The sequence below is a fragment of the Herpailurus yagouaroundi genome, unplaced genomic scaffold (assembly GCF_014898765.1).
Source record: "Herpailurus yagouaroundi ecotype Mexico unplaced genomic scaffold, PumYag 165, whole genome shotgun sequence".
In the NCBI taxonomy this organism is placed as follows: Eukaryota; Metazoa; Chordata; class Mammalia; order Carnivora; family Felidae; genus Herpailurus; species Herpailurus yagouaroundi.
In genome coordinates this window covers 21412763-21484851 of record NW_024412406.1, presented here as the reverse complement: position 1 = coordinate 21484851, position 72089 = coordinate 21412763, and the positions used below count along the sequence as shown (strand labels likewise).

Genomic DNA, 72089 nt, shown 5'->3' with positions numbered 1-72089 from the left:
ATTCATGAGAATATATTCATATTATTATTTTCATTTCATCTTGTTTATTATTTGGTTTTATTTTGAAATGAATTTGTCCATTTCATCAAACTTACTGTATTCATTGTCATAAAAGTTATAGTATATGCAGCATACACATGGTCTATAATTTATAGTTTCTATTTTGTGTAGAGTTAGCCTGATAGGCGCAAATGCTGGAAGCCAATATTGATTTGATTTGATTGTAGCAATCATATGTAAGTCCCTACATTCCTACATTTTAAAGAATTAAAAATGTCAATAATAACTGTCAAGAATACTAAAAAGATATCTTTTTTGATTTACTGAGAAGGTAACACTGTATTCACTCTCTTTAGAATTCTAAATCCTTTAATGACTACTTATTTGGTGAAATACAGATTGACACATAATGTTTTTTCCCTCTCATAATTAGTTATACAAAAGTTTAAATATCCTATTATGTATTGCAAATATAGCGATTTTCAAAATTCTATTGCTTTCTCATTTTTAAATGACAAAAACATGTTCATACGGTAAATGCTTAATTTTAGCTATATTGTTCCCCTTTATTTTATTATTTAAAAATTTTTTTAATGTTTATTTATATTTGAGAGAGACAGAGAGAGAGAGAGAGACAGAGACAGAGCATGAGAGGGAGGGGCAGAGAGAGACAGAATCCGAAGCAGGCTCCAGGCTCTGAGCTGTGAACTGTCAGCACAGAACCTGATGCGGGGCTTGAACTCACCAGCAGTGAGATCATGACCTGAGCCAAAGTCAGACGCTCAATCAACTGAACCTCCCAGGCACCCCATATATTGCTTCCCTTTATAAACATTTGCTTTTTCTTCACAAACCTGTTTTATTATTATCTACAGAGCATTCACCCCACGTTTCCTGTCTTTGTTGATTTGCTTGCATTTGTGCTTAATGTTTAATTTCATGTCCCCATTTTCATCTTTTTCTACATGTGTGAATCCTGCTTATTAGAGGTAGGTCCTAATCAAAGACACTTTCTCCATGCAGACTTCTCTGATAGCCTTCAGTCACACCAATTTCTCACTTCTCAACCTCTGCAGACTTATCTATTACCTACACTGTGGCCAAATCACTTTCAACCTTGTATTTGAATTATACCCGTATATGCCTCAGTTCCCCACACTAGAAAGGTTAGTATCTGTGATGTTGTGACTTATAATAAGAAATACGTATTTGGTCTTTACCCACATTTCTGGCACAGAAATGCTATAAATGTCACAATAATGTTATAATGTTATAACAAATATGTTATATAATGCTATAATTAATAAATATAATGTTATAATAATACAATATATGTTATAAACTATAACTATCACCTTGGGATATCCTAAGTGATGAGAGAGTCTAAGTGATATGTCTTTTGGTGTATATTTTAGAGTTTATTTCAAAAGAGAAAGCACGATTTGGAGAGGAGCAGAGAGACAAGGAGAGAGAGAATCCTGAGGGGCTCAGTCTTCCCAACTGGGAGATCATGACCTGAGCAGAAATCAAGAGTCAGATGCTCAACTGACTGAACCACCCAGGTGCCCCTATGTCTTTTGTTATGTTTGTGAGGTGACTTTTGGAAAGCCTTGGGGAACCTAAGGAAGGCTGATTGCCCATGGAGCCAATTCTGAATTAAATGGTTGGTACTAGGGCGTCTGGGTGGCACAGTTGGTTGAGCATCCAACTTTGGCTCAAGTCATGATCTTACAGTTTGTGAGTTTGAGCCACACATCAAGCTCTCTGCTATCAGTGTGGAACCCACTTCAGATCCTCAGTCTCCCTCTCTGCCCTTCTCCTACTCGTATATGTGCATGCATGGTGTACTTTCTCTCTCTTGAAAATAAATAAAACATTAAAAAATAAATAAATAAAGGGTTGGAACTTTCAGTTCCATCCCATACCTCCGGGGTAGGGAGATAGTCTGCAGATTGAGTTCAGTCACCAGTGGCCACTGATTTCATTACTCATGCCTATTAATGAAGCCTACACAAAAATCCAAAAAGAGAAGGTCCAGAGATTTTCCACGTTGATAAACTCATTGGAATTTGGGGAGAGTGGGGTGCTTAGGGCACAGAAGCTCTGTATGCTTCCTCCATACCTTCCTGCCCTGTGCGTCCTTTTATAATAAACTGATAATCTAGCAAGTAAAATGTTTCTCTGAGTTCTGTAAGCCCCTTTAGCAAATTATTCAAATCCAAGGAGGTGGTTGTTGAAACCTCCAGTATCTAGAGCTCGTTGGTCAGGAAGACAGATGACAACCTGGGCTTGTGACTGGTGTCCAAAGAGAGGCTGTATAAGGGGGGCGCTGTTTGGGATAGAGCCCTCAGTCTGTGGGGTCTGATACTCTGCAGGTGGATAGTGTCAGGACTTAGTTGAATTATAGGACAGCTAGCTGATGTCCAGAGCATCTCTTGGTGGTGTGGGAGGAGCCCTCGTCCCTCCACACAAATGGGATTTGGTGACCTGAACTTTGGTATCCTGTTCACTTTCATCTATATTCCAGCCCACTTGTTGAGCAAATTCTGAAGTTTGTAAGAGTTGAAAGAAATGACTACTTTTACTTTCAGGCACATTTGGATTTGGGATTGGGATATTTTGATGGTTGTTTGTGTTTACTTCATCATACTTGCATTTTTAGAGGCCTGGGTTCCTTTGTTGTTTATTAATTCAATAATTCATTATACAAACAAATGTTGTAGTATTTCATCGTCCTACATGAGGACAATGACTTATTGGCAAAATACAATATTTGAAATAAGAATGCTTTGTACTTATAAAAGACAATTCACATTTCTTATATTCACTAGTTATATCTCTTTCCTTGTCTCTTTTTATACACACACATATGCATGTGCACACAAATACAGGCTTGTTTTTAATGTTCCATATTTCATAAGACTCAGTTCCATTTTGATTCTTTGCTTCAGTAAAGCATTTCAGTGAATTCCGTATATAATAAGTGCCATCCCTTTTGATCCTACTATTGCATTTTCATTATAACCAATTATGATGTCAGGGATGTTTTCTATTTCCCCTTTCCTCTATTGCCCCCCCTGCCAAAACCCTGAAATAATTACAAATCATTTACCAGGAAATATCCCTTGATCCTTTTTAAATTTTATTTCTAAGGAAGTAATAAGTAAATTATAGAGGCAGAAAGAGGAAAGATGTAGTAAATTGCTGAAAATCACTAGGAGAAAATTATAAACATTACAAAATAATACTATTTTTATGTTTGTTCTGAAGACATTGCTTAGATGCTAAAATGAATACTAAAAGTCTCCCAAATTGAATTTTTAATAATGTTCCATCACACTGTTCCTGTGGAACAGTAAAAATGTACTAATAAATGCAAACAACTCTCTTTTGTATAGTAAAGGGAAAAGAAATATAAAATTATACAGTATTTTTTATTAAAGAAATTCTTTTGGTTCCAAGTTAGTGCCACAAAATATATTTAAAATATCTATATAATTTAGAATGTTTTTTCCTTTCATATATGGGCAGGGAAATTGGCTCCATATTTGCCTGAGTAGATGACTATTTCAACTCACACTTTTCCAGTGCAATCTGGTATACACCAAGATATGTACCTTTCCCTCAAATATTAAGCATCATTTGACCAGAAAATAGTAAAAAAACAAAACAAAACAAAACAAATGTTTAGTTTTAGCAAACCTAGAGTACTTCTTTGGGGAATTGTCAGTTTGAGATATTGTTTCCCAAATTTCATTCCTTCCCATGCTCTCTTCCTGATTTTATCCATAGGCCCAGCCACACCAGGGGTACATGTGTGATTTATGCTGTCTCTGTTAGATAGATAAACATAGTACAGCTCCCTTTAGCCATCTTCTAAGAAATAGTATCAATGAAATAGGGTATTAGATACTAGTTATCATATATGAAACATGAAATAGATAACTTTTAAAAGTCTCTGATATGATTTAAAATTAGCTGATCCCGCCCCCCCCCCCCCCCCCCCACACACACGCACACAGTGGTCTCTTCACCACATTTGAAGAAACACTGACCACAGTGACAACATGGCTAGCCCCTCCCTGCCCTCCCAGGTCCTGACCAGACCACATCCTGAATGGAACTGGCCTTTTGCACCCAGCCCCTTCCTTAGCTTTACAACTATAGGTGCACCTGCCTACATACCTTACCCACCATTCATTAAAATTGCTCCTGAAGTCACACACATAGTATTTTATTTATTTATTTTTCAAACCTTAAAAAAAAGCCACTTCCCTTCTTCTCTCTCCCTTCTAGAATGGCGTCTCTGATCCTTATTTCTTTTGCATGAAACTGCCAGCATTTGACTTTCTTCTTCTAAGACAGACACTTCTCTGACATTTGGAAACACAGTGCCTCCTTTACTTACTCTAACCTTTTAGTAGTTAATTTGGTGATGCCCTTTTCTCTTCATTTACTAAACTTTTTTCACATATTAACCACCATGCTGAGAAACCCTGCTGCCTGTATAAAAGTTGAGATTGTTTAGAAAATACCAGGTGGCAATTAGTGCTTCACAATGTCTAGAAAAATCTTATTTTCTCACCTACTCTTTCGATAGGTCCTGCTTTGCATAAGTTGAACAGTTTTGTATAAATAATGCCAACATTTTATTCTATTAAACGTTGAATTGTAGTCTTTATTCTTTTGCATTATTCAACTATTTCAGGGGTGAAAAACAGTATAAAATGCTGTCAGAACTCAAGGTAAAAAAGCTCCATCATGTTTGAAGCAGCCAGAAACAGTATCTCAGAAAAATAGGGGTTGAGATGTCTGACAGACAAAGGTGGGAGAAAATGCAAGAGGTAGTGAAGGTTAAGGTCCTCAAGAGGGGTGTTAAGGAGTCCTTTGTATTTATAGCAGAAGGTGCAGGCTCTGGCTATTGAAAATAAATCATTAGACCAAAGATATTTTACAGACACTCTTTGATTCCATACTAAGACTTATTTATATAATTTGCATCTAAAGGATATTTGTGAAGAAAAAGGTGACTAAGTAAGGTTAAAAATCAAAAGAGGATTGGGGAATCTGAAGGAGTGAATGTAAATGCAGGATATAACCATCTTACTAGTGAGTTATGCAACTGTGGGGAAAGCTGGGCCTTATTCAGGTGAAAGAGAATGCAAAGAGAAGATAAATAGAGCGCCCAGTTTAAAGATGTTATTTCATAAATCATCATATATTGATTGAGCATATATACTTAGAAAATTCAAGGGCTGGTTTCAAGGGCAAACAACAAACAAAGGTGATCCAAATTTACTGCTTATAAACGAAGTAAGCCATGTAGACGAGTAAATACAATTCATGGTAGAAACTGTCAAATGCCATGAACAAAATACAGTAAAAATATTATCATAATGCAAAGGATGACAAAATTCCTTCTGGACAAGGAAAGTAAGGAAGGCATCAGAGAAAAGAATGACAGTTCATCTGAAGTCTTAACTTTAGGAAAGCTTTGGTTACACTCAGTGAAGGAATGAATTTCAGCTGTGGCAGAAGTAGCATGAGTCAGTGCAAAGATTTTGGAAAACTTAGGATCTGTTTGGAGAACAGATAATTCAGTTTGCAAACCATATCAATTCCATGAAGGATGCTCACTTCAAGGGCACATTGACATGTTGGATACTTTATTCAACTAATTGTTCACGAGTAAATGTTCTTTTTTTAAAGCTCTGATCATCCTTTTATTCATATTTCACTGAGGTCAGTTTTACAAGTGAGGTGTTAAGTGGAGGTCAAAGGAATAAAGAGTCAAAGTCAACTAGTATTATCGTTGGATTTAGTGTCTCACACATACACGTAGTCCTCACGATCCTCTCCTCATTTCCAGCTTCTGTCAGAGTTGATGGTCATGCTGAAATGGGAAAACTTGAACTTTAGTTGCATATTTAATGGAAAGGATGCTGCCTCTGTCCCTTGCTGCCCTGGGTCATTCGGTGGCTTTTAGGCCATCTAAGGCAACTCTGAATAGGAGTTCCCCTCAGCCACCTGCTCTAACAGCTGTGTCAGTCCATCAGTATGACTACATGTGCTGTCAGGCAGTGGCTCTTTATTACTTCTATTGTATTGATCAGGAAGATCCTATAGGAAAGAGCATTTTCTCCTTCTTTTGCTCTTTTTAGTAGGAATATAATTAGGACTAAAATTTAATGAGGGTACTAAAATTCTTAGAATCAATGTTTATGTACTTCCTGGTTGCAAATCATACTTGTTAGCTCATCATTTGGAAGATGACCTAAAATAAATTTCTGGGTCCTAGACACCTCCATTCTGTAATACTTTCTACTTAGTTATCAAGAGTAAAAATAAAACACACATATGTCTTGGCGTTCAGCATTAGAGAAAATGTTCAGCACATATTAAGAGAGTGTGATGTCAGCAAGATGGCCAAATGTGCATCACTCATATTTCCCCGTCAGCAGCAATAATTTTGTATCCATCCATGGACAAAAATGCTTTGTAAGAGCTTTGGGATCCAAGTAGGTGATTATGAAACCTTGGTGTAGTCTAAGATTGAGGAGAGCCATTTTGAGAAGGCAGGCCACACCCAGGTAGCTAATACCTAACTGTGTCCCAGCTATTGACCTATAAACAGCACTGTACCCTTGAGGACTTGGCCACAGACCCATTTGGCTTTAGTTCTATCATCAACACCATAGCCATGGGACTCCAGAAGAGTCTCACCCATCTGTGTATGGGGTAATAGGCATAAAGACCTTATTCCAGCTGTGGACCCTGATTGGCTCATGGACAGCTCCAACCCCTCTCAGCTATGGTTCAGGAGCCCCTGAAGAACACAGATTTAGACAGTCACCCAAAGACAGGGAGACTTTGTGGAAGTCCAGGAGAGTGGCAGAGAAGTTCCAGCACACCATTGGAGGAAAAATATCTGAGATTGGCTATTTCAAAGAGGATAAAAGGAACAGTTTGACTATGTGCATTACCGGTCTCAGAAAGGCAGCACAGCTCAGTACAAAGAGGGCCCTTCTTGGTTCATCATTTATTTTGCAAGGGAAAGTGAGAGCATGTGAGTGAGTGCCCACTTTCCCTGGCTATTCAAGATGCTGCTGAACAGGCCCATTCTTATCAGGGCACAGAATGGTATGTATCAAAGGGACTTGTTTGCCACTAATTACATCACTGGCCTCCACTGGGAGGCCTGCCCATGAATTTCTGAGGATACTTCACCTGTGAATTCTCACAGCTGGCCCCTGGATACCCCCCAGCCCTCTGTGTACCACATCCACACAAACTCCTACCATGTGACAGACTCCCTGCGCATGCTCCCAATGACAGCAAGAGTGAACTTATGCAGATGGTTATTGAATGTGTGCAAAAAGCTGGCCTAAATCTGCAAGTCTAGGGAAACAAAACAAAACAGAATGAAACTTGAGCACACAACATTATCCTACAGAAAGCAAAAAGGAGACTGTCAACACGTGGCCTGGCTTTGCAGCATAGAGAAAATGCATACTTGCTTAAGAATTCTGCCACTAGAGAAAGTGAGAAGTATGGAGCAAACTTATCTACAGAAGATCTGAGAAAGCCTCAGAATCTCTAGCAGGGCTGGTGGAAGATATTTCTTTCCAGAAGTTAGACAGCAAAGACTAGAGAGGCAACTGCTACTTCAAATGTAAAAATAACAACATAATATCATAAGGAACACACAAAATCAAAGAAACATGAACCGTCTAAAGGAATTCAATAATTTACCAGTAACTGAATCCAAACACATAAAGATCTGCAATTACAAACTGGAAAGGCAATATGTGGAATGGAAGAAAATATTTACAAACCTTCTATCTGATAAGAGGTCAATATCCAAAATATGTAAGGAACTTGTACAACTCAAAAGCTTTGTAAAGCAAAGAATCTGATTAAAAACTGGGCAGAGGACTTAGTAGACATTTTTCTAAAGAAGACATACAAATGGCCAGTAAGTACATGAAAATATGTTCAGCATCACTAATAATCAGGAAAATGCATATCGAAACCACAAGAATACATCAACCTTTTAGAAAGGCTGCCAGCCGAAAGACAGATTACAAGTGTTGACATGGGTGTGGAGAAAAGTAAACCCTTGTGCACGGTTGGTGGGATTGTAAACTGGTGCAGTCACTATGGAAAACAGGATAGAGGCTCCTCAAAAAATTAAAGATAGGACTAGAATATTATCCAGCAATTCCACTGCTGGGTATGGATCCAAGGAAAATGAAAACACTATCTCCAGAAGATACCCACGTCTTCATGTTCATTGCAGCATTATTTATAGTAGCCAAGACTTGGAAACAAGCTAAATGCCTGTTTATGGATGAGTGGAAAAGGGAGATGTGAGAGGTACAGATATAGATATAAATATATATATATATATATATATATATATATATAGATGTAGATGTAGAGACAGATGTAGACATAGATATACATAATGCTTGGTGAAATAATTCAGACAGAGAAAGACAAATGTTGTATTTATGTGTGGAATACATATAAAACACTGTATATATGGTTATACATTTATATATGGAATCTAGAAGAGCTGAACTCAGAGGGTGGGGGAATGAGGAAAAGTCAAAGGGTCAAAGGGTACAAACTTCTATTTATAAGATGAATAAGTTCTTGGGATATGATATACCAGAAGAAGGAGAAGGAGAAGGAAAGAAAATACATACTAATGTGAGCATAACCTTGTACATAAGCCTAGTTTCTCTAGAATAACAATTTTTGAAGAAATTTACATGGAATATTAACAGGAATCCATTCTAAAAACAATTCTGTGATAATAGAAAGGCTGAGGTAAACAAGGTGTCACAGGTTTCTTTACGCAGAACTTTTCAGTTCTTATACTAAACTAATGGGCCTTGTGAAACTTCAAAGAGAGACTAGAGTATTCATTGTTAGCAAAACATATTTGATTATAGAATGTTCTCTCCCCAGAAGAACTGACCAAGGTACCATTCATAGAACAGAATTGGAGAAGCAGTGCCTGATTTATGAAGGCAGAGCACTGGGGTTTGGATTGAGGGGTTGCACCTTTCCTAGCTCAGTATATTTTCTGGGCCCTGCTTCCCAGGAAGGGAAAAATGAAAGTCATCCCCGCCGTCTATTGGCTTGTCTGGAGGCCTGTTGAGCCAATCAGGTTTACATAGCACATAGGAATATTATATACAAAATAAAAATATATTGTCTCCTGAATATCTTACATGTTACCAATTATTTGCTACTCTTCAAAATTATATAAAATTAAAAATATTCAAATAAAAGACCAGATTTTCAAAGTTCTGCTTTTCATTTGTGTATTTAAAAAAATCATGATCATAACCGTAGATTTCTGTGAAGGCCAGTGAGAATAATTATGTGTATCCAATAAAAAGGAAGAATACATAAAAATGCACTCAAAATACCTAGTCTTTGGAAATCTTTCTAAAGTAATCTTACGGATTTTTATATTCCTAGTAATTAGAGAAACCTATTCAGAAAGCTATTGAAACACTTAATGGCATACCCAAGCATATAATATGAGATATAGGAATCAAATTTTGAAGTGACGTATATATCAAGATCCTAAAGCAGGAGATAACCCACTTACAATTGAATATCCCCCTTATACTTTGTTCTGTGGACTTTGCCTATTTGCAGAGAAAAGATTGATAAAGGGTCTAAGTAATTTCAAGTTCCTAACAATCAGAGAACATAAGCATGCATAAATGTTTTCAAGTGGCAATTTTTAAGTCACCAGGTATCAAACACTTGAGGTTATTAAAAAGCAGCACCTTAATTGGCAATTGTTTTAGAACCAAAGTTGTTTTTGACAGTAAAAGATATGTATTTTTTTAAGTTAAATTAAAAGTTCCGGCTGTTAAGGCAGTGGAGAATGATGTCAGTGGGCCATCTACCAAAGTAAGTAGATTGTTTTCCGCATATGTTAATGAAAAATGGCCGCTGGTATGCACCACAGAAGACCTCCATCCTGAGGAGCTTGGTCATCCTCATGCTGCAATTTTCCTGATCCTTCTTGTCACTCTGACAACTGTTCCAAGAGGGTGGATCATATGAGAATGCTGATATCCAGTAACACAAATATATTAATAAATATAAATGGAATGTGATAAGTGCCATATATCATATTTTACATTGAATGTTGTTGGCCTAAAAAATAAGTATAGTCCTCAAAAGTGTCTCTTTCATTTTTATAAACTAAAAATGTTTTATCTATCACAAAAGGTTGTGTAAAAAATATACCATAAACCTCAAGTAAATCCATTATATTTTTCTGGTGTTAATAATTCCTTCTGAATTAATCTTTGGGAATTTGAGTTTAGTAATTTTTTTTCAGAAAAAGCAAGTATGTTTAATTTCCATTAAAATCAATCTTCTAGAGGCAAAAATATTTTTCTTCCCTATGAGTAAAAGAATATTTAGAAAGGCCTTAGATCACTTTAACCAGGTTGGCCCTTCATGTTATAACGTTTTCTCATAGAAAATCACTTAGTTACTTTAGATATCAAGTTGGTGCGTATTTTTCAAGTAAGCAACTGTGATTGTTTACAGAGCAGATATGGATTATAGATAAGTAGAGCAAAATATTTTGGAGTGATTCCCACTCAGGGTACATGAGAATGATATTAAGGCAACTCCCGATATTTCTCAGGAGATTTTGCTTAAAAGTGTAAAAATAATTAAATGCAGCTCTAAAGCTGTTGAAAACATAGAGGTTTTTTGTTTTTTGGGTTTTTTTTTATGCTTATTTATTTATTTTCCTGATTTATTTTATTTTATTTTTTATTTTTATTTTTTCCATGTATGAAGTTTATTGTCAATTGGTTTCCAAACAACACCCAGTGCTCATCCCAAAAGGTGCCCTCCTCAATACCCATCACCCACCCTCCCCTCCCTTCCACATGGAGGTTTTTACTTTGCAAATGTTGTGCACAGACATTTCCCTCTGCTTCTTCCAGCTTTACTACATCTTATCCAGGCTTCATTTGACTGTTGACAGCATCAACAATGTTTGTGCAGTTGGATCTCAGGCAGGAAGTTCCAAACTGTGTCTCCTTTGGATTATAATTTTAACTGACTTCTTAGTTACTTTCTGAGTCAGGTTTGCACAGTTGTTTTCTTTTAAACTCTGGTCTATTTACATCACTTTAAAAAAATTACACCACTTTAAGTTAAACAAATTACAGAGTAAAAGACAAAGTGAATTTGCTCATTTGACCTGCTCTTTGCCCAATACCGATGTTCAGGATAGAGGAGTTTCAGCGGTTTTGCTAAGCTAAGGACTACGAGTGCCGAGACAGCTCTGGAAGTAATCACCAAAACAGCTGTAACCATCAGGTAGTAAAAAGGACCCCTTCATGCTCCGTCCTCTTGGGCCTCTTGGAGAATCAGAGGACTGAGTGCACTGGGTGTAGCTGCTGTCAGTAAACTACTGGTTCTCGAAGGATATTCAGTAAATTCCAGGTTCAAAAAAATAAAAAAAAAAAAAAAGGTCACTTCATCAGCAAATGTTGGCAATGCTGCAATTGAATAAAAGCAGTGAGAATGAAAACAAAGGCTGAAGTAGATGCCTTAGAAACAATACAGTGAGGAAAAACTGTAGAAAACGTTGGAAATGTCCAAACTGGTCATTCTGAGTAGCATTGAACTGTGGTCTTTGCTACACTGCATACATTAGCACAGACAACTGGCAATCTGCAAGAATGCATGTGTTGAGTTGGGACCCTGGATGGGGAACTCCCTCTGGGCAGTGGCAATATTACCCGAATTATTCATGGAATTCTCAGTACCTGTATGTGTAGTGATGTGATTGAGAGAACAGTCTTTTTTTTTTTTTTTAACTTTATTTTTGAGAGAGAGCAAGGGCATGAGGAGGGGAGGGGCAAAAAGAAGGAGAGAGAGGGAATCCCAAGCAGGCTCTGTGCTGTCAGTGCAGAGCCCAATGTGGGGCTCAAAGTCAGGAACCGCGAGGTCACAACCTGAACTGAAATCAAGAACTGAGCCACCTGGGTGCCCATCATTTTTTCTTTTTTTTTTTTTTCTTTGAAAACTCTCTCTGCATTCTGCTTTTTCCAATCTCTTTGCTGTAGGCTCACCCATTTGGAGAACAAGTGGTCCACATTCACTTTCTCTGTGGAAGCCGGATGTGGCCAGGGCTTCTGCTGCCACTACAATGGCACCATGAGCTGTGTCCGCTGACTAAACACAGGGGTGGCAAAAGCCCCCGAGCGACCGCGCAGCCTGACAGGACAGCGCTGCTGTTTCCATTAACGTTAAATATCACACGACGGTGTGGAGACTGTTGATACTTCTCAAGTGGGTTCTGGGAAGCAGCTTCCACTGAAGTAAAGGCTTTTCACTTTGTCCTGCAGGCCCTGGAGTTCTCAGCTTACTCTGCACCAGCTGGATTTCTTTGTTATATTTGTTAGGGATCTGGATAATATGATGAAAGGTGGGATTGTGAATCGTTTTGATAAAAAAAAAAAAAGAAAAAAAGAAAAAAAAAGCCTAGATGATAACTTTGATGGAAAGGGATATGCTAGCTAAAAGACATCTTAGAAAGACTAATATAGTGGTTAAAAGCCTGACTTGGCATTAGAGTGAACTGGATTAGGATCCCGGCTCTACCTCTTGCTATGGGAGGTTACTTGAGCAATCTGTTAGGCTTCTAGTTAGTCATCCCAAAATAAGGACAGTGCTATTCCACAGGATTGTTGTGAGAACAGAATGGAATGATAGATTTAAAACTCACCGTAATGCCTGACCCGCAGTCTGCACCCAATGGCAGGCAGTTGCTACTGGCATTGTTCCTTTGTAGAATAAGGCTGGGATGGCTCTCAGTGTCCCTGGGTTAATCGTGACCCTTGTATGTAGTGTTAGCTCAGAGCAGAGTCCAATCTGGGATAGATTCCTGGCCACAAAACCAGATCCTACCTGTAGAGGCCTAGGCAACATGTAGATATTGTTGTAAAATGAATTATCGGTAATTACGGGGGCTGGGAGATATTTTAGAAAAAGTTCCACGCAGGCTGAGAAAATAAATTTCGACAAAGCTATCGATCGATGTTAACTGATGCATTTGGTATTGTGGATTATAAACACTTTGAACTCCTGATGGTTACTGTGATAATAATTATTGAGTATACACTTTTCCCCCCAAATTCTATAACAATATTGTAAGGCATATATTACTGACCATATTTCAAACATTAAGACACAGAAGACTAAAATGATTAGGGAACATACTGAAGGTCAGAAGCCAGATCAGCAGAGCCCAGATCTAACTCCATCATGCTGCTGGTTTTGTTCTCCCCTGGCCTTGGATTCCTAGCAAATCCTTGGGTGGGAGGCAGCCTCAGTGTTTGGCAGGCACTCTCGTGGCTATTTACTGCATTTTGGGGAGTGCACTGCTGTTCATTGCTGCTTCCCTGAGATCAGTTCCTGAGGGTGGCAACAGTGACCACAGATTGCAACAGGACTTGCTGCGGCGTGGCTGTGGGAGTGGGGTGAAAGGACAAGCACCCCAAACCTCTTGGTTTAAAAGAACAGCAATTTGTCTCACAGTTCTGGAGGCTAGAAGGCTGACATCATTTGTCAGCGGGACTGTACTCCCTCTGAAACCTGTGGGGCAACTCTTCCTTCCTCTTCTAGCTCCTAGTTGTTTGTTGGCAACTTTGGCTTTCCTTGGCTTGCAGCTATAGCTCTCCAGTCCCGGCCTTCATTGTCACCAAGTGTTCTCCCTGTGTGTCTGTCTTCACATGGCCATCTTTTGATAAGAGCATCTGTCATATCCTGCTCCAGTATGATCTCATGTTAGCTTACCTAATTATATCTGCAATGATCCCATGTCTAAATAAGTCAGTACATTCTGGAGTCAGTACAGTGGGTTAGGGATATCAGCATTCTTTTTTTAGGGGGCACAATTCAACTCACAACAGAGAGAGACTTGCATCTTTCATTTTTCTTTTCCATACTTCCTAACACATGGTTTAATCTGCAGTCATGACCAAGTTTAGAACTTGATCAAAAATCCTGTCATGATAGAATAAAATAGAATTCCAGGAGTTAGGGGGCGCCTGGGTGGCTCAGCTGGTTAAGTGTCCAACTTTGGCTCAGGTCAAACCAGATCTCACGGTTCATGGGTTCAAGCCCCATGTTGGGCTGTGTGCTGACAGCTCAGAGCCTGGAGCCTGCTTCAGATTCTCTGTCTCCCTCTCTCTTCCCCTCCTCCACTCACACACACACTCTCTCTCTCAAAAATAAATAAACATTAAAAAAAAGTTTAAAAATAGAATTCCAAGAGTCAGGAAAATATGCTGTTGATATTATATTAAGCCATTCTTAGGGTATATCCCTGTTGGCTTCTTTCTAAGAATCATTGCATATATTAGTAATAAAATGGGAAATAGATAAAAATTAAGTGTGCTTGATATACTTAGGTATAGTGGAAATTAAGCCACACCCCTTCTGTTTCTTTCCCTTGTCATTGGCATGAAGGTGTGGTTTCTTATAGGTAGATCACTGCTAACTATTCATTTTTTCTGGGAAAGTTCTCAGCCTTTGTGATTCTTCAGTAGAGCCAGTCTTTGACACTGCACGAACCTGTTAGGGGTTGGGTTAGAACCTGCCTCAAAATCTCACTTCATGATCAAACGTTGAGGAGAGAGCCCATAGCCTAGAGGGAATGCAGATGAGCAGAGAAGAGCAGATGGAATGAACAAGTGGCCACAGTGGCCACCCGCAAAGCCGTGCTGCCACAGACGTAGCAGCTCAGTGTGCAGCCATAGACACTGCAGTCATGAAATGCATCGAGCAGGAATTTACCTGGACCACAGCTGCCTTGAGAGCAGTTGACTGGGATGACTCTGGGACTTGGACTCCGAACAGAAAACAGTCACTCCCGCTAAAAAGAGCTTGAAATGATTGTTAATTCCACACCATCTTGAAAATTAATAGGAGCAGAAGGACACTATCTGGAATTTTTTTTTTTAATGGTCAAAGAGCTCTGATTGTAAAGATGGCGAACAGAATCAAGCCAACAGAGGAGGTCATTCGTAGGATGATGAATTAAGATAACGGAAATCAGTGGTCAGGATTTCCCCTGATGCCATTTCTGAGTACTTGCAGATGGAAAGGCCAAGGATGAATTGTGCACATTTTAGGGAAAGCGCTAATGGGGATGAGAGGATGGACTTGATGTTCAAAGTAATACTGCACAATGTTAGTCCAATTATTATCAACAACTAACTTATTGTCTCCAAAATCCCACATTAAAACATTTCTACGTATAGGTATTATCTGAACCCCCTTCCTGAAAATGTGGGGGGTCCTGGGCACTGTGTATTACAGGAATTTAGTCAGGTTCAATGAGAAGTGGGCACATGTGAAGGGGGTCGATCTTGCATGGGCCACACGGTGTAAAACCCAGGGTGTTGTTGGTTCACAACCCTCTTGAGAGTCTCCGTGGTGTAATCTGAAATTGGCCCCTGTGCTCAGAGGGCAGGGAGAGACTGAGGAAAGAGGCAGGCCACTCCAGCTTAGTAGGTGGCAGTGCTAAAAAGCAGAGGGAACTTACATATGAGGCTCGCCTTGGGTGGCAGCCAGACAAATGGATCCCCACACCCACCATCCGAATCTTAAAAGTTTATAAAGAGGCTGTAACTGAGCTCAGTTACTTACGTCATGTAGGTGTTTCCAACACGACACATCACCTTCTCAAGGCCATGTCTTTGAAGCACCCCTGGGAGCGGGAAAGACAAGCAGAACCACACGAGTCAATTGGTAGTCACATTTTTTTGATGACACCCTCCAACCGGTGCCACCCAACCAGTAGATTCACGGGGAAGAATTTCAGATGAAAATCAGGCAGACCACCCAACCAATTTATTTATCAGAGGCAGCTAGGTAGAGAGGGAGGATCCAGGAAAGAGGCCAAAGGTGCAGCATCAGGAAAATGGGTGAGAGCAACTATATTCTGGGCACAGGACATTCAGAGAGCCGGGGAGTGTCCCAAACCAGAGGAACGTCCCAAACCAGAGAAAGGAGCTTTTATAGAAGAATCTTGGGCCTCAGGCAGAGGAGCAGGAGAAGAGTAAATCTGGACAAGGAGCTTATTTCTTTGTCATTTGCTGTGTTACCTAGATGGTCCCAATTCTCCCTTCTTTGGGCTGTCTGACCCACAATTAGCCCTTTAAGCATGGCTTCATAAAATGAAGTAGAGGAAACAGGCCAGCTGCACTCATTTTCGGGTGGCAGTGATTGACCAGGTATCATCCACTCAGCTATGAACCACGAGAGCTTTTAACAGTAGAATGTCATAGCATTATACATCTCGTGTCTTTGTAGAGATAAAAACAGCTGTAGAAAATGTGTGGTCATCCAGAAAAGAAACCTATGTGGATTTTTTTTTCAACATTAGGATTCTGCTTACAATAGCTATTGTTTCCACAGTACTGAATTTTGAAAAGCTTAAAGATGTTTGGGCTTCTTTTGTGAATCCTTGCAGTATTTTCCTGAGGCACATGGAGAACAAATAGCTTCATCACAGGTGTTTAGACAATCCATTGTAATAAATTATATAATTATCATTTTATATTGGCAGGTCGTTCACCCAGTACAGTTTTTGATCTACACATGCACTCACACACCTTGCTCTGACACCAGGATTGTCCTACGTGGGTGCCTGTCTTCTATGAAACAGTAACTGCATTTTCCATCGCCTTTCAGGACATCTGCCAGTGCTACCCAAACAAATCTGGTATAATTAGTGGGTTCTAAAGTAAATGTTTAATAGAGGCATGGAATTCTTATTTGATTACTTTGCTGCTGCAGAGAAAAAGGACCTAATTTAACATTAAGCCTGTAATTAGCAAATAGAGCTCTTTTGCTAGGGTAAACTACATCCTTTGAATTTTACAATAACTTGCTTTCAAAATTTAAATTTAAATAACCTAGATGATCATAGCCCTAATGTGAACAAACTAACCTGGTCAATCTCATTTTATTTGCTTTCAAAAAGTAAATCCAAATCCCTATTTTCTTGAGTGGATTTTACTAGGACCTATTATTTTGTTTGCTTTGAAAACATTTTAGTTCCATAAAAATCTCCTAATCCTTCCATAACTCTTATTTTTCTGGTTTTTGTTTTCAGTGCTGCAGGGTACATATCTGTGTATTAGAAAGCTTACGCAGGTGCCTGGGTGGCTCAGTCAGTTAAGTATCTGACTCTTGAATTCAGCTCAGGTCATGATCTCATGGTTAATGAGTCCTAGCCCCACATCGGGCTCCTTGCACTGACAGCATAGAGCCTGCTTGGGATTCTCTCTCCCTCTCTCTCTCCGCCCCCCCCTCCCCAAAATAAAGAAATAAACTTAAAAAAAAGGAAAGCTTATGGATTTTATACTTTACATTAAAATAGCACAGATATAAATGGTACAAATAGTCTTAATACACATCTTTGGTTCTATCAAGAGAAAAATATGCCCAGTGGCCCCATGTTTTATGTTCCAAAAGTGGAGTAGTTTGGGCCAGTCTGAATTCTCAGTGTCTCAGAGCACTTGTCCCTGGCTGTTGTTGAACAAGTGTCTGTTTAGGACCAGGGCAGCGGATTGCCCTTTATACTTAGTGGTGCCGATTTGGATGTGAAGAGAGGATGTCATTTTGTTCTACAGTTATTGGTAATGACAAGATCTTAGGTATGGCGATGGGAGTGAGTGAGGAAAGTGGGTGAATGAGACCATTGTGGAGAGGTGATCCAGTGACTGAGAGGGTAGAGTATGGAGAAAAATAGCTACATGCATACTGAAATGGCCAAGAATTAAAGCAGTAGAGAGTCTCTCTCATAAAAGGAGCTAGGAACTAAAATCAATAGAAATGAATGGAAATTTTTAAAAAGTTATAAAGAGAATTATCTGACATAGGAGAGTGAAAGTTTGAGGGGTCTTTAGGAGGAAGGGAAAATACTTTGAGAATAGCAATCAAGAGCAAGTCAATCACCTGCCCCACCTTCCAGCACACCATACAAGGTAAGAGAGGGTAAGAGGAAGTAAGGTCCTTGGGGGAGAGCCAGGTTTTACAACATCAAGAACAGGCAAGGAATGTTTAGAGAAGATGCTAAGCATGCAGGGAGATTTGCTGATGATGAAAGGTGAGGTCTAGAGGGCATGGTGGAAAGGACTCAGAAGCTAGAGGTGGAAAAAGGTTCAGTAAAAGGGACGGGCAGAGCCTTTGACAGTTAAGATACTGGAAGTTGACTGATGGTCTGTGGCTTCCTTTGGTGACTGGAGATAAGGAGAATCAGGCTGAACAAAGTTAGTTCTTGTCAATTCAACACAGCAGTGGTGGAAAGGCCGAGAGTGAGGGAGAAGTGAAAGTGTGGCCTCCTGGGGCTCTGTCTCACCTTTGATAAGGGTGTAGAAGCTTTAGAGGCACCACATCGTTTAGACCTAGCATGCTGCTGATGCCTGCGGGGGACAAGGAAATGCTCTTGGAGCACACATGGTTTTGGTCACACCCTCAGTGATGAAACAGATTTTGGAGAGGACTGATGTTATACCAAATGAGTAGGCCCAATTTTTCCTTCTGATGAAGGCGTAACTAGATGTGACCTTAGTTCCACTGCCCTGGCCTAGTCCAGATATCCTGACGCTATGCAGCTGCTGCCTTCGTTCTCCAGCATATGGGACTTCCTCAAATTCTGCTGTGGTCTCCATCTCAGATACATTATTGGGAGTATAAGAAGCCTAAGAAATATTCATGTTCAATTTTCTTCATTTTGCAAACGAGAAAATTGAGACTGAAAAGGCTACAGTACCTTGGATAAGTAATCTTACTGAAAGTCAATGGACAAGTCAGAATTATAACTCTGATATCTTAATTCCTAAACTTTCACTTTTAGTTTTGAAGTGCCCTCTGTTGGCTTCTTAAGTTATAATGGCTTTAGTCACTGTTAAAAAAACAGTTTTAAGTCAGAAAATACACAGATTATTTAATTCACGAACTATAACTTTTAATGTGGTGGTGTTTTGATAATAAGAACATAGAATTTATCCCTATTTCAAGCATTTCCCCCAAAATATTTGATACTGTCACGTGAATGATAGTAACATGTGGTCCAGGTGATGTTTTGGGGGACCTAACATATGGAGTGTCAGATCAGGGTCACCATAGGAACTGTGTGTGGAAATAGTCTTCTGTACTCTCTCCTTCAATCTCCCTGACAGTAAGGAACATAGGAGAGCCTCAGCACCCCTGCGTTGGAGTCTACACCTTTTTAGTCAGTAGGTTTTGAACTTCCTTTATGAAGCATTTTTCTCAGGGTGACATTGGACACTACTATATACTTTTTAAATGACACACATAAACCCCTTGACTGGTATGTTATTACGCACCTGAGACATCAAGGTCATTGCGTTGTTAAAGTTCACCATTTGTTGTGGTTTCCTTGTTGCAGAAATTCTTTTTTTTTTTTTTTTTGATAGGATATACTGCTTAAAATATTATTTTATACTGGTCTTTCTGGACTTTTTTTTAGCTGGCAGCATTCAAACATAGAGGGCAAACTGAGTATAATTTGGAAAAGAATAAAAGAAACATGAAGAATTAGGTGGAGTAACATGTATTGATCTGTGGTTTTTGGTTTTTCTATAATGAAAGACAAAAGAGACTATTTAAGTTGAATTTTATCCTGACATACACAACTTTCAAGATAGAGTAGTATACAAATTCAATCCCACTTAACGTTTTAGATTATTAAAAGCCTGGATATACCAGTTTCCACATTACCACATCCCCTGGACTTCCTATGTGATTTTAAGCAGTTAAAAGCCAAGATATCAATACAAAAATAAAAGATACCTGATTCACCAAGTTATTATACTGTAAACCTTCAGCATTAAAATATAATTTTTCTGTATTGTTAATTTTCTGTAAAATATTTCAGTATCTAGAGAAGCAGCTTTCAGAAACTGTCTTGCTATTCTAAATAAGTTGCTTGGTAACTTCATTTTAATAAATGGCTGATCAGTGCGGAATGACAGAATATCTCCTTTCTGTGTTCTACCTCTTCTGCCTTTATACTTCATATTCTCTATAAATTGAATGGGGTAAAAAGGAAAATTAAATATAGACAACTTATGTATCAACTGCCAGTATTTGCATTCTGCCACAGCAGTTTTTTAACCTATAGAGATACCCTTGTTAGTATTTCAAATACTGGTGAAATTAATGGAACAATAGCCATCCAAATTATTTTACCCTTGTTTCAAAAGAAGGTGTAATGTGACATATCAAACACTGTTTATCTGACAGCTCAGAAAAGCACTGCTTGCCCCGTAGAAATCGCTGTCACTTACATACTGAGTTTCTTGGCCCAAGAGCTAAATATATTTTCAGCGGTATCACAGTAATTAAAGAAAATAAGGCAGCAGAAAGGTTCTGACTCCTAATCTATGCTTAAAAGACACCAGTAACACAGGGTCATCACACTGAAAATTGAAACTACATAACTGACTCAGAACTTCCTGGAGGCATCAGATCAATCCTAGATGAGGGAAAAATATTAGTACCTAAACCATTTCAAATTTCGGGGAAATGAGATTTCAGTGTCACTATTTAAATTTTCCTTACATATTCCTTACAGCAATATTTGCTATTTCATTCTACTGCAGATGAATTGGATAGGTCTCTCCAAGTGATTGGGCAGTCAGCTTATGTGGGGTTGTCTTCACATGACCTGCATAAAGATTATTTAATTATACCATAGGCTGTGTATTCTTTCTGATTTGCAGCCAGTTTGTGTGTAGAAATAGAAATGATCATAGCATTGGGACAAAAACAGAATTTTAAGTGAAAGCTTAAACTTAATATATTTGCTTAAAGATGTCACAGGAAATGAAGGATGAGAAATGTTAAATTGAAGTTAAGAAAGGACTCTCCATATGACTCTAATTTCCATGAATATTTCTCTTTATATTTTCATTGTCTCATATCTGTCATATTTTATAAACAAAATTGAGAAAAATAAGCCACCCATGTCTCTCCTTTCTCAAAACCCTTTATATTTTTCACTCTCAACACAGAAGTTTTGTTATAAGTTAAGGCAGAATGCATCAGACATTCAGACAGCAGTGCACATAAGAAGAAATAGAGAAGATGTGCAAGATATTTTTTTAATCTTTTGGATGATATCAAAGACCTGTCACACCTATGGAAAATTAAGGGACAAATATCTAGGAAAACAAAAGTACCTAAGAGGTGATTCTAGCTATTAGGAGGGACCAACTTTCTCCTAGATACTGAAAGTCTAAGAAATCTTCACTCATTTCACAGGCTTGTGGGGCAAAAACTGGAGTTCAAGGGCTGTAAAGGTCCCTGGTAAGTGCCCAGGGCTCTCAAAGTCTCCACTCTAAAAGCTAAACTGAAAACAGATCAACCTCCTTAAGGATTTACACGAGGTACATATCTTCTCCCTTCCTGATTGGATTGAGATTACATGAGATTTATTTTGTGTTTAGGCTCCTGTCAGAAGTCCCTGCAAATTTTCTCTGGAGAAGGATAGTGCCATTACAGGTTCCTGTGATCTTTCCAATTCTTCATGTTCAATATCTAGCAGTTAAGTAAAAATAAATAAAAATATAAATGGCATGGTATATTGGAAAACATGATCAAAAACTAAGAAAAATAAAAAAATCAAACTAATCATCAAGAGATTCAGATAATAGTTACTAAAGTAAGTATTATTTCTATTTACATTGAAATAACTATGATTGGCATAGTTTGAGCAACAAAATGAATATTCTTGGATTATTGTTCAAAGTAGAATAAAATACATATCACATGTTTATACATATATAAATAAAAGATTGAATAAACTAATAAATGCTGAGGAGATAAATTTGTCATGGAGAAGAATTCCAAATAATTTTAATAAATGCTCCATACTCAAGGAGGGGGAGCATAACTCTCACTCTATAGGCGTGTGTTGCACGTAGTGACTTTCTCCCAAAATGTACAGTAATGGGGTTACAACTTTACAGTGGAGAAACCTGGCAAACACTACATGAGCCAGGTGATTAAAGCCAGTGTCAACAACTCATAAGTCATATTGATAGTATGTATGCTTATTATGATGTGATGATAATAGCTCTTCTGTGATCTCCCTCCCAATACCTACAATCCCAGCTTAATCACGAGAAAAAAACATCAGACAAATTCCAACAGAAGGGCATTCTAAAAAACACCTGGCCAGTACTCATTTAATGCCAAGGTCATTGAAGACATGGAAAGTCAAGAAATGGAAAGTCAAGACATGGAAAGTCACAGCCAACAGGAACCTGGAGAGAGAGAGGACAACTAAATTTAATGTGGTATCCTGGATGGAGTCCTGGAACAGAAAAAGGACATTAGGGAAATAATAAGGAAATCTAAATACACTATGGTCTTTAGTTAATAATAATGTATCAACATTGCTTCATTGATTGTAATACATGTATCATAATAATGTAAAATGTTAATAATAGCAGAAACGGAGTGTCGAGTATATGGAAACTGTTCTAGCTTCTCAATTTTTCTATAAATCTAAAAACTTGTGAAAACAAATTGTATTAATGAATTAACTAAATTTGAATTAAAAATGCAATGAACATGTTAATAATGAATTAGATATAACTGAAGAGAAAATCAGGAGAGATCAGAAGATATCATCTAGAACAGAGGATAAGGAGACAAAAAGATATAAAATAGAGAAGAGTTTAAGAAGCTAACAGAAGAGAGCAAGGTCTGCACATGAGTTCCTGAAAGAGAGAAAAGAACGGATGGTACAGAAGCAATGCTTCACAAGATGATAGCTTACAGTGTTCCAGAACTGATGGAAGATCTCAGTATTCCCATTCAGAATCCCAATGAACCCAAACAGATTAAATAAAAAGAAACACATAGTGAATTATAGTGAAACTATAGAAAATCAAAGAAAAAAAATCACAGAAGCAGAGAAGTGACTTCTCTAAAGCAAAAATAAAGACCTAGAAGAATGTCTCCGGTGTCCTAAAAGAAAATGACTAGTGACCTTGACTCAATGTCCAGAAATATTATCTTTCTATAACCAAGTCAGAATGAACACTTTTTTTCAGATCAACAACCCCCCAAACGCTTGCTATTTTAAGCCCGTTCATTTTTGCATCAAACTGTATAACTAAATGAGGATGTGAAATTACCTAGTTTTTTTAAAGTTTTTGATGGTTCTCCTAGTCCCTGCTATTTTCCCTACCAAGGGGGAGTGCTGAGATTTATGGTGTGCTGCTTGGTAGGAAGAGGGGACTCCAGGGACTTGCCCTTGACCCTATATAATCATTGGTTTTAGTCAGTGGCACCAATGTAGGGATGATGCCTGCTTCTAAAGATGTCTATTCAAACTACACACTCAGGAACGTTAAACATAACCATGAAATGAGTTTGAAGTTTTTTAGTTTTTCCAGGAAGCTAATGTGAAAACTTCACTGTTCTCCTGTGGCTCATAAGCCTCGAATAAGACTAGGGGTATGAAGCAATGTTTTGGGGTTCCAACAATTAGCTCAGAGACAGTGCCTGATAGTCTTTGAAATATTTGGTGTGTTCATTCCACTAAAGAATTACTCTGGTATGGGGCGCCTGGGTGGCTCAGTCGGTTGGGCGTCCAACTTCGGCTCAGGTCATGATCTTGCGGTCCGTGGGTTCGAGCCCTGCGTTGGGCTCTGTGCTGACAGCTCGGAGCCCGGAGCCTGTTTCAGATTCTGTGTCTCCCTCTCTCTCTGCCCCTCCTCCACTTGCACTCTGTCTCTCTCTCTGTCTCGAAAATAAATAAACATTAAAAAATTTTTCGGAAAAAAGAATTACCCTGGTAAGTAGCTTTAGGACCCTTTGGTTATGGTGGGAAAAAATCTCATAGGCCATACATAGTGGATATATTTCAGGGTTTATTTTGAAGTCCACCTTGCCTTCCTTTATTCAAGAAGCTCTTGTCTGTGAACTATTTCAGGACTGGGAAATGAGGGACGATTGAACCCATTTATTATGATGGCTCACGACGGACTTTTGTTCCCCAGGCCTGAATTTTTATTTTTTATTTTCTTCCAGAAAACTACGTTCGATTGACCATGGCGTTATTGTGAATCAAAATGTGTTCACTGCGTCTGCCCTACTGCTTCTTATAACTGTGCTTGCCTCATACAGGGCTGCGGCTTGGCATTTTGTCACCCTGGGGTCTGGAACGTCTCTTACTCTCCATAGCAGAGCAGTGCAACGTCTTGCCATAAGTAGGAATTTGATTTTGGATAAGCACAGGTGGTGATTTAATTAACTAATCCAGCCATTTCATTCCATGGAGTGTTACGTTCCTCTCTGGGTTTATGGCTAGGAATTGTCATTGCCACCTGCCTTATTTTGCCTGGAACCAATTCCAGCTTTTGCTTGTTACTCGTAATGTTGCTACCCTGGGTTAATTAGGGTTTTTGGATGCAAGCAACAGAAACCAACATTATAAAATGAAGGAAATTGATCAGAATACTATTGGAGAAGCTCACGGAAAGGTTAGGTTACTGGGCTCCATGTTTGGAAAACAGACAGGAATCAAGGATCTCTGAAGGGGTGGGTAAAAGGGATAGCAGTGAAGCTGATTCAAGGATGGCTGAGTCACCATAGTTCATGATCTAAGAATTAGTATGCCCCCCCCAAATTATTATCTTTATTGTGTTTGTTGTTTCTTTAATATGGGCAAACTTCTAAACACAGCAAAAATTCAAATGTATATATAACTGCATCGTTGCAATTGCTTTATCAAAATTTTGCAAAGTGTTATTGCAAGTTTATTTTGACAACATCTCTGAAATCATGTTTTTGTTCAGAGGTTTCCATCAATACACTAAAAGACAAGAGAACAAACAGGGAAGACAAGGAGAATTGTGTCATTTTATTTTGTTTTTAATTATTTTTAATGTTTATTTACTTTTGAGAGAGATAGACAGAGGCATGAGCGGAGGAGGGGCAGAGAGAGAGAAGGAGGCACAGAATCTGAAGCAGGCTCCAGGCTCTGAGCTATCAGCACAGAGCCCGACCTAGGGTTTGAACTCACAGACCGTGAGATCATGACCTGAGCTGAAAGTCGGACTCTTAATTGACTGAGCCACCTACGTGCCCCGAGAATTGTGTCATTTTAAAACCAGTAACAATTAGGCTACCTGTAAGCATGACCTTCTTTAATCAGCTTATAAATATACCCCCTCACATATTCCCAAGGTAAGAAATTGAGTGGTAATTGGGACATCAGTTATTCAGATTTCTGGTGAAAAATCAACTTGGTTAGTTTTATCAGAAGTATCTTAGAACATGTTGGGGACAATTTCCAGGCTTATGAAGTAAATGTGCATATTAGTTTGGTAATAAGAGGCAAAGTTGAAATTATCTAAGATTTAAAACTAAAGAATTTCCATTGGGAAAGCTTTTATGAACTGAATTTAGGATCAAAAAAGTAGAAAAATTCATAAATAAGAAAAAGTAATAAAGATGTGGGGGTATTAAAACAAGTATAGCATATGAGAGCAAAGGAGATCAGAAGATCTGGATGTTCCAGATCTTCAGAAAAATAAGCAAGCAGTTCACAATTCTCCTTTTCTTTATCTTCCAAGAATATCACCTGAAGTCATGAATAAAAGTCAGTCCCTGGATGATAATTTCATTTTCGGGGACATCCTGTTCAAAGCTTCAGAGGGCTTCCTCCACAAGAAGAGATTTCTTCCTTCCAGAGAACAGAGGGAAACATTTGAGTTGGTTGAATTTAGAGCTATATTTGGAAATGTCTTGTAAATGGGTGGATAATTACTAAGATTGCCTCGGTTGATTGGAGAAAAGTCAGACAATTCTAAACTCAGACTTGATTAATAAAGAAAAAATTCTTTCTCTGGCCCTTTCTACTGTGCCTTCTGAGTAACTTGAACTTAATTGCCAGCTCCGAGCAGGTGCTGAGTGTACCCATGTCTTAGCCATAGCAGTGCTCAGGAAGTGGTGAGGACAGGGATCAAAAGTCAGAATATTGTCTTCCTGCAGTTGTAAAATAGATTTATGGCCAGTGGAGGGGGTGCAAAGACTGAAACGAGGCTCTGTAAACTAATTCAGACTAATTCTGTCATCCCAGAACCAGTCAGACTACCAAAGGAAGTTTTCCCTTCTATCAAATGATCTGGATGTTCCCTTCTATCAAATGAAGGTGTTTATCTCTCAGCTCCTTCTGGATTGATGTTCCTGTGCTCAGTATTTACACGCTAAAGATGAATTATTTTATAATGAAAAAAATTATTATGTATTTCTTTTTAAATAATTTTGTCTTGGTCTAACACTGTCAGATTCCATGCTTATTTGCTGTTAACACTAGGGGTCAGGCTAAGAATAGTTGTTTTTTATGCTGTTCTGATCTAGGTCAGACATTATAGGTATCTTGGATATTTAGATATTTTTAGTTATGACTTCCACATTTCTAATATATATTGCTAGATTACTCATCCATATGTTTTCAACAATAAGGATAATAAAAGACTTCCCCTAAAAACTAAAAAAAAAAAAAATGTAAAAATACACTGCTAGAGTTTCTAACGCCAATATTACAAATGAAAGTCTAGCAGATGTTGTGAAAGTAAATCTTACAACCAAATGCATGCTGGTTAGCAATTTCTATTGTCTCTACCTAAATGCATCATTGTTGTGTACATTTTCCTAACCTTCCCTATTTCTTCTTTTCTCTCCCCTGTGGAATTACACATACTATGACGAGAGCAACAGTTTGCCACACACTCAAAATAATCTTGAAAATCAAATAAGTGCAACCATAAAGATGCGGAATGGGGGCACCTGGGTGGCTTAGTCGGTTAAGCATCTGACTTTGGTTCAGGTCATGATCTTGCTGTCTGTGAGTTCGAGCCCCGCATCGGGCTCTGTGCTAACGGCTCAGAGCCTGGAGGCTGCTTTGGATTCTGTGTACCCCCCTCTCTCTGCCCCTCCCCCCACTCGTCCTCTGTCTCTGTCTCTCAAAAATAAATAAATGTTAAAAAATTTTTTAAAACGATGTGGAATGAATCGCATCCACTTTAAAGTTATTTTCCAATGAATTTTACCAGCATTTTACCATCATTAAGGCTGTAGGTGTTTATGCATGTTGACTTAGAGCATAGGAGCACTGCATATACAAGCAGCCTCACACACAGAGGCACAGAGAAATAGGCACAATATGATTTGGCATAGAATTAGTAAGTTATTTTACCTTCCATCAGTAACCAGAGTAGAGCAGGGAAAAGTATGAAGGTGTGGTTAAAGCTCAAAAGAGCAGGTCACAAAGTTATACATGACGGCTTCATGGTCTACAAAAGCAGAACTGTTCTCTAAGAAAACATAAAGTGCATTCCATGAATAGAACCTCCAGGAAAAACAAACATCTTCTGCGTGTGTGTGTGTGTGTGTGTGTGTGTGTGTGTGTGTGAGTGTGTGTGTGTGTGTGTGTGTGTGTGTGTGTGTGTAGCATTCATTTAACTAACATATGCCTAGATAGTAGCAACTGTCTATTTTAGCCAGTATGAGATCATGCCCATGGATATTTAAGACATTTATACCCCCTGAAAGAGGAGGCTTTCCAAGAAATTATTCTTCTTTCAAAGAGCCAATGTAATCGACCATCTCCATGTGACAGTTTTCACCTGAAGAACGATTTGATCTAAAAGTGAAGACACTGTGCAGAGGACAGGCAAGCTTTTCCTAAGTGTTCTTGTGGTTGAGGCAAATACACTGAGCTCAAGGAAGAACCAGTTTCCCTGTCAGTCACTTCATGCATGCCCTGACCCAGCGCGCTTTGTAACTGCCTTCCTGCTCTCCAAATGCTGAGGGGTCGGAGAGCTCTGGCTGCCAGAGTGTTTAGATCAATTGACCTTTTATGTCTTTTATTGTTTCCGCTGCCCTTTAAATTCCCCTTCAGTGTTCTGTTTCCTCCAGAGCATCTTTTCAGAGAGATAGACTATCTCTTTGTGGGCAGAAGATGATGGGTCCTCCCAGATGGAGCTTGCAGGTGAAGGGCTAAGAACAGAGCAGACATCCTCTCCCTCTTCCTCATGCTGCCGGTGGAACAGAGAACACCTCTGTATTCACCTCAAGCGTTTGGTAGAAGCCCTCTACCTTCTCTCCCCGTGGTGAGGTTAGAATATGACAGGAATCTCTTACAAAGTTGAGAGTGCATTTCTTAGAACTACTTTCACCTAAATTCACCGACCACACAGTAGCCGGGTGATGCACTTTTCTGTTGTTCTGGTCCCCCTGACCTTGAGACGCTCCTCCAACTCGGCTTTCTATACCCGGGATGTTCGTGCTCTTTCTAAATCTGAGCAGCCCGGGCCATTGAGCCCTTAGGATGGAGAACTTCATTGCTCCCCGACACAGTCATCCAGAGGAAAAGCAGATACCAGACAAAACAATGTATATTTTTTTTCTGCATTTCACACTTGAATACTAGCATTAGATTTGTGAAACTTTCTATCAAGTCAGCTTGTTGACATTAATATTTTTTAGTTTATATGAGTACAAGGCAAAGAAGGTTAAATACCACCTTGGCCTGCCCTCTAGCTGATTATGATCTAGAATAGCTGGTACAGATAAGAAAATGTTCAAGTGCTTTAGCATGACTAAGGATGCCTGGCATTATATAAATGTGATGTGCATATTCTTTATGTATATAGATCTTAATTCCTTGTGTTTCTTTTTATATATGTTTATATGTTCATTAAATGTCTCTGAGAAATTATTTATAAAAAGTAAATGGACTATAGTGACAGAATTTAAGAAGATCTTGCGTGGATCTGTTTGGTGAAGTAAATAGTCTTTACTCATTATTTATCCCATGTATTTGTTTCAGTATTTGGGGTTTGATATTCTTATATGACATGAGTTACTTAAATACATGGAGTACTTTTTGCTCATAAGAGATGTGTAAAAAACTAAAGGCACACAATTTATTGATTGCTGTCACATACCAGGCACCGTACAAAGCATATCATCTCACTATCTTTTCACAACAAAGAAAAAGAAGGTTCTTGTATGCTTCTCACTTCTTAAGCAGTGGAACTGAAGCTTGGAGAAGTTAAGTCACTCACAGTGACATATAAGCACTAGGCAGAGCTGGGACATGGAAACTGCTTCCATCTGAACCCACAAGTCCATGCTTGAAGTGACTGTTCCTCTCTTGTTTGAAGAGAGACCTTTTCAAAATGCTGATGGCAGTTCTTGCCATATAGAAAAAGAACTCTCAGCCTCTCACCCTTCTTACGTCCTAGGTACACATGTTTAAGCCAAAGATGATTTAAAAAGGAGGGGACGGTGTGGTACACTAACTATGGGCAACATAAAGGACACTAAGGTTATTTTTGAAATTTTTTTTCCCGTTGGAAAGGTAGAACATACTAATTTACAATAATTTTAGTGAAGAAGGTGAAAATTCATCAAAAATATTTTCAGGCTTTATTTTTCAGTCTTTATTTAAAAGTTAACTTCTTTCCAATATAGGTATAGCCACAGGCTTTTATTTTTTTAATTAAAAAATGTTTTTTAGGATTATTTAATTTATTTTACTTTTATTGTTTTAGAGAGAGAGAGAGCATACAGGGAGAGGGGCAGAGGGAGAGAGAAAGGATCCCAAGCAGGCTCAATGCTCAGCGCAGAGCCAAAGGCAGGGCTTGATCCCATGATCCTGGGATCTTGACCTGAGCTGAAGTCAGGAGTCAGATACTCAACCAACTGAGCCACCTAGGTGACCCTAACCACAGTTTTTAAAATTGCATTTTTACGTGTTCACGGGTAAGAAGACTCAATGTTGTCAAGATGTTAGTTCTTCCCAAATTAATCTATAGATTCAATACAATTCCACTAGAAATCTCAGCGAATTATTTTGTAGATGTCAACAAACTGATTCTAAAGTTTATATGTAAAAGCACAAGACCAGGAATAGCCACTTCAATATTTAGGGAGAAGAATGAAGTTGGAGGACTGACATTGATCAACTTTAAGACTTACTGTACAGATACAGGAATCAAGACAAAGTAATGTTGGTGAAGAGGTGGACAAGTGCATCAAGGAAACAGAACAGAGAGCCCAGAAATAGACTCACATAAATATAGTCAACTGTTTTTTGACAAAAGAGTAAAGGCAGTACAATGGAGTGTAGTCTTTTCAACAAATGATACTGGTACAACTGGACACCCACGTGCAAAAAAGAAAAAAAAAAAAAGAAAAGAAAAAGATTCTAGACACAGACCTTACATCCTTCACAGAAATTAACTAAAAAAAAAAAAAAAAAAACAAAAGAAAGAAAAAAGAAATTAACTCAAAATGGATCACAGACCTAATGATAAAATGCAGAAGTATAAAATTCTAAAAGATAGGCAGAGGAGAAAACCTCAATAACCTTGAACATAGCAATAACTTTTTGGATGCACCAAAGGCATGATCCGTGATATAAAGTGTTGATAAGCTGAATTTCTTTAAAATTACAAACTTCTGCCTTGCAAAAGCCAATGTCAAGAGAATAGGAAGACAAGCCACAGACTGGGAAAATATTTGCAAATCATAGATAAAAAACTGCTACCTAAAATATACAAACACTTAAAACTCAATAATGAGAAGACAAAAAACCTAACTTAAAAATAGATCGAAGACCTTAATGGCTATCTCATCAAAGAAAATCTGGATGGCAATTAGCATATGAAAAGGTGTTATCAGGGAAATTAAAATTCAAACAGCGATAATACTACTACACCTCTATTAGAATGTCCAAAACTTGGAACACTGACAACACCAAATGTTTACAAGGATATAGAGCAACAGGAACTCTCATTCGTTTCTGGTAGGAATGCAAAATGGTACAGCCACTTTGGAAGACAGTTTGGTTGCTTCTTACAAAACTAAGCATGCTCTTACTATATGATCCAGCATTTTGTCTGCTTGGTGTTTACTCAGATGAATTGAAAATTCATGTTTGCACAAAAACCTGTACACAGATGTTTATAACACCATTATTCATAATTGCCAAAACTTGGAGACACCAAAATGTCCTTCAGTAGGTGAATGAATAAAACTGTGGTACATCAAGACAATGGAATAGTATTCAGTGCTAAAGAGAAATAAGCTATCAAGCCATGAAAAGACACAGGGGAATCTTAAATGTCTATTACTAAGTGAAAGAAGCCAATCTGAAAAGGCTGTATGCTGTATGATTCTAATTATATGACATTCTATAAGAGGCAAACCTATGGAGACAGTAAAAAAAATCAGTGATTTTTCAAGGTTTTGAGGAGAGGAATAAACAGTAAGAGCCCAGAAGAATTTTATGGCAGTAAACATACTCTTTATGATGCCATGGATGTATGTCATTATACGTATCTTTATAAACATATAGAATGTACAATAGCAAGAGTTAACTGTAATGTAAACTGTGGACTTCATGTGATTATCATGTGTCAATGTAGGTTCATCAGTTGTAAAACATGTACCACTCTGGTGGGGGATGTTGGTAATGCGGGAGGCTATGGATGTTCTCATCATTTTGATCAACTCTGCCATAGCTGCCTACCCCTTCTGGAGCCATTACCCTCCTTGTTCTGCCCCACCAAAGAGCTTTTGATGCATTAATTTAGAAGGAAAGAAGAAGGAGATAAGGAGAAAGAGGAAGAAGAAAAGGAAGAGGAACTGGAAAAAGTTATTTGTTTTAATTCTTTGCTTTTTATTGCTATAATGGTTTAAGCTGTTAGTTTTCTTCTGATCACTACTTTGAATGTGTGTGTGTGTATATATATATATATACATATATATATACATACATATAATATAGTTTATCATCATTTTATATATTTTATATTTTTAGTTTGTAGTATTATTCAAGAGTATTTCAAGAGTTTTTCAATAGAAAAATTTCTTTTGTAAGTAAAATTTTTAAGTGAAAGTTGCTTATGAGGGGTGTCAGTATTTTCTATCTTTATTGCACTGCAATAAGAGAGTATTACAGCATTTCTACATTATAGTAGTGTAGATCCTTTCTTAAGGATCAATAAATTATTAATGGATTTTGTGATCAATTTTTGTAAATGATCCATATGCACTTAATAAGAAGGTGTATTTTCTGTTAAGTAGGTATAAAGTTTGTTTTATATTCATGCAGTGTACTGTATCCTATTGATTATACTACTTAGGTCTTCTATCTCCTTATTAAATATTAAAAAATATTTTTAATGTTTATTTATTTTTGAGAGAGAGAGAGAGAGAGAGCACACAAGCAGGGGAGGGGGAGAGAGAGATGAAGACACAGAATCTGAAGCAAGCTCCAGGCTCTGAGCTATTAGCACTGAGCCTGGCGCAGGGCTTGAACCCAGAAACTGCGAGATCATGACTTGAGCCAAAGTTGGACGCTTAACCAACTGAACTACCCAGGGGCCCTACTTATTTAATCAGTTGATCTACCTTATGCTCCAAAAGATATTCAAATCTTCTCTTAGTAGTGAGTTTCTGTTTCTTCCTTAAAACCTCTTTTCATCTCATTTTGTTTTCTATAGTTTCTGTTCTTTAAGACAGTGGTGTATTATTTATTTGGTCATTCACATTCATAACTTTTACATGTTTATTGGGAATTGTGGCTTTCATATTGAAAGTGTCTTCCTCTGTCACACTTAATTTTTTTTTTTAATTTTGGCTTGACTTTACTTTGTCTATTAAGATCATAAATCTACTTTCTTATCATTGGACACTTGACCATTGTGTCCTTGATCTTTACGTTAGCCTTTGAATCCTTTTATTTTAGGTATATCACTTATGTACAGAATTGTATAGCTTGGCATTTCTTTGTTAGTAAAGTTAAAAGTTTTCTTTTAATATTTAAGTCCACCTGTATTTACTGATATGAGTGATATAACTCATTTTTAATAATTTTCATGCATTTACACAATTACATATATAATTATATAATTGTTCTGTGTATCATGTCATATTTCTTTCTGCATTTGTTGTGTTTACTTTGCTCTTTTCATTTTTATGTTTCATTTGCTACTTAGTTGATATTTTTTCTGGTAATTATCTTGTACCTTTTTAGTGCTCTTAGTACCCTTATTTCTTATACAAGCATTTATTAGTTGGTTTGTTGAATTTCTTTTTTTTTTTTTTAATTTTTTTTCAACGTTTTTATTTATTTTTGGGACAGAGAGAGACAGAGCATGAACGGGGGAGGGGCAGAGAGAGAGGGAGACACAGAATCGGAAACAGGCTCCAGGCTCCGAGCCATCAGCCCAGAGCCTGATGCGGGGCTCGAACTCACGGACCGCGAGATCGTGACCTGGCTGAAGTCGGATGCTTAACCGACTGCGCCACCCAGGCGCCCCATGTTGAATTTCAGTATTATCTTTTGACTTTGCCTCTTGCCTATGCCAATCAATGAACTTAGTCCATGTTCCTCTTGTTTTTCTTTCTTCCGTTATTTTACTTTTCTTTTAAAGTTTATTTTGAGAGAGAGAGAGAGTGCTATTGGGGTAGGGGCAGAGAGAGTAAGGGGGAGAGAAAGAATCCCAAGCAGGCTCCGCACAGTTGGCACAGAGCCCACAGTAGAGCTCGATCTCACAAACCGTGAGACCATGACCTGAGCCAGAACCAAGAGTCATCAGACACTTAACCAACTAGCCTCCCAGGTGCCCCTTTCTTCCATTATTTTAGTTGCATTATTTTTATTTTGTGAGAACACATGCCGCTTACTTGCCATTCTTTCACCTTCTTCCATACCTTACCCTCAGTTTTAGTTCTGCACTTCAGTAGTAAATGCTTATCACAGTAACTTTTGCTGAAGATTCTGCATTACCTCTTTTTTGGCTTCTTCTCAAGAAGGTTCTTCAAGGAGAGCTTGAGAGCACAGTATAACCTGTGTTCTTGTACATTTAAAGCCATTTTTGGGGCGCCTGGGTGGCGCAGTCGGCTAAGCGTCCGACTTCAGCCAGGTCACGATCTCGCGGTCCGTGGGTTCGAGCCCCGCGTCAGGCTCTGGGCTGATGGCTCGGAGCCTGGAGCCTGTTTCCGATTCTGTGTCTCCCTCTCTCTCTGCCCCTCCCCTGTTCATGCTCTGTCTCTCTCTGTCCCAAAAATAAATAAACGTTGAAAAAAATTAAAAAAAAAAATAAAGCCATTTTTCTGGCACTCAAAAAACGACAGTGTTTTTGAGTATCTTTGGTTCACTTTCTTTTCATTAAAAAATGCTGCTCTATTGTTTTAGTTTTAATTTGCTTTTTATGTTGCTTTTAAGAAATCTGATGTCAGTCTAATTCTCTTGTCCTTTTAAATTATTGATCAGTTTGCCTGTAAGTCAAAAGGATTTGCCTGTAAGTCCTAAAGATTTTTTTTGAATCATTAAAGTCTTATGGATTTATTAACATAGCTCTTGGAGTTGACCCTTGTTAAGGCCCAATCTGGCCAGCTCTCTCACCTTTAAAAGTATCATATGTCAAAACATACCTTACCACAGCCAGTGAGTGCAGATAATTCAAAGGCTGATTACTGAGGCAAATGCAAAGTGAGGGGAGTCCCTGGGCTAGGACCCTTTGATGTCTAGGCCTAAAGAGAGACAAGAGGTCTTGGCTCAATATATATATATATATATATATATATATAGAGAGAGAGAGAGAGAGAGAGAGAGAGAGAGAGAGAGAGAGATATGACTGGAACCGACCAGGGAATTTGAATAATGCCAAGGGTGGACTGACTTTTAGCAGTAGTCCTAGTGTAGGAGAAGATGGATGAGGAGGACAGAGCTGTTGTGATTCGGGTTGAGGTGTCAGACAGCAGCCATCCCAGTAAGTGTTAACAGTTCAACTATGTGTCACTTTGCCAGGAGTGACTTACTGCTTCCAACTTTATTTCTCCATAGTCAGTTCAAGAAAGGGTTTCAAAGACCGTGGGGCAGGGAGGGGGAAAATAGTTACTAACAGAGAGGGAGGGAGGCAAGCCATAAGAGGCTCTTAAATACAGAGAACAAACTGAGGGTTGATGGGAGGATGGGGGTTGGGGGGTAGAGGGGAAAGTGGGTCATGGGCATTGAGGAGGGCATCTGTTGGGATGAGCACTGGGCGTTGTATGTAAGCAATGAATCACAGGAATTTACCCCGAAACCAAGAGCATACTGTGTACCCTGTATGTTAGCCAACTTGACAATAAATTATATTAGGAAGGAAGGAAGGAAGGAAGGAAGGAAAGAAAGAAAAGAAAAGAAAAGAAAAGAAAAGAAAAAGAAAGAAAGGCTTTCAGGCGCCTACTGGGTGTTTTCCATATTAAAAAAAGTTATTTTATTTCCAGGAATTTTTATATTAAACAATTAAATATAAGCTGTTTTGTTATTTTGTTTTTCATTGTCAGAGACTCCATATTTTATGATTTTTTAAATATTTGCTTGTTTTGCATTTTCACCACTTTCCTTCTCACTCTTTCCACTTCTTATTTTAACTCATTGTCATTCCTTTGATTATTTTCCAACTTTTCTCCAAAGTCCCTTACTATTTGTTTAAGTCTATTCTCCCTGGGTACCTCATATAATTCAGTAGTTAACGCTATTATAATTTTCTTTTCCTCCTTCTCCCCCTCCTCCCTTCTTCCTTTTACTCCTCCCTCCTCTTCCTCCTCTTCCTCTTCTTTTCTGAGTTCAGTCAGCTTTTATTTCTTCCCTAATATGTACACTTCTTATTCTGGCTATAGGTCCACAAGAGCTTACCTGAGGATTGATTCAGTTTGGGATATTGTGCTGCAGTTTTCTTCTGCTTTGTGGTTGGTTTCCCGAGAGAGAATTTTCATTGGATGAAGCGTTTGATTCCTTCTGTTTTCCTCCTGCAGCAGCAATGTGTAGACAGCTTACATCTACACACTTTGCAGACAGGATGCCGGGGGGGAATGGGTTACAAGTTTTCTGTTTCAAGAATAGGAAATTCTCGTTTGTTTAGTTAGTTAGTTAGTTAGTTAGTTAGTTAATGGGAGAAGAGCTTGAATGCCCTTGATTTTGTTTTTTATTCTCTTTTCTCTAGCAGGATCCCAATATTCCCCCTTTGCTCCTTTTTTGTGTCTTTTTGCCTTTCAGTCCACAAAGGAGGACACTCCTTTTCTTGTTACCCTCATCCTTCAGAAACTGTGCTTCTCAATCTTGTCACTTTGAGCCCCACACACTATTATGCCTGTTCTTTTCTGTCTGTGCTCTGATTTATCAGAAATATTTTTCAGTTATTTCACACTTACAGTGGACTTTCTCTTTCTAAGGGGATCTTAGATCAATCATGGACCTTTCTTGTCCAATTTTCTCTTCCTCAGCAGTTTTTCCAAGCCTTCTTCCCAGTTCCCTTTCCCTAGCTGTCTGCAAAGCTTGAGAGATGGCTCTGCTGAAAATCAGCACGTACTTTCGTACTTACAGGTAATTTGAAGTTTGTGGTGTTCTCTGAATTCTATCTATGCCATTTTTCTGGTTTTATTCATACTATTGAGCAAGAGATACTACAAAGGAGTAGCCAGTGGAGAGAATGTAGTGTCACAAAGCTAAGGGACACACATTTCTCAAGAACAATGGAGTAATCAATGTGTCAAGTAAGCGCTCCTGGGAGGTTAAGATAAAGACTAAAAACTAGCCATTGGTTTAGGGTCATCAGTGGCCTTAAAAAGTGTCTTACTGTTGAGCAGTGGGTATAAAAGACAGAGCAGCATGAGAAAGTGGATACCCTAAATGCAGCAAGTTCAGAACACTTAGTTGAGAAGATGAATTATAATAGGTCATGTAATGTATAGTAATTGAGGGCACTGAGATCAAGGTTTTTTGGGTTTTTTTTTTTTGTTTCTACTTTTAATTTAAGCATATACTTAGAAAAAACTACATATATTTTAAATATACTTGATGAATTTTCAGAAACTCAGCAGCCTTTAGATCAAAGAACGGAATGTTACCACCTTCCTAGAAGGTGTTCCATGTAATCCTTAATTACCCTCAAAAGATCGATCTCTTCTAATGTCTCACACTAGTGTTGGCAATTCTTTTGTGTCTGACTTTCTTTCCTGGGAACTATATTTGTGAGAATGACTCATTTTTTCATTCTCATTCATTGCTGTTTAATTTTCTTTTATTTGAATGCACCGCAGTTTATTCATTTATTAAGATGTTGAAGGGAACCTGCTATTTACACGTTTTGGACTCTTATGAATAATGCCGCCAGTAGTCATAATCTCCTAGGTTACGCTCATGTGTTTTCCAGTACATGACCTTCAGTGAACACATGATGGATTGATCTAGAAATGGAATTGCTGAGTCACACAAAACATATATATCATTAAAGCCAAACAATTCTACAAATTGTTTTTTCTTAAAGCACTGTAAAGTTCCAGTTGTTGAATAATTTTGCCAAGACGTAGTTGCCTTTTTAAATTTTCATTTTATCAATTATGATGTGATTTTAATATGCATTTCACTGAACACCAGTGAAGTCAAATGTTTATTGGCCCATTGCACATTGCCTTCAAGTGTCATTTCAAGGCTTTTGTCCATTTTTCTCTTTGGTTAGCTCTCTTTTCCTCATTGATTTATAAATGCAGTTTTTATATTCTGGGTACTAATGATTTACCAATAAATACATATCTATTTTAAGATAAGGGAAATATTAAAGTATATTTGTATATTGACAAGAATAATTTAGTGACTCAAAATACTCAAGTAAAATTGCAGTAGAGAAAACCTTGAGTAAGCCGTAGGGGATAGAACCCAGCTTGCAGCAGGAGCTGGCCATTGTGCCTATATTGTATTTAACTTACCACTTTGAGGGGCACCTGAGGGGCACCTGGGTGGCTCAGTCATTTAAGCGCTGGACTTCAGCTCAGGCCATGATCTCTCTCAGAGCTCTTGAGTTTAAACCCCACATAGGGCTCTGTGCTGACAGCTCAGGGCCTGGAGCCTGCTTTATTTTATTTCATTAAAAAAACATTTTTTAATGTTTATTTATTTTTGAGAAAGACAGAGGCAGGATGTGAGTGAGTTAGGGGCAGAGAGAGATGGAGACACGGAATCCCAAGCAGGCTTCAGGCTCCAAGCTGTCAGCACAGAGCCCTATGCGGGGCTCAAACCCACAAGTTGTGAGATCATGACCTGAGCTGAAGTTGGACGCTCAACCGACTGAGCCACCCAGGCACCCCTCCTGGAGCCAGCTTTAGATTTTGTCTCCCTCTCTCTCTGTCCTTCTCTGGCTTGCACTCTGTGTCTCTCTCTCTCAAAAATAAATAAACATTAAAAAAAATTTTTTTAAACCAAAAAACCAAAAACTTTGATGGGACGCCTGGGTGGTTTAGTAGGTTAAGTGCCGGACTTTAGCTCAGGTCATGATCTCATGGTTCATGGGTTTGAGTCAGAGCCTGGAACCTGCTTCGGATTCTGTGTCTCCCTCGCTCTCTGCCCCTCCCCCACTCACATTCTGTCTGTCTCTAAAAAAAATTTTTTTTTAAATACTTTGTTTAGAGTTAAATGTTTCTGATAATTTACTATTGTAAATGTGATCAATGTTTTAATTCATTAAAATTTTATCCATATACTGGCACATCTGGGTGGCTCAGCCGGTTAAGTGTCTGACTTCAGCTCAGGTCATGATCTCACAGTTCATGAGTTGGAGCCCCACATCTGGCTCTGTACTGAAAGCTCGGAGCTTGGAGCCTGCTTTGGCTTCTGTGTCTCCCTCTCTTTCTCTGCCCCACCCTTGCTCATGCTCTGTCTCTCAAAAATTGAATAAATGATAAACAAAATTTAAAAAAAATTACCCATATGTTAGATTACTCTTACTTTCTGAATAAGGAGAATCTTCATTTAAAAAATACGAAAATAAAAGCTTTTTGCATATATATAAAGGGTCATTTTATGAGGTGCTCTCTGGCTTTCTCTTATGAGAACACATGCCACTGTTCCATGCATGGATTTAAATCTTAGACCATTATCGTTGAATCATTTAACTTTTTCTTTTTGGTCTATTTGCTGTTCTTTAGTCTTTCAAATAATATTCATTTACATTATTTGTATCTGACTACGTTGTTGTCCCTTTTAAAATTTTAGCACTTTTATTGAATGTTCTAAAGTGTATTTTCTTTTTTTTTTTTTTTTTAATTTTTTTTTTCAACGTTTATTTATTTTTGGGACAGGGAGAGACAGAGCATGCACGGGGGAGGGGCAGAGAGAGAGGGAGACACAGAATCGGAAACAGGCTCCAGGCTCTGAGCCATCAGCCCAGAGCCTGACGCGGGGCTCGAACTCACGGACCGCGAGATCGTGATCTGATTAAAGTCGGACGCTTAACCGACTGTGCCACCCAGGCGCCCCTAAAGTGTATTTTCAATTACGTGAAATTTTCTTGTTTCTTTATACATTCTATTTTTTGTGTTTATCTTAGCAAGTTTGTCTTTTGCCTCATTTATTTTCATTATTCTCTTTAATTTCTTCATATTATTTATGCTAAGTTTTAAAATGTGACTATGTATAGAATTTCTATATATAGAAACGAACTGCGAGCAGGTATTTAAAAATTCATGCCCTAGGTTGAACGTTGTGGTTCCTTCATTTGGTTTTCAATGGGTGTTTAGCCCTTTCCAATCCTTTTGGTAGCAAAATGTGTAATCTAAAATCCATAGTCTTTACTTGTGTAATCGCGAGTTATAAAACAAATCATATACTAGGTGGCCATTGAACAGAAGAAAGACCTTGGCTGACAATTCTATTCAGGGAAGGCACCTCCCTCCTAGATTAGTTTACTCAAATAATAAGCATTCATGAGATTTGGGGAATTTCTTCTATACTTCTGTATGCTAAGCAGAAATTGGCTAGGGCCAAGTTTCTTTGTTATGCAATTTTGAAATAAAGACAGTTTCTTTTTTGTGTGATCACCTAGCAAACAAAACACAATCTCCAAAAAAAGCAGCGTGACCTTGTCTAATATTTCAGAGCAAAATCAATCTTGGCTCATCTTTTACTTTAGCTCTTAGCTGTCCTAAAAGGAGGGTAGACTACTCTAATAGTTCTGCTTATGGTTTTAGAAAGAATAATTTGGGGGGGGGGGCGCGCCTGGGTGGCTCAGTTGGTTAGGCATCCAACTCCCAGTTTCAGCTCAGGTCATGATCTCATTGTTTTGTGAGTTTGAGTCCTGTCTCGGGCCCTGCGCTGACAGCACAGAGCCTGCTTGGGATTCTCTCTCTCTCCCTCTCTCTCTACCCCTCCCCCACTCACGCTGTCCCTCTGTCTAAATAAATAAATAAAACTTTAAAAATATTAGAAAGAATAAATTTTTAACAAGACATCTGCCTTTGAAAAGTTAGCTGGAAAGCATGAGGGAAATAGGTCTTAGTGACCTATCTCACTGATAACAGAACACATTATCATCTCATTCCGAATCCTACTCTAAGGGAAATAGCTTTCCCTCAGTCTGTTCTGCCCAGCTTCCTTCCTCACTCCAGGATATTTTCCATCTGCCTCACAATATATTCGACCCTCCAAATCTCTTCTGTCCTGCAGGATTATAGATCCTCAGTTATCTTCATTGTTCATTATCATTTACCCAAATGTAAAAACTGCATATGGTAATTCTCCTCAGCTGCCTTCTCGGTTTGTCATGACCTCCACATAAAACCTAGTCTAGACGCTGGAGGACTTTTCCACCAAATAGAATTGGTGAAGCATGAGCTGTGTTAACCACTGTTAGGCCTGCCATATTCAGTGAGCAAATACGTCTATCAACCAACCCATAGTTGCATACCTCTACTTCCTGAATTTCTATAAAGCAAGTGAAAGCCTATTTTTATACTAGAAAAACTCCCAGACTATACTCCCCAGTGGCTAACATTACAATTATAATAATAATTCAGATCTTTTATCTTTCCTCTTTGACTCCATACTCTCATTACTCCTAGGAATTCAATAACATGGGGAGAGGGTGTTGGAAATTGTTAATTTTAAGTGTTTAGGTATATTATTGAAGTGGAAATCCGAAAATTGATTTGCTCTAGACACATGCAAAGCAGGCTCAAGAGCCCAAATATTGGAATTCATTGTTTTATGAATTCGCTTAAAAAATACTGCATCATCTACACTCTTGATGACAAAAAATGATATTATGTAGAAAAAGAACCATGGAAATAGAAGCCTATGAGTAACAAAATTATTCAGTAGAGTTTTATGTTGAATGTGAGGAAGTTTTAGCACGCTTTAAGAAATTTACTCCACTTATTTTCTTTAATGTATTCACAAATGGAATAAATGATAAAAATCCATGTCTTTTTAAATAGAAAAGAGTTTTTTCCAGAAGTATAAAATAAAAATGATAAGTGATAGGAGGCATTTCATTTTGTGCAACTTGCTGCTTATTTTCTTGCTCAGCAGTATATTAAATAATGATATAATTAAATAATGATATAACTTATAATCAATTACATTATGTATTTAATGAAATGAAAAATACCTACATCAGTTAGCATTTCATTCCTCTGTAAGTATCCGAAAGCCTGTCCAACAGCGGCTTAAGTAAGAATGTTTATTATGTCCTTGACAAGAGGTCTGACAGCCAATTTGAAAGCTCAACAACGTCATCAATGACCCAGATCTTTCTTTCCTTTTTTTTTTTTTTGTCATCCTTGGTGTGTTGGCTTCTTATTTTCATGCTGGTTGCTTCATTGTTGCAAGATGTCTGCTGCATCTACAAGCATCACATCTATTTTCATGGTAGAAAGAAGGGAAGAAGCAGCTTAAGAAATGTCTTTTTGAAGGAAACAGATTATCCTAATTAACTAGTGGAGATTTTCTTATGTCTCCTTGGAGAAAACTGATAAACCAGTTTATCTAATCAACCACAGCTGTAAGAGAATCTAGGAACGTGAGTACAGAGGAGGGGCTGTCATTTAAAAAAAGTAAAACTTAAAAAAAAAAGTGTGTATATTACTGAACAACCCAAAAAACCATAGGAGCTGGGGAAGGTGGGAAGACGGGATGAGTCCTTTGGATTGAGTGATATAGGACACAATTTGCGGGAAGAGGAGGATTTAGTGAAAACAAGAGAGCAGGAGTGAAGATAAGGAAAGCAGTGGCTCTGGGATTTAAATAGCAGCATCCATTATAAAGTCATGGACAAACTATGTCCAACTCAGCCACTATCCCACTCTTCCAACAGGAATTATATTGGAATTTCAGGCAGCAACATTTTCATGGAATTACTGATATCTCATCTACTATTACTGGTTCTAATCTCAGGTAGACCTCTAATTTTCTTAGTTGGAGTGAGTTGGCACTTACTTGCAATTCTTCTGAGATGTAGACTCTAATATGTTCCTAGTTCTAAAAGCTCAATGAAGAAGCTGGGGTTCAGCATACAGTCTTTCTTCAAATTGTACGGAGACCTCGGTAAAACCTTTTCCAGTAACTGGCTTCTTGCTTTGTTTTGTCCCTGTCTGGTACCCTAGTCTATTCAGGGGTGGATTGTTTACCTCTTAAACTTAGGAAGCTCCTTGACTGGACTCCAAAATCCTATTGTCAGTCAACCCTCTCCAAAAGCTAGAAATCAGTATTTTTTTTTTCCTGCATTAGAGTTCCTTGAGTTCCTTGTCTGATCCGTTTCACTCTGCAGTAAGTCCCTTGAAAGTGTAGGAACAACATCTCTTCCTTCGCATCCCTAACCGAACCTCGCACTGAGTGTACATATACAGATGATACAATAAATACTGCTGAATGAATGGATATAATGAATTGAGTAAGAACTTTCATCTGTCAGAAAACCTCTGAGAGAAGTCTAAATCTGAGGAAAAAGGGCAGTGAGTCTTTAGGATCTGAACACTCAAAGAGCCACCTAATTCATTCCTCAGATTCATCTGGGACCATAGCCACTTCCAAGTTCTTACAATGATGGACACAATCATACATTATATGAACCAATATTTATTACTCATATGGCGTGCCAGAGATCTATCAGTAATCAGCTATTAGCTTATGTGGATTGTAAGCCAATATTCCCTGTTGCCTTGAGGTCATTGTGCCCTATCACTAAACGTCTACCCATCTTTTCTTTTCTTTTTTAATGTTATGTTTTCAAGTACTTAATTTTATTTTATTTTTAAATATTTATTTATTTTTGAGAGAGAGGAAGAGAGAGCACGAGCGACGGAGGTGCCGAGAGAGAGGGAGACAGAGGATCCGAAGTGTGCTCTATGATGACAGCAGAGAGCCCAACGCGGAGCTTGAACTCACAAACTGCGAGATCATGACCTGAGCCACCCAGGCACCCCTTTATCCTTATTTTCAGTCATCAAAGCTTCTGTCTTTATTTCAGTTACTGCTTCTACTGATATAAATACACACATTCCATTCATAATCCTCAGTTCCTCCCAAGTCAGTTCCTTAAGGGGCTGCACCAGCTATTACCTCAGAATTACCTCAGAATATAGTAGCTTGAAACAAAAAGCATTCCATTATATCCTGTGGCTTTATAGATTAGAATTTGGGCATGCTTAACTGGGTGGTTCTTCCCTGTATAACTTTGTCATCTCTCAGTGGAATTCAGCTGGACTGTTCTAGAAAGGCCACTGACTTTACTCACATGCCTGCGAATTGGAGGGGGATGTCTGGAAAGCTGACCTCAGCGGGGCTCTTCGTCTTCTCCATGTAGTCTTAGATCTTCTCCATGTGGTGTCTTCAACTGGGAAATCAGATTTATAAAGACAGCTCAGAGATTTAAGCTATGAAGACAGAAACTTATAGTCCCTTTACAGTTTAGGCCTGCAGTTAGCATACTATCATTCCATCCCATCATGCCATAATGCTCCAAGGAATCTAGTTCATTGTAGATTCAGTGCGAAGGGAGATGAATCAAACCTCTCAAAAGGGAAATTTCAAATAATTCAAGGCATGGTTCCCCTGCTACCATCTTTCCTATAGCCACAAATTCTTTACGTTTCTTCTGCAAGCAGAATTCATTTACCTCTTGCTAGATGCCCACAGTTTCATCCCATTATGGCATCATCTTAAAGTCCACAATCTAGTTATCTACGATTAGGACCAGGTTTAGATGAAGTTCCTCAAGAACGGCTCCTTGAGTATGGTTCCTCTTGCTCTGAAGACCTGTGAACTAAAGAGATAAGTAATCTGCCCTCCATCTGCTCAGTATACAATATGAGACCATTAGGGCAACCACCACAGACACTCGCCTTCAAAATGGGGGAAAATAAGAGACACGTAACTGATTCATAGTGACTCTGAATCTGGCCAGGTACATGTCATCAGTCTCTGACCCCTGGGAAATATTCTCAGTGTTGTTTGGATCCACCCTTCAGGAATGTGAGTCATGCTTCCTTTCCCATAAGAAATGCACCGGGTGCAGAGCTGTGTAGTCTTCTCGGGCTGCTTTCTTTCCATAGACAGCTAAGAGAACAGATATCATTTCTTTCTTTGATTTTGTACTTTCTATGTCTGTTTTAATTTAGTACAAATCTCTTAACATTCTGTAGGTGTCTAATATGTCAGATTGTATTTCACTTTATTAGACAAAAGCGATACTTACATGACTTCCCAAGATAGCAACTGGCCTATCTTGGGCAACTGGTGAGGGTCTTGGAAAAAATGACAGCATTTAAAATTCTTAAAAATGCTATTGTCCAACAGAAAGAATCTGTGAGGCATGCCTTTATATCTTTGCAAAGCATGAAACAAGGGGTCTGAGCCTCATCCTGACCTCAGCCTTTCCCAGAGACCCAGTCTTACTGACTTGGATTTGAATTTTGCCTGAGGATCATTTCCTACTTTGAGAATCTTCCGCTGGCTAGAAAAAACTTTCCTGGGAACTCTATATCTTTTCTAAATCATTCTCAAAAAGCAAATAATGGCCACTTCTTTTTTTATGTTTTATAATAGACTATTTTATCATAGCTAGAATCATCAACCTTTGAGCATTCTGTCTGAAAATCCACTTAGCTAAATCAATGAGTTCTACAGATAACATTTCTTATCTTCTGTATTTCTGCAGGCCATAGGTGTTGCCGAACTTTCTGGTACTGCATAACTAGAGTTCCCTTTTCTTCAGTTCCAGTATGTTCTCCTCATTGTCTTTCAAGTATTCATGAACAACCTCCCCAAAGCTCTTCCAGCTTTCACTGCCAGTCTCCTTGAGGCCATTCTAGCTTCTTTCTGTTGGGTCCCAAAGCCACTGGTTTTAGACATCAGTATGGCAGCACCTCACTCCTGGGAAACAAAAATTATCCCAATTACCTATTTCTCTGGACGAAAGTACCCTAAAAACTTAGTGGCCTGAAACCACAACCATTTACTGATACCCCAATATTCTGAGTCATTGATTTGGACAAGGTTCAGCTATGTGATTCTTTTGCTCTATGGGCCATCAGTTGCCATCAATCAGTATTATTTTTAGCTGGTGGGGGTGCTTATCTGAAGGGTCCACGTCATCCTTACTCACATGCACTGGCACCTCAGTGGGGATGTTGGGAACATTGAGCTCACTTGAACCCCTCTTCCTCTTCATGTAGCCTCAAAGCCTCTCCACGTGTTTTGTTTTGTTTTGAGTTTCCTTACTATGGTGGCTTAAGGAATGTAAGGTAAAAGGCCTAAATGGCCAGTTTTCTTAAAGGACTGACCCCAAACTGGCATCGCATTGTTCCCACTGCCTCTGTTGGTCAGTCACAGATCAGCCCAGAATAAAAAAAAAAAACAAAAAACAAAAACAGGAAACAGAGCCCACCCCTTGATAGAAGGAGTATTAAGGGATTTAAAGCCTCGATCTTATTCTCCTCTTGATGTTTATTTGAATAATCTAAAGTCACACTATGAGTCAGACATGAATTTCCAAAAGGCTTATACCCCAAGGTCCGGGCATTCTCAACTTGAGTTGAGCACATCCGGTATACAAGCATTTTTATATATAGTAACAGTTTCGTACTGTCTCATGCTCCTCTGTCGTCCTCCATCCTCAGTCTCATACATAGCCTTCAGTTATGTCTCCTGAACAGACATTCTCTTCAGTGTGTCCTCATTGCTTTCAGTGCCTGAACTCCAGCCCCATCCCATCCCATGCACCCTTCCCTTTGCTCCCTCAATTTCCCTCTGAATTTTCACTCTGCAGGCCTTTCCTGTTTAAACACATATGCACATTTGAAACGTTTTTTTGTTGTGATTATCTTGTCCGTATGTAACTTCTAGTGCATTGTAAGATCTACAAAGACAAGGGCCTCATCTTTTTCATCACTACTAAAGTCAGCAGCTAGAACAGTGCCTGGAACACATTTAGTGCTCAAAAATTACTTGTTTAATAAATAAATGGAAATACGAATACTGTCAAAGTTCAGTGAAATTATCAGTAATGTTAAACCCATCCACATGATCAAAAGGAAAAAGAGTTGAAATGATTATTACAAAGGTACTCTGTCACACCAAGTACCAAAGCCTATGTAAATGCACATACATTGTTTGCACTGTTTCTACCTAAATGTCCTTCCACCTCTTCCAATTCCAGTATTTAAGATGAAGAAGTGCAATACAAAAAACCTACTGCCAATTCATTCATTTGTTTATGGTTAAGGTTAAAGCAGCATTATGTTTATTCTTTAGGCTTAATGAGTTGTTTGGAGGCTCAGCAAGTAAGTAAATCAACATTGTTCAACAACAAAAATGCATTCTCATTTCCCCGAGCCCCAGATTTTGGAGGACAGCCATGCTAAATGGAAAACTGCCTGAACAGTCTATGAGAATGGAAGAATAAAGAGGTTATATGCCATTTAAAAATAGCATGGTAAACCTCATTTACATCGTCAGGTTCATGTATAATGTGAATGCAGGGACATTTTAGAAGGTTCCTAACTCCTCTCTTGTTTACTGACTATAGACAGTAAATGAAGGTGAGCATTTTGGAAAACTTTCTCCATTCTCACTGCATGAATTTCATTTCATTTTATTTTATTTTATTTTATTTTATTTTATTTCATTTCATTTTATTTTATTTTATTTTATTTTTTTAATATATGAAATTTATTGTCAAGTTGGTTTCCATACAACACCCAGTGCTCATCCCAAAAGGTGCCCTCCTCAATACCCATCACCCACCCTCTCCTCCCTCCCACCCCCCATCAACCCTCAGTTTGCTCTCAGTTCTCAACAGTCTCTTATGCTTTGGCTCTCTCCCACTCTAACCTCTTTTTTTTTTTTTTTTCCTTCCCCTCCCCCATGGGTTCCTGTTAAGTTTCTCAGGATCCACATGAGAGTGAAACCATATGGTATCTGTCTTTCTCTGTATGGCTTATTTCACTTAGCATCACACTCTCCAGTTCCATCCACGTTGCTACAAAAGGCCATATTTCATTTTTTCTCATTGCCACGTAGTATTCCATTGTGTATATAAACCACAATTTCTTTATCCATTCATCAGTTGATGGACATTTAGGCTCTTTCCATAATTTGGCTATTGTTGAGAGTGCCGCTATGAACATTGGGGTACAAGTGCCCCTATGCATCAGTACTCCTGTATCCCTTGGATAAATTCCTAGCAGTGCTATTGCTGGGTCATAGGGTAGGTCTATTTTTAATTTTCTGAGGAACCTCCACACTGCTTTCCAGAGTGGCTGCACCAATTTGCATTCCCACCAACAGTGCAAGAGGGTTCCCGTTTCTCCACATCCTCTCCAGCATCTAGAGTCTCCTGATTTGTTCATTTTGGCCACTCTGACTGGCGTGAGGTGATACCTGAGTGTGGTTTTGATTTGTATTTCCCTGATAAGGAGCGACGCTGCACATCTTTTCATGTGCCTGTTGGCCATCCGGATGTCTTCTTTAGAGAAGTGTCTATTCATGTTTTCTGCCCATTTCTTCACTGGGTTATTTGTTTTTCGGGTGTGGAGTTTGGTGAGCTCTTTATAGATTTTGGATACTAGCCCTTTGTCCGATATGTCATTTGCAAATATCTTTTCCCATTCCGTTGGTTGCCTTTTAGTTTTGTTGGTTGTTTCCTTTGCTGTGCAGAAGCTTTTTATCTTCATAAGGTCCCAGTAATTCACTTTTGCTTTTAATTCCCTTGCCTTTGGGGATGTTGTCGAGTAAGAGATTGCTACGGCTGAGGTCAGAGAGGTCTTTTCCTGCTTTCTCCTCTAAGGTTTTGATGGTTTCCTGTCTCACATTCAGGTCCTTTATCCATTTTGAGTTTATTTTTGTGAATGGTGTGAGAAAGTGGTCTAGTTTCAACCTTCTGCATGTTGCTGTCCAGTTCTCCCAGCACCATTTGTTAAAGAGACTGTCTTTTTTCCATTGGATGTTCTTTCCTGCTTTGTCAAAGATGAGTTGGCCATACGTTTGTGGGTCTAGTTCTGGGGTTTCTATTCTATTCCATTGGTCTATGTGTCTGTTTTTGTGCCAATACCATGCTGTGTTGATGATGACAGCTTTGTAGTAGAGGCTAAAGTCTGGGATTGTGATGCCTCCTGCTTTGGTCTTCTTCTTCAAAATTCCTTTGGCTATTCGGGGCCTTTTGTGGTTCCATATGAATTTTAGGATTGCTTGTTCTAGTTTCGAGAAGAATGCTGGTGCAATTTTGATTGGGATTGCATTGAATGTGTAGATAGCTTTGGGTAGTATTGACATTTTGACAATATTTATTCTTCCAATCCATGAGCAGGGAATGTCTTTCCATTTCTTTAAATCTTCTTCAATTACCTTCATAAGTCATTGCATGAATTTTAAATGCTACATTAAAAACTGGTAGCTTTCCCCCCTAAGATTATAGTATCTCTGCCACATTTGCAATCAGTGAAACTTGGTAAGTATCTTCTAAGGCAGCAGGATTGGTTTAGTACACCATAAATGCTTATCATCGCCTCTAGAATATTTTATGTTTGATTTCTTCACATACTGATAAGATATAATTTTTCTCAACACAGATCATTGATTTTAAAGGAAATGAATCATAGAATGCCAGCCCTGTTAAAGGACCTTGAGAAGTCATCTAGCCCACATCCTTGCCTTCATATGGGTTCACCCTAACCCACTCTGGATAATGTTCATTGATTCCATTTTTAAACACCTTTGTAGGAAGAGGGTCCTTCAATTTTCTTCTGTAGCACATTTTAGTGTTTAATAACCCATAAGGCTCTCAGGAAATTCCTCCTTATATCCATCCTAAATTACCAACGGCACATGGATTTAGAGTTCAGTCTTAAGTAACTGGAATGAATTACCTGTGCTATGGAAACAGACAACCACTCTGAATTTGAGAAAGTGTTGTCTGTGTGAAATAAACTGAAAATATTACTTCTCAGGGATGGAGTAAGTGATTTTCAATCAAGTGCCTCCAACTCCACAAAGTGCTTGTGCTGCAGCAACCTAGGTGATTGTTGTCAGATGGTCCTGGAAAAGCCCTTCAGGGCACCAGTGAGAAGCCTAAGCACCAGGGCCAAAACTGAAAGCAAAACATAAGCCATGACAAATTGTGGTAAAGCTGTATGGGCGATGAGTTACGCACACAAGCAGGCATTCCATGCTGATCTCAGCAAACGCACTATGTCTGAGCAGACAAGGACAGGCTGAGCCAAGGTTCTGTGTCTGTTGGTATCTTGTGAGCAAAAGGGGACTTCACCAACCGAGACTCTCTTTTCAGGATTTTTATTTTCTCATAATACTGCATTATTGCGATTATACAACTTAAGTATTCTCAGGTGAAGGTCTTCCTTTTTGTTTATCCTCTAAGTTCTTTTTTTCTTAATGCTTGACCTTGGCATTTTTGACAAGTTCTGATGGTGAAAAGTGAAGGTTTTATGTGAACAGGCAGTATACTCTGTGGACTGAAGAAGATGCTGGTTAAAAAATAAGCTATTGGAGTTGGCTATTCAAGGAGCAGAGTCCTTATTAGTTATGTAGCTTTGAGTAAATTGTTTAACTTTTTGAAAGTTACGTTTCTTCAACAGTAAAATAGAGATAACCATATATACATCACAAGTTTGCATGAGGATTAAACAACATGATTCATGAGAAAAGCTGACTCCTTTTAGCTGTTATCCCTGCCATTTAATGCATGGAACAATGAACATGTCAACACTAACGTAATTTCATTTATTTTTAATCCATTAAAAGTTAAATATTTGCCTATTATCTATGTAAGTATAAAACCCTGGTTCAGACCTTTTGGTGGAATCAAGAATGAATTAGAGGAAGTTCCCAATCTCAATCATTTTAAGAAGAGATGTGAGGCCTACCTAGCACAATGTAGACACTCAATGCATATCTGTCAATTAATACTTATCTTAAAATTTTTTTTGAAAAGTCTCATAATGCAATATAGAGGGAGACTGGTACTGAGAAAAGTAGAGATGAAACTTCATGTAGTTTGGAGGGGGGAAGAGAAGAGTAGAAAATTTGCAGATATGTAGATCAGAAAAAGTATGATGACGAGGAATATTGAAAATGTATGTGGTTTTTGGACTAACAGGTGTCATTCATCCCATTTGTCTACTGACCGTCACATATTATTAGCACTTTTCCGTATCTTATTTTGCTGCTTTAGCTGTCCACCTAAGAGGAGATGGACACCAAGCCTTTCTATGTTTAAACTCCTCTCCAGATGAGTAGCAGACCCTCGATCTCCAGGGAGGACTGTTCCACCCCTCAGTTCAAGAATGCTACTTCATCCATGCTCAGGACTGTGTTCCCTCCTGTCTGGTTCTCCCCGTGGCTCCCCCTCTTCTGTTTGCAGCCTCTTCCCTCTGTTGGCTTATTTTGTGTGGCTCAGATCTCCAGAACTGCCTGAATAAAATTCTTTAATTTTTCATCTTCATTACATTCTTTCACACCTCAACCATGCTGCTTAAAAAAGTAGCTTGTGAGATTTCTGTTTCCAGCCCAGTGTGCATTGAGTGCAGAAGTTACTGCTCCATTCTAAAAACAAGGAAAAGGTGAAGATCCTTCTTAGACCTTCATGGACCCAGAAGAGAAATGAAGTCACAGGGCAAATACTAGGTGAAATGGACCAGTTTTTTGAAAGGCGCAGTCTGCCAAAACTCACACAAGAAGGAACAGTCTGAAAGGCCTATATCCAGTAGAGAAATTAAATCCGTAGTTGGTAACCTTGCAAAACAGAAAGCGCCAGGTCCAGATGGATTCACTGATGAATTATACCAAACATTTAAGAAAAAATTATCCACTTCCTTTCCCAAAAGGGAGAAAATGGAAGGAATAAAGAAGTCACTATTCTCAAGCAGTTTTGGGATCCAGCTGGGAGATGAAAACCTCCATCAGTTTACAGGTCTGAGAATAATCCTCTGTGGCTCCTGGCTCTGTCCATTTGGCCCCTGGCTCCACCCTCTAGGACTGAGGTTCTGTCCTCTGGGCCTGCACAGGAACCCTCTGAGTCCTCCTTCCTTTTTAATGAAGAGGAGCATATTTGTAGCTGAGTAGTTACACCAGCCTGGCTCCTATCTATAGAATCCAACAGCTTTCTTTGATTTCACCCTCTTTTCCCTGTCAATCCAAGCTGGAGATGTTTCTGCTGATACAACATTTGCAAAAACATTGTGGATTTCCGACATATATCACAGGTATTCACTCCACTAGACAAAAGTTCATTCAAAGGTCTTTAACATGCTCCTCATGTCCTCTGAATTCTCACCAGCAGCACCTTTAATTTTCACATTCCTACCAAAATTCTATTTTATGATGGTTTAGGTATTTGTTATGGCAGCATCCCACTTCTGGTACCAAAATATATATCTGTTTCTTATTGCTGCTGTAACGAATTACTACACACTTAATGGCTTAAAACAACACCTATTTATCCTCTTATGTTTGTGAAGGTCAGAGGAATAACCTTAGGTTTACTGGGCTAAAAGCAAGGACTCCTCAGATCTAGTTCCCCCTGGAGGCTTTAGGGGAGAATCAGTTCCTGGCTTCTTCTTCCAGTTTCTAGAGGCTATGGCATTCCTTGGCTCTCAGCTGACTTACTCTACTTTCTGCTTGCATCATCACATTGCCTTATGATTGCTAAATCAATCAAATGTTAGCACATATACTTTTATTTTAATCTCTCTTTGCTAGGGAACCTGATCAAAAGGAACCATTGTTACATAAGATGCCACTGGAGAAATCAAAAAAAGAAGAAACAAGAATTGAATTACTCTTTCCTGCATGCCTCATGGTTATTCTTTTCTCAAAGTTCAGATAGTTAAACAAGTTCCTAATACAAGGTCAAGTTAGCAAGCGTAATAAATTTTACTACTGAGTTTGTATATTATCCTAAAATGCAGTTAGTTATCTAAGGTTTTGGCTTAAATTGTAGATATGGGAAAAACCTCTGTAGGGGATGTTCTGCAAACTTAATCTTTTTTAACATAAAAATATAATTTTTAATATAAAGAATCTTTACTCCATGAACTTAGATGGTTCTTGCTTGCCATTTAAATACTGTGACCTGAACAATATTTATTTGAAGTGGCATACTTAGGAATAAGCATTAGAAAATAGGATAGAAAATTAAAGACTGTCAGCAAGCTGTGACACAGGCTAATAAACATAGCTAAACTTCTGGCTGATGGAGAAACCAGTGGAAAGGATGACACATTGATTTGGTGGAGTGTACTTCAGAGTTCTGATAAGGATTAAAATGGGTCACAGTGTTAGGGACACCTGGGTAGCTCAATCGGTTAAGTGTCTGACTTTGGCTCAGGTCATGATCTCACGGTTTGTGGGTTCAAGCCCCATGTTGGGCTCTGTGCTGACAGCTCAGAGCCTGGAGCCTGCTTTGGATTCTGTGCCTCCTTCTCTCTCTGAACCCTCCCCCCCACTCTCACTCTCTCTCTCTCTCTCAAAAATAAACATTAAAAAAAATTTTAAAAAAATAGAGTGTTGGATGTGTAAGGGAATAAGAACAGAAATGCCCAATGAGGATAAGCCACAATGTGACATAATGATAACAAAATGGAGACCGTGTGTGTGTGTGTGTGTGTGTGTGTGTGTGTGTGTGATGAACTATTTCAGTATTATCAAGATGCAGTAGAATAATTTAGGCATGGGAAGTTTAGCGGTGGAAGAGCAAAAACTAATAACATGTTTTTGTACTGTCAGGGAGGAAGACTTCCTGTCCCCTCTAACGATCCTTTTAGCTGGACTAAGAGTCAAATTGACATTAGATTAACAGGAGGAAATCAAATTTAATAGAGTGTGTATGGGGAATCCAAGCAGACATGGAAATTGCCAAGACAGGCAAAATGAGGTCTATACGTCATCCTGAAATCAGGAAAAGGGACTTCAGGGGAAAGGAATGTACTTCACAGAGCAATAGGAAAAAGAGAAGATGTTTGGTAATTAGATGTTTGCCCTGCCATATAGATAGGTCACTCAGACAAAATGTCTCTCTGCTAATTATTCTGGGAAAGTCCTCAATTTGCATCCTTCTGTGTAGTTAAGGGAGTGGCAAGAGTTTCTCTTGAATAGGTAGGGTCTCAATTGCCTTCAGCTCAGAATAATCTTCATGTCAGAGTGGCCCATCGTGGGGCTGCCTGCCCTTGGCTTTTACAGTACTAAGAGATATGCATTACAGGTGAATTTTAGGAAAAGGAAGAGGAGGAGAAGGGGGGTAGGATGATGCGGAGGAGGAGAAAAGGAAGGAGAAGGATGGCAGCAGCAATGGCAGTGACAATGAGAAAGATCTGATAAGGAGTTGAGTTGCTTTGATTGCATGGCTCCGGAGAAACTGAGTCGAGAGCAGCCTCTACAGGCTGGCCAGCAGTTAACAAGTCTGCAGTAACTGTGGCAAGGGCTCCTCCTGGAGTCAGGTGTCCTTCCAGCCATGGTCAGCACTTAAAGCTTTCTCTCTGCTCGGCACAGTAGTAGGTGGTTTGCATTCACTAAATCACTTCAGTGTTATATCAAGATTATGAGATAGAAACAATTATTATCCTCATTTAAGCAATGAGGAAATTGAAGAACAAAGAGATTAAGTAACTTGCTTAAGCTAGTAAGTGCCAGTGCTGGGATTTAAACCGAGGCAATCATACTCCCATGCTCTTAGCAACTCTGTTGTACTGCCTGTCACACTAAATCAGAGGTGGCAGCATTTTTTAATGAAAGTCTTAATTAGTATCCACTCAACACTGTGACCTCTGGCCCATTGGGCAGGGTAGGGACAGATCAATACATCTCATTTTGAAGCATGACCATCAGGGCTGATCAAATTCAGTGAAAAAAACCAACAGGAATCTAAAAGAGTCACTTTCAATCTGATAAAGAAACAAATGGTAATGTCTTGTATTAGTGTAGCAATATATACCATCTCGTAAATATTTACAAACATCCTGGCATCAGAAAGGAACTATTATACTCATTTTATAGATGAAAAATACAAATAACGCTCAGCGAGGTTGGAAGTTGCTCAGGGATATTATTTCCAAAAAGTAAAGGAGAGGTTCTTAACAATAGGTCTTTCATCAAATCGTGTTTTCTTTCAATGGTGCCATGCTGAAAATTCACATCTGTTGAAAAAAAATATCAATGAGCATATATGGAATTTCCTAACATCCGAGGTAAATATAATGAATATAATTATGAAAGCCACTGATGAGAGATCATGGAAGACAATCTTTTCCCGGGGTCACCCCTTCCCTGCTTGCTCTCTTGGGGACTGGCTGTCCTTGTTGGACAGTAGAAACAGGATTGTGGATGATTTCACTGGCTTTTTGGTTACCCAAACCTCTGATCTATAAAAGTTAAAAGTAAAAGGAAGTAGGACTCCTTAGTTCTCTCAACCTCTTCACATTCTGTCAGAATTCTCTGGCTCTGTCAAAATTCAGTAATATCCTGTGATTTCAGGAGTGATATTCAAAATTTTGAACAGTTGGTATGGTTCAGACACCCACCAGCCACACAGAGGTTGGCCATGCAGCCAAAGTTATTCTTTCCGTAGTTGGGTCATGGTAGGTGCAGGAGAAGCACTAGGCATTCAGGAGATGCATGGGTTGGAAGGGAGAGTCCTTGAGTGGCTTGGGACAATGGCCACTTAATCAATGGAAAAAAAGTATTTTAATATTTTACCACCAGTATGGGTCTACCAGTGTGAACTAGCTAAATATTAACACTTGTTGGGTTCCTTGAGAGCAGAATCTGTGTTCTACTTTTCATTAAACATCACAGGTCCAAAAGCCTCGATCTGCAATTCTGAAATCCACAAAAGCTGAAAAAATTAAAATTGTCTTTATTACTCATTTGGCTGCAAAACCTTGTCTATCTTGAGAAGAGGCTATTTATAAAGTTCATTATTCCTAAGTGAATAGTCATGATTTTCACTGCTGACACACTAATGCGTTTGATTATAGGATATTGCTCAGGGTTCCTCTGGGAGTCTTTTTTAATGGAAGATGCATGCACTGTTTTGCTTTCCTAAAATATGCATAGTTCTGCATTCAGAAGCACACCTGGTCCTAAGAGTTTGAATAAAGGACTATATACAGATACCATTTAGCATAGTACATGCTCTGGGACAAAGTGGCTTTGAACACCAAATTGTATATTGTTGAATATGTATGGCTTTCCAAGTTTTGCTTTGATGAGAAAAAAATGGTAAAGAGAGTAGAAAAACCAGTTTCTGCTCAGATTCAGTTTTGTACACCTCGTGTGTCTTAAGTCAGAACCAATAATATCAATAGGATTTATATCACCTCGTATTCTCCATAAATCATTCAGGACCAATCATTCACATATGGACCATTTCCACATGTAGATCCTAAACAACAGAACCATGTGACTAATTCTGCACTTATATAATTTCTTGTGGTCATATGTAGAACCAACATGTAGAAAATATTCACAAACTTTTACATTAGTCATGGTGTGTTAAAAGGAAGATCAATGTCAATTCAGGAAACAGTGCACTCCCTTTGTCAAGAAATGTTTCCAGTGTCCAAAAATACTCTGACAATACATTGTGAATAGTCAAATTGCCTTTTATATGCTTAAAGTGATTAAAAATATATAAGATGTTAGCCTTTAAAACTACCAGAAATTGTCTCATTGGAATAATATGAAAGAAATATCATTAAAGATTAAAAAGAGACAGATAAGAAATTCCAGTGTTTTATAACTGATTCACATGAATATTTCTGCAGGATGAATTATCTTGAACCCACTGGAAACTTACCAGGTTTTATCAATGAAGCACTCTCATCAAATCACCTCACATAACTTGGCCAGGAAATAACACAAAGTTCAGAAAAATAGGATGACGGGGAAAATAAAGTCTAAAGAGATTTGAAAGGGGGCTGAGGATATTCTCCACGGTTGGGAGGGATGTATGGGAATGAGGTTGAGAGGGTCAACGACCTAAAAGGTTTAGAAATTCTGGCAGTGAGAGAGTAGAGTGCTGACCTGAAGTGAAGAATGAATTAGGAAGCAAGCAAATCGCCTGGAAGACCTTTGCAAGAAAGCAGCTTAGCTGTGGTAAGAAACTGAACCAGAGGAGTGATAGTGAGGATGGGGAAGTTGAAGAAATACAGAATATATCACATTTCTTGTGCTGCCCTTTCTGTTTAGATCTTAGAATCACACTAATGGGATAGTGACTCTGGGCTGATGGGCTGGAGGCTGATAGACTTTGCCTCTTTTAGCATATTTCTACATATTTATAGAGAGGAAAAACAGAAGACTGGTAAGTATATGCAAGGCAGCGGTTAGAAACATTTTGTGAATGTTTCCTGAGGAACTGAAGACACACAGCTGCCCTTACACAGTTGTCATAACCTGAGTGTCTCACCATTGTTCTCCGTCACAGTTGCTGGGAAAACGAGCAAAAGAATGATGTGCAGGCCTGCCCTTGGTGAGGCCCGACTCCAGCAGCACTGGTGTTCCTTTTTTAATCAGAGCATCATTACTCTTCTTGATAAACTCAGAGAGTAATGGAAACTACATTGAGGAAGGGAGACTACGATTTTATGAGGTCCCTTTTTGCTGTGCTGAAAACAAGTAAAAGATAACATTTCATAGAAATCACCTGCACTATACCATAATCCATCAGGCTATTAAACATTTCTTTGAGGATAAAATTCTAAGGTTATTAATCTATATAAAACCAAGTTCTTTAGCCTTGAGGAAAGCTGAGAAAATTTCCCAAGGGAACTTCTACTCTTCTCTAAGCCTGAAGAAAAGAACCCATTCAGATTTTAATTAATAAACTTTTAAATAAGAGAATGCATATTGTTTTTTAAATGAAATGCCCCTTCAGTTAGGTTTCTTTAGGTATTCTTTCTCTGCTGGGAAGCACTTGTTAGAGCTCTTGTGATTTTAATAATTTAATAAAATATCGAGAACTTAATAAATACCTGTCTACCCGTCCACTTAAAATGTCCCTCACCATTTGCTAAAACATATTGATATTGGGAGGGGTTACTCCATTGCATTTTATAGTGATTCTTATAAATACCTTAATGTAGCTACGTTGTTTGCTATCATTGGTGATGTGAAAATAAAAATGATTTCTTGATGTATATTTCATGAAAATGAGGTTGCACATTTGAGTTTTGTGTGAGTTTATTGTTTGCAGTAGTGTTGTTCTGTGACTTTGAGCACTTCACAGCCAGGCCTCAGTGTTTGTGTCAGTAAAATTAAGAACGAGTGAGAGTGATTTTGCTCTTAGGGTATGCAGTGTATATTCTGGGCACATTAATGTTTTCCATCATAACTGAAATGGCAGGAATAGCACCTATTGTGAGGAATACTTTTAAATCCATTTATGGCATATTAGAGATAATAAATATGTTTTAATGAGTATTCTTTTATTAATTTTTCTGGGGCTTAGCCCCACTAAACTGACTAAGTACTATTACTTCAATCCTCCTAGACAGAGACAATGAAAAAAACCTAAAGACAAAGATCTCTTTTACAGTTGAAAAATCCAGCATCACAGATATGGATGCTTCCTAATAAACTACCAAGGGATTCTGGAAATGCAGGTAGGGTTTTTGGATAGGTTTCTTTTACAGCGTCTATTAGTGATTCTTCTTAGCCTTCTGATTCAATGATAAAAATGTAAACTCAAGATTTTACTGTCAACATTGAATCATGAAGTTCTGGCCACTGGCAAACACCGTTGGAGAAGCGTATCCAAGGAGGAGATGATTCTGCAATGTACTTTGTAAGATGATCTTTACATGTACTTTTGTTACAGTGCCCTTACTCATTTGGAAGTGATGGAATTTAAATCAGTTATTGAAATGCCTCTTTAATATCTATTCTTAATCTCTTGAGATGAAAGAAATTTATCAGTTAGGTATGTGTGAACAGATCTGCATTATACTTGTTTCAATTTCAAGTTAGAGAAACCACTGATTTGCTGAAACGTCTCTGATATGCCCTCTTAACTCAAAGCTTCATCCCCACAGGGATTTCTTTGAAAAATAGAGAGTAGTAACTTCAGTCTGCCTATCCCTCCTTATTCCTTCAGTTTGTGTTGAGCTGTATACATACTGTCTTGTCATATCAGCTCTTACCCCTTATCTAGAAGACATTTATTTACCCTTATGTATTTGAGAATTCCACTTCATGATTCTGGAAGCAAATCGGATTTTTCAAAACCTAAGTATCTTTGTTGGGTCTTACAGGTTTTTGGCCTTTTTCAAGCCAAAAGCGAGACTGCCTTTAGTCTGGGTTCGTACCACTCCTATTCAACATTTATTTAATGAGCATCTTCTGTGAATCCAATATTGCGTTAGATTCTGTATGAGACCGAAGAGAAGAAAAAGCGCTGACCTCTGCACAACTCTGCGTCTGGGGTGTATTCCGTCTGCAGCTTCCTTTCTCTTACTTGAGTTCTGTCTGCATCTCCTCCCGGGCCCCAGTTCTCAAGCCAGACTTCACGTCTGCAGCAAGAGTATCAGTAACTACACAAGGAACCTAAGCTTACTATTAAACTGTGTTCCTCAGGTGTCACATTCAGTAGTGTGGTCAGCATGGCTGGGTTCCCCCACACTGCACCAAACATAGCTCACTACCAGCCAGAGCAAGAACTGGCACAGGAATGACACCATGCACGTCTGTGGCCTTCGAATCCAAATACCACCCCCTCCCAGGCTAAGTAATTTCACTGCGGTGATTAGCCTTAGCCTGGGGAACTGCTAAGTAAGTAAATTGTCTGGCATAATGATTCCCCTCACCTTTACCCCCGTGTGTGGTACAGCTTCTCCTAGATAAGCTCCATTCTCAGTGTTTCCTTCCGTTTGGACAGTTTTTCCATTTTCCCAATTCAACGCAAAGTAACTTTTGCCTGAGTCCAACCATCAATCTGTCTGACCTGTTGAGTTGAGTCACAGAAATTAGTATGTTACCTTGTTCCTGGGATTGGAGCCTCTCTTCCCAGTGGTCTGTAGAATCAGACTCCATAAATTCTTCACATTGAGCCATTTGCTGGTTCTCAATGGGGATTAACAACTTGAGATTTTCCTTTACTGTAGGGAGAAAAAAAAAAATTCAAAGCTGAAATCAAATCCACCACCCAGAGCAAATTCCTGAAATGGTGGTATGAGGGGGTGAGTTCCTTACCTCTAAATCATCATCTTCCTTTGCAAATCAGTCTGTACTCCCAACAAATGTCACCCTTTAATAACGTCATTATTCTTCCAGTCACCCAGACTTGGACTGCAAAGTCATCTTTGGCTCCTCTTATTCTTTCTTGTCCTGTACCCACTTACTTTCCAAGGTCTAATTTTCTATGCTTGTCATTTCCACTGCGTAATGATTGTGTAGCTTCCTTCGACTTACGTGTCATACATCATTCTTTTAATTGTTCGTCCAAACTCCATGTTTTCCACTCCAATCCATCTTGCATACAGGTGATCTTTATTAAGTATTACTTTCATAATATGAATTTGCTGTTCAGAAGTTTCCAATGGTTTCATTTTTCCCCACATAATTAAGAGTAACCTAGTTTTAGATCTTGTGACCTTGCTGATTATGGCCTCACTCTGTGCATTTTACCTTATTTCTCAGTTATTCAAATTTTAGCTTCTTAATCCAGTGAAGCTGGCCTCCTTGCTGTCCCCAGAACATTTATTCTCGTGAGTCTTCATTCACTATATTATTAGTTAGGATCTGTGCATGGAACGGATGGCAAATTTAAATTGGATGATTTGAAAGGTTTTAATAGAAGAATGTTTACAGAAGTATGGACAGAGGTAAGGAAACCTCTTACCTCTGTGAGGTAATCCCCTAGGGCTAGTATCAGTGGGAATTGTTACCTTGGCTAGATCAAAAAGGATCAGAGGAAGAAGTGAATGCCGGAAAGTGAAAGGGGAGATTCATGTTGCTAGGATGACCAGAAGAATTTTTGTGATTTGTGGAAGATCACAGCCAGCCCGAGGCAGTCCCACAGGGAAGGAGCCAGGAGAATCAATACCCTAACATTGCCTTCCTCCCTCCTCTGATCTCATGATGGGGGGTCCCATCTGGCTGTGCCCACCAAAAGACTGTTGGAAAGGGAGTATGTTGATGTTGCCTAAAAAGGTCAGCCTGCTGGCACACAGAGGGGTGTGAAGGAGTAAGAACAATTTCATAGCAAAAAACGGGATATCTGATGTATTTATTTTGTTTTCCTTGAATTTGTTTTTACCTTTATACCATCCTGATACCTATCCACTTTATTTTTATTTTTATATTTGCATACAGTAAATATAATCTCTTACTGATGCATGGTTTTATGACTCTTGACAAGTGCATCGAGTTGTGCAAATACTATGACAATCAGGATACAGAACATTCCATCATCCCCCCTTGAGCTCCTCACATAGTCACCTCTTCTCCCAGTCCCCTAACCTGGTGACCAATGACGTCGTCTCCTTCCTTGTAAGTGTATCTATTCCAGATCATCATACAAACAGAATTATCAGCACATAGCTTTTTAAGTCTGGCTTCTTTTACCTATCAAAGCATATCTGAGATTCATCCTCTGGTATGTATCAATTGTTCATTTGTTTTGAATCCCTAAGAAGTATTTCATTAATTTCATTATATCATTTCATTATATTTGCTGCATTTAAAAAAAATCCATCCACCAACTGAAGGACATGAGTGTGAGGGTCATGGCACCATGACCTAAGCCAAAATCAAGAGTCGGACACTCAACTGACCCAGCCGTCCATGCACCACTCTGATTCTTGATGACTAATGATATGGAGACTCTTTTAGTGTGCTTATTTGATATTCACATATATTTTTTGTGGACCTGTCCAAAATTTTTGTTCATTTTTTCTTACTAGACTGCTGGTTTTATTATTATTTTCATAGTTATGTGCATATTTGAATGCATCGTATATATTGCTTACAAATGTTTCTCCTGGTCTAAAGCTTATAATCGTTTCATTCACAATAATGGCTTTTAAGAAGCAGAAGAACAAGTTTATAATATTAAAATATATAAAGGGAATTAACCATAAAATAGAGGACTTTTTAAAATCAAAAGAAACATGCTTTATAATACTGTTTGTATATGTTTGAAAAACTAGATGAAACACATGGTCTTTTAGAAAAAGTGCAGCCCACCAAATTTGACCTCAGAACAATTACCAAAGAAGAAATAGGAGACATGGCTAACAACAACAACCAAAAAGCACTAGACCCAGATGGTTTTGAGGGGAATTCTGACAAACTTTTAAAGATTAGATAATCTTAGTGTTAACCTGTTTGAAAGCATGGAAAAAGAAGAAAATTTGGCAATGTTATTTTATTATTTCCTTCAAAATAATGCAGGGAAAGCAGGTGGAGGGCTGGTAGAAGTGTATAAATGGAACGGTACTTACCTTGAGTGAAGAACTATTAAAGCTAAGGTGATGGGTACATGAGGGGCAATGGTGCTCCTCTCTGTAGATTTGAATTGTCTGGCATGTTGCAGAATTATGGTGTTTAGTAAATTCATAATTTTGCAATGAATATATGAAACATTTCTGAATGTTAATAAAAAAATAACAGCAATAGATACTAGTAACAAATGACATAGAAAAAAATCAGAATCCCACCAATAAGAAGAGACTTGAGCAAAATATTGGCAAGCTAAGACAAGTAAGTAATTGGAACAAAACTTAATAAAGAAGGATATGCAAATTTTAACATATAAAAATAGGCAAGGGGTGCCTGGGTGGCTCAGTTGGTTGAGTGTCTGGCTCTTGACTTCAGCTCAGGTCATGGTCTCACGGTTCATGGGATTGAGCCCCGCATCATGCTCTGTGCTGACGGTGCAGAGACTGCTTGAGATTCTCTCTCTCCCTCTCTCTCTCTCCCCTTCCCTGCTGCACACACACGCATGTACATTCTCTCTCAAAAACAAGTAAACTTAAAAAAAATAATAAACCAAATCTGAATATGTTTCATTAAAAACAATGCAAGCGATATTCACTGATCATGATACATGAAACTAGAAATTAATTTTTAAAGAGGGTAGAAAGTCTTTATAACCAGAGTTTTATTTTATTATTTTTTTAATGTTTATTTATTTTTGAGAGAGAAAGAGAGTGGGCTAGGTGCAGAGAGAGGGGAGGCGGAGGATCTGAAGCAGGCTCCGTGCTGACAGCAGAGAGCCCAATTCAGGGCTGGAACTCACCAACCATCAGATCATGACCTGAGCCGAAGTCAGATGTTTAACGGACTGAGCCATCCAGGCGCCCCTAGATGCATCATTTTCAAACTTCCTTATAAACCTCTCTTGAATCAAAGGGAAATACAAATTAAAATTGAAGGGTTTCTTTTAGAAATTATTAAAACTATACAAAAGAGAGTTTGTAGAATCGATTAAAACAATGTTTAAAGACAAATTCATGGCTTTTAATACAAATATAAGTGGAGAGATCCACTTCATAGAGAAGAAAAAGAACAAAATAAATACAAAGAAAGAATAAAGTAAGAAGGATACAAGCAGAAATTAACAAATCAGAAAACAAGAAAAATGTAACATACCTAAGTACACAAGCTGGTGTCTTGAACTAATAGACAACCTAAAAGACAAATAAGTATCTAACACAATCAAGAAAGGAAAGAAACATAAATACACAAAATAAAAAATGGCCGGGAAAATATAATAAATTCGTAAGAGAAGACTTTACACAATTCTTTGTAAATCAGTTTGAAAACTTAGATGAACAAAGCTGAATTTCTGGGAAAACAAAATTGCCAAATTGCCAAAACCAACCCCAGGAAGATGGGAAAGTTTGAATTTCAGTGTCCTTAGAAGAAGTAGAGAACTATATCCAAGTGTTATACCCCAGAAAGGACCTCACCCATGCTGTCACAGAGACTTCCATCAGACCTTCAAAGAACAAATACTGCTATTGCTGCTTACACTGTTCCAGGGTTTATGAAATAAGGAAAGCGTTCAAATTAATTTTATGAAGGGGGTCCCCGAATCTGACGATGGTTGCAACAACAGTTGCACGACCAAATCACCGATTAATCACACAGATATTGATGAAGGTTCTAAAAAATCATTAGTGAATAGAATCCAACAGTACCATAAAAAAGATGCATCATGGCTAAGTGGGACTTATTCCACGAAAATGAAGACAAATCAGCACCAGCGTCTTAATTAAGATGGAAACATCATTCACATTCTCACTAACATCATGAACAAGGCAAGAGACACTGAACTATCCATTACTACTAATTATTGTTTTGGGAGAATTAGCCAGTCCTTCAGACAAGATCAATAATTTGAGGCATAACAGTTACAAGAAAGGAAAAAATATTCTCATCTATAGATTTTATAATAGTATACCTTGAAAACCAAAGACAGACAGTGAAAAAATGAATACAAACAGCAAAAGAATCAGTCATTTAGCAGGTTATGAAGTTAAAACACAAAAGTCAATTGCCCTTTTATAGACCAAAAACAACAATGCATAAAGTATGTTAGAAGAGAAAATCGCCACTTACTGTATTCAAAATTATAGAAGGTCTGCCCATTTGATTGAACTCATTTTTTCCTGCTTTTCAGTGGTATCTTAGATTTTTCCTCATTTAGACTTTTCATGTGTATTGTTAAAATATTTTTGGATATTTAGTGCTGCTGTTTCTGTAATAACTCAATCAAAAGATGTAGTTCTAAAGTTAATGTGTAAATGTGGTCACACATTCCAAACAGTTTAACTTTATTTTCTTGGCCCAGAGCTATATAAGCTAATTCTAGAATTAATAAAATTTTAAAATAAATAAATAAGAGCCTTCCAGAAAACCCTGGAAAATTAGAATAATTGAGTTGAAAGGGCTAACCATTTAAAAACATAAAACCTTTAGAGTTAAGAGTATAGCTCATAGGGGTGCCTGGGTGGCTCAGTCAGTTGAGCATTGGACTTTGGCTCAAGTCCTGATCTTATGGTTTATATAAGTTCGAGCCCAGCATCTGCTCTCAGCCCAGAGCCCACTTTAGATGCTCTGTCCCCTACTCTCTGCCCCTCCCCCACTCATGTTTTTTTTCTCTCTCTCTCAGAAACAAATATTTAAGAAAAAGAAAAAAGAGTATAGCTCATAAATAGACTGATACACCAAGAAAACAAAATGGAATCTAAAACCAACTAAAATCTATGTGGAACATGTGCAATCTCAAGTACTGAGAAGAAGATGGAATTTTTAGTCATTAGTTCGGAACACCTAAGTGGCCACTTAGAACAAGGTAATTTAGAAATTATACCTCGGGGCGCCTGGGTGGCGCAGTCGGTTAAGCGTCCGACTTCAGCCAGGTCACGATCTCGCGGTCCGTGAGTTCGAGCCCCACGTCAGGCTCTGGGCTGATGGCTCGGAGCCTGGAGCCTGTTTCCGATTCTGTGTCTCCCTCTCTCTCTGCCCCTCCCCCGTTCATGCTCTGTCTCTCTCTGTCCCAAAAATAAATAAAAACGTTGAGAAAAAAAAAAAAATTAAAAAAAAAAAAAAAGAAATTGTACCTCACATGACCCACTTCAAGAAACTAAAAATGTTTGGAAATCTAAATGTACAAATTAAATCATACAAGTACTAGGGGAAAATGAGTGAATTATTTTATAACATGGGAGTAGAGACCATCTTTCCAACTAAGATTCAAAATCTAATAAAGAGGAAATAATTGAACAATTTCATTTTAAACCTTCATGCCACAATAACACACTGCAACTGTTATAAGAAGACAAATGAGAAAAACTGGCAACTAATAACCACAGATGGAGATGCAAATTCTGTAATGCATTAACAGGTCTAAAGAATCAAGAAAAGAGATGACTTCCAAAATGGCAGTGTGAGTAGCTCCACAGACGTGTCCCCAGCAATACAACTGTAACTCATGAATATTAGTTACACACACACACACACACACACACACACACACACACACACACACAGTCTCTGGAAATTGTGTTAAGGCTTTATAGAAAACGAAGAAACATCTTTTTAAAACAAAAATCTACTAAATCTTGGTTAGAACAGAGTCTGTGTCACTTGACCTGACCTGCTTCTTTCCTCCCCATCCAGCTCTGCAAGAGGGACATTCCACTCCTCAGGTGAATGTGGTTAAGAATGTAGTTAACAACTCCTCACAGTTCCTAGTCAAGGGCGATGACATCTTTTGGGAGGAACAGGATGCCAGGATTTCATATTGTATTCCCAGATCCATGTTTCAGAGACTAAATTCCAAGCAAGCCTAGGAGGTTGGGGCTTTCTTTGACCTGTCCCCCACTTAAAGGGCAAAGTTTCTGCTCTAGGCCTGGCAGGTCCTAATCACCTTTCCCCTAGATCATTCATACCGGGAGGTTCAAAGCTGAGAGAGGCAAGCTAAGGTAACCTAAGTTTACTGCCTCCACCCAGCATCCTGCTCATAAATCAGGAGTGTGCCATCTCAAGAGCAGTGGCTCAGAGATTTTGCTAAGAGAGAGAGGCAGGTCAGAGCTCTGAAGCTTTACCCAAAGAAACAGACGTTGTTTGGAGTTGAGCGAGTGGTATTCAAACCTAAAGTTGCTTTAAAAAACAATGGAGATACATTTTTTAAGTTTATTTTCAGAGAGGTAGAGAGCATGCACAAGCTGGGGAGGGGCAGAGAGAGAGGGAGAGAGAGAATCCTAAGCAGGCTCCGTGCTGACAGTTAAGAGCCCGATGTAGGGCTCAAATTCATGAACCATGAGACCTGAGTCACCTCAAACTCACAAACCATGAGGCCTGAATCACCTCAAAGTCACAAACCACGACCTGAGCCTAAACCAAGAGTCTGACACTTACCCCACTGAGCCACCAGGGCACTTCTAAAACAATGGAGATTTTTATGGAAAGTTATTAAGAGGACACTGGTAGTTGCACTAGAACAACAAGCTAAATTGAAGGCCATCTACTTTATCAGAGATAACCAAAAGAAAAAGAAAGAGGAAAAAGAATGTTCTCCCAGAGCGAGAACAAAATTCAAATATTGGCCTCTGAATGCCTGGTGGCTCATTTGGTTAAGCATCAGCCTCTTGATAGCAGCTCAGGTCATCATCTCACAGTCGTGGGATCCAGCACCACATTGGGCTCTGTGCTGAGCGTGGAGCCTGCTTGGGATTCTCTCTCTCCTCTTCTACCCCCCCCCCCCAATAAAATAAACTTAAGAAAAATTCAAATACTAGCCTCAAAAAATATCCCTGCCAAGGATCACAGACCTTAAAGAAATTTATGCCCACGGCATCATTGAAAAGAATAGAGCAATTTGAAGTGCCCGGGTGGCTCTGTTCATAATGTGTCTGACTTTAGCTCGGGTCATGATTTCACGGGTTGTGGGTTCGAACCCCATGTTGGGTTCTGTACTGACAGCTTGGAGCCTATAGCCTGCTTCAGATGCTGTCTCTCTCTCTCTCTCCCTCTCTCTCTCTCTCTCTCTCTCTCTGCTCCTTCCCTGCTTGTGATCTATCTTCCTCTCTCTCTCTCGAAAATAAATGTTAAAAAAATTTTTAAAGAAAAGAATAGAGCAATTAATCAGCTATTAGTGTAGCCTAACAGCTACAGGTGATACAGTCAGAGGGGGACAGCTTAACAGAGACATCAGAAAGAGGCCAACAGAACCCTGCTAATACACCTGGCATCTCTTGATGACTGTGCATGTCCTTAGGCTGCACCCTCTGAGGGTGACAGCAGGTGTTTTGAATGTGAGCTGAGTAGTGTTTCCTAGTGGAAGGTGAGAGTCCTGAGAATGAGATGCAGGGGACCTATAGACACTGCCCCTGGCACCACAGCACTGGTGGAGCAAAGCTAATAGACACTCACAGGCCGATTTAGTGTGTGTGAGAAAAATAAATCCCAACTTACACGCTTTTATAAACCAGAACTCTTATGCAACTTGCTGTCCACACATGGGGAGTAAGGATACAATGTTCAGGGTTGTGGTTGTCCACACCTCCCAGGATTCAGTTGTTCAGCCCCGTGCTGGTAGGGGGAGGGGTAGGAGTGGAGTGTGCTTAAGAGAAATGGGAATTTACCCTAGGACATTCTGATCCAGTGGTCCTCGGTGAGGCCAAGAAACCTGTATTTTGAATAAGCATCCCAGAGGCTTTTAAGAAAATGGCACTTAGGTATCAGGCTTTTACTGTATATTTACTTTATATCAGTGTAATTTGGATTAGTTTAATTCTCTTCTATACTTTTTAGTTTTCATTAGATTTATATATGTTGAGAAGATTGTTAGGCTTTTGGGGTATAACTATGACCAGAACTTCAGAAATTATATCTATGTGAAAAGGTCATGTAAAATCATTTAATTAACGGAGTCATTTTAGCCACATTTAAAAGGAAATTTTATAATATAAAAAATGAAGTCCATGTACACACTTTCTGCAAGAAGCACTCTAAATGGAAAGTTATTCAACTCAGGTAGCATAATAAAGGAACGGTGCCTTAATTTTGGACTACTTGTGGTCACACAATAAGATGTCCATTCTACCCTACACCTGTCAGTCCATTCCTTATAGTTTGCACCTCCTTTTTTGTGTATTCATAATAAGTGAGGAAGAGGAAATACTCTTTTACTGTCTTCAACAATGATTTTTGAGTCTCCAAGACCTCTGTGGCCTGTTGAGTGCAAGAAAAACATTCCTCACTCTCAAAAGCTTGAAGCCAGTGCCTTCTCTTCAAAGAACTCCTTGATGGCACTTGGATCTAGGACACTGCAGGAAATAGCGTACAGGAAAAAAACAAAACAAAACAAAACAAAACTTCTGGGATGATACGTCAGTCCGATTTAAATTCTAAACAGCCACAGGAGGAATGTTCCTGAACTCAGGGCCCACTAAATTCCAATTTTTAAAGTTTTGACCACTCTAATATTAAATAAGTCACTTGTAATCTCTTCTCCTCTGTTTAGAAAAACGAAAGTCATATGACATGTTTCAAAGGCATGGCTATGGAGTATACAGGATTTCAGTAAATTTGGGCCCGGAAGCTGCAAAGTGCTAAGTGTTGTCTTAACTGCCGTGCCCGAGAGAGCATCAGTCAGCACTCCTCCGTGTTGCACTTGGGGCTGGGAGCTCTGTGAAGGCTAGTCATCTCATTTAGCTTCTTCATGACTCATTGATCTAAGCTTTTAGACGCTGCTTGAACTTCATGTTTCTTAGAAAGTGGTTAGAGCCAGTAGCAGACTGCTCACTGGGGACAACTTGGAGTGCCCCAAAGCAATACTAATGATGGCTTGAACTGGATATGTAAGGGAATCTGAAAGCTAAAAAATTATAGGCCCATAAGGTATATTTCCTTCCAGTGCTTCCAATTTTGCTCTGGGGTAGACGTTTTCCAAAAATATGTTATGTGAGTGACTTAAAAATTCCAGTTGCAATAACTCGTCTGGCTGTGACTGTGGGTTTTCAGCATCTCCACCACGTTTTATGGTGAAGATTCTGCAGAGCAGTAGAAATCTGAAATCTGGCACATACCCCAGACTCATACTGTTCTTGGCTCTAAATAATAAATACCCCTTATCCAATATTCAATCCAGCTACCGTTCTAGCAGGTGTGAGCACATTTGTTATCAGTAGAAAATATGAAGAATTTTCAAGACATTTTGTGTGTTTTGGTCTGGTTTCCTCTGAAAGTAGAGCTTGAAAAGGGGTTTCAGGGCAGGTAGTTTGTCTGAGAGATGATCTCAGGAAGCACAAGTGAAGGAGGCAGACACAGGAGGAGGAAAAGGATGTAAGCGTGCATTATTGCTTCCACTGCCAAAGGCAATTGGGCAATTCGTTCAGAGTCTCTGTGAAATGAACAGAATACTTTTCAGAAACGTCCTCATGAAAGTCGGGAGACTAAAGCTGTTATTCACTGACACTGATCTCCCATTGGCTGAAGGTCACTCCCAAGGGTATTACCTTCAGGCTGGGCCTACAAGGAGAGCAAGTGAGTTCTATTGGCATCTCAGAAAGCCCTGGAGCATCGCCTCAGGCCATGCTCCTTTGAAGTACAACAAGGTGCGTCTGAGCTCACATGCGGGTGTCACTGCAGGTGAGGCTCAGAATGCAAGGAGCCAGTGGTATCTGCCACATTCTGGCCTGTGGCACTGTTCAGAGCGGGGCACGTCCCTCACTGGGTCTGCTCTGCCACTGTGTTTTCAAGGTGGAGACTGGCTACAGTTTCTAGCAGCGAGCTTCATGCAGGCAGGTTTGGGAGGACAAACTCCCTGCTGCAGCTGGCATCAAGTCCACGGTGGGCATTTATCAGCTCTCTCTGCAGCCACGCCTTCTCGATCTCCCTCACCCTCATCCAACACTGCTGCAGATCTACGTTGCTCACCCTGTAGAGAGACAGAGACCTTCAGCCCAGCGGGATCTGCATTCTTGATTGCTTTGCCCTTTTTGTAGGCAGTGGTTGTTACAATGGTCTGTTCAGTGATCACCAGGTGTGGAAGGACTAGAGGACCCCAGGGAGTCCCCAAGTTGCCGCCATGCCCCCTCCCCCTTTAGCTCCCGAAAGTAACCAGAATCAGTGACACTAAAAGAACACAATTCCTCTTTTACGCTGAACTAAGGAGTCTAAAAGTACCAATTGGAGCTCCAGTTTCAGGGGATACTGCCCTTTCTGTCCCTCGGTGGAATATTTGCCATTGGTTTCTCCCCCTGGACCTCTGCTCCGGTGGGGCCGGAGATTCATAGAGCCCGCGTCCTGCAGGTGTGTTGCTGGTCGCTATGGGAAGTGGGGCCGTTCTGCCTGTACCTTTGTTCGATGCAGACGTCTGAGAGACCTCATCCGAGGCTTCAAGGTGCCATTGGTTCCGCTGGCATGTTCCGATGAGAAACACGTTCTTGTGGCATGTCGCCTCTGTTCCTCTGAGGGGCCCTCATGTCAGCAGGGGCTACCTCTTGAACTGAGACGTTCAGTCTCCACTGAGCTCTCAGCCTTAACAATGAATTCTGGGATGTGTTTTTGGCACTTTTTGTCCTATGGCTGCAGGAGGTATTTCAGTGTTAGTTGGCACGGGTCCTGGCCGGCACGGCATGCCCCGGGTTGATAGTTGACTAACCTGAACCTACATTGTCTCTTCTGTTCAAGCCTTCCAAGGCAGTTAAGCAAAAGTCAGCCTTTCGCCAGCCATTGCCTTCCTATTTACCGTGGCCTCATGCTGCTCGGGTGCTAGAGCTACCGCACAACCCTGTCCCTCAGCCCAGTCACCTCACGTGTGACTGAGTCATTGTAATTCATGGGACTACTGTAATTCTCCAGGGACTACTGACTGCCCCCATCTAATCACAAATGGGGCGATGATCTGTGATTGACTTAGTACCAGATCCCATCCTGAGTATGTTCTAGAATCATTTCCTATACGTGGTTTAGTTTAAGTTACGGATAGGAGAGCCTATCACAAGGACTACAGCCCAGCCCCCTGTCCCCCCTTTCTCTCTCTCTCTCTCTCTCTGTGTGTGTGTGTGTGTGTGTGTGTGTGTGTACGTGTGTGTGTGTGTATATATATATATATATATATATATACATACATATATATATATTTTTTTTTCTTTTCAGAGGTGATCACAGGGGAATGAGGAAGCAGGGAAACTGAGACAAAAAAAAATGAAAAGCCAATATAAGGGCACATTATCTAGAATGCAACTGTAAAAACAGTAGCTCAATTTTTTTCCATGACCTTTAGGAAGCAGAGAGACTGCCCCCAGCATTACCCCGTGACTCCCTTCCCCTGAAGGAGCTGCTAAGCTTTCTGTACTTCTAGGCTGCATATGAGCATGGTACGAAGCGAGATCCCACTGAGTTGTGTAAGGTCTTACGAGAGAAGTGCAGAAGATGCAAGGTTCTCGATTTGCTGAGCTGGCGGCACGAAAGCCGGCTGAGCTCGACTGGACCCGCCCGCCACAGTTAAAACTGAAATAAGCCGTTGCGAAGGGAGCATGGGTCACATCCGCTACCTGTGGCATTACAGGCAGGGGCGATCTCGTCACCTGACCGAGCTCACACCCTCCCCAGGTTGAACCTCATCCTGCTGGCGTTTTGCCCAGAGGCCACCCCGTCGGTGGGGTGGCCGTGCTGTTAGTGTCTGCAGAGCAGCCCAAGGCTCACCGCATACTCTCCCGCACCCCCATGTGCTGCCCTGCAGAGGACACTGGCTGCTTGTAAAAAGGGCTTGCAGGTCTGCTTTCAAGTTGTGCAAGAAGCGTCCTACGGAGGAGACCCTCGTCTCTCCCCACTCCTCACACTGCATGTCAAAGTCTGGCCACACTGAACTTGAAATCCTTCCCCCAAAGACAGGAGGCAGGGGGGGTGTGGTTAGCACAGGGCTTGACAGACCTGGTTTCAGATCCTGGTCCTTAACCACCAGTACATTCTTTGTCAGGTTGAACAAATTGCCCATGCTTTGGCTTCCTCAGCCCTACCCAGAGGAAATTCTCTCTTTCAGAGGCTTATCTGAAGGATTTCGTTTTGGTTTTATGTGTTTATGTACATAAAGTATGCAATGTGTCTCACACACTGCCTGGTGTGTAGTAAATGGCCTGGAAGCATCCCCGTGGATGGCAGCTTTTGC

General features: G+C 39.2%; 1 long non-coding RNA gene across 1 annotated transcript; it reads right to left on the bottom strand.

Annotated features, from left to right (window-relative positions):
* Positions 1 to 41406: 41406 nt before the first annotated feature.
* On the bottom strand, positions 41407 to 62286 carry LOC121038208 (uncharacterized). Its single transcript, XR_005794229.1, has 5 exons — positions 59654 to 62286; positions 59440 to 59554; positions 44073 to 44219; positions 43692 to 43790; positions 41407 to 41816 (listed from the first exon to the last, which is right to left on the bottom strand). It is a non-coding gene; the product is annotated as an uncharacterized LOC121038208 (long non-coding RNA).
* Between the last annotated feature and the right edge of the window lie 9803 nt (positions 62287 to 72089).